At 38.1% G+C, this 60,888-nt stretch overlaps 2 protein-coding genes across 2 annotated transcripts; one reads left to right on the forward strand and one right to left on the reverse strand.

Moving 5' to 3' along the window:
- Nucleotides 1-971: 971 nt before the first annotated feature.
- Nucleotides 972-23,762, forward strand: LOC139123423 (phosphatidylcholine transfer protein-like). Its single transcript, XM_070689561.1, has 6 exons — nucleotides 972-1,293; nucleotides 14,147-14,264; nucleotides 15,553-15,632; nucleotides 16,851-17,022; nucleotides 19,267-19,334; nucleotides 20,064-23,762. Exons 1-6 carry the CDS (start codon nucleotides 1,024-1,026, stop codon nucleotides 20,142-20,144), a joined length of 789 nt encoding a protein of 262 aa, XP_070545662.1. The 5' UTR covers nucleotides 972-1,023; the 3' UTR covers nucleotides 20,145-23,762.
- A 1,031-nt stretch (nucleotides 23,763-24,793) lies between these two features.
- On the reverse strand, nucleotides 24,794-43,126 carry LOC139123426 (SH3 domain-binding protein 5-like). Its single transcript, XM_070689563.1, is given in 8 exon segments — nucleotides 24,794-28,444; nucleotides 29,570-29,612; nucleotides 30,408-30,538; nucleotides 30,993-31,108; nucleotides 31,111-31,153; nucleotides 33,536-33,664; nucleotides 36,565-36,627; nucleotides 42,993-43,126. Coding segments are annotated over 8 exon segments (1,422 nt in total). The 5' UTR covers nucleotides 43,080-43,126; the 3' UTR covers nucleotides 24,794-27,634.
- Nucleotides 43,127-60,888: the final 17,762 nt, after the last annotated feature.

The raw sequence follows: 60,888 nt of genomic DNA on the forward strand, positions 1-60,888 counted from the left end.
GTTGAATTTGATCAGGTATGGAGAATTGTCTTGAAAAAATTTCAGTCGCAATCTCATAAAATTTGGTCGCCTATGCGACTGAAAATAGTCGCTACTTTGAGCCCTGATTGAATGTAATACATGAATTATCGGTCGGTCCGGTTTTATGTTATTATTGCTCACATCTTTACTCTGAAAGATAAACTACGTATTGTGATTGATTTCTGTTACTTTCTCCCCTGTAGCAGCACGTACTTGTTGTAACTTGCAATTTTGTAATTTTTGCCTTACCGCACTCCCTGAGTGTGTTGTTGAGCCATAGAGTTTTGTAAAGTATTGTATTGTATTTCAGGTCTACGTAGAGCCATATCAAAATCAAGTAAAATACTTGAATACAAATTGTAAATGGATATGATTATTCTAAAGTGAGTCCAAAAGGATGACCGGATATAACAATTTTCACATTTTTTATTTAGATGGTTGTCCTGGACAAGTCCCCCGTTCATCATAGCTTTCAACAGTCATCCGTTTTGCGGCGCCTCACAAAAATCTGCCCTCCCCGCAAAATAATGGTACAGTCCGGGGCAGCTCCTTTGCACAACTGCCTTCCTATCGCATCGTCCGATCTCACGCGTCCCATTACTTGGCACTAACTACCTGATTTCAGGGTGCATCCATCTGGCCAGCTGCCCGGTCAAGAGACATTGGCAAGCGAAGATGCTGCCTTTAAATACCAGATCCCAACCGATTTTAAGTAATTTTTTTCAAATAAAATGGGGTAAACAAGAATTCTTTAAAATCTAAAAATGCAAATTTATGTAAATTTAACAAAATTTGGCAGATGAAATTACGAATCAAATTATCACAATATTTAAACCTTAGTAAATATCGTATATTGCACGTTTCATACCTGAAACCTGGACTAAAAATACCAATTTCTGTCAGTGACTCCAATACGAATACGAATACGAATACGAAAACGAATACGAAAATAACTTCAGCATCGTATCTGCCATCTGACTTTTCATATCCAATATTAACTTCATGAGTTCAATCTACCGCTATTCACACACACTGGTACTATCCTGCATAGCGACGTGGACTCTAATATCTCGATTTAAACAGGTTCCCATCTGCAGGATCTTCTTTGGCGCTGTTCCTCGAACGCCTAAGATGTCGGACCAGCCGGTGGCCGTGATGTTTCCGGAGGACAAGTTCGTTGAAGCCTGCAACGATTTGGAAAATCCGAATCTCGATGGATACGAATTTTTCACGGAGTCGCATGGCATCAAGATATACCGACGGTATATCGAGGTAATATACGGCATATTTCCATGTACACATTTTTACTACCTTGCTGTTTTTGTGACATATTTATTCCAAAATTCTATGGTGAGTCGGACGACAACTTTATAATATATTACCAAATACCATCCTGGCAATACGGATATAGAAGAGACAGTCTCGACGCATTCTCCAACCGTTTAGACGGTTGTTGTGGAGGGGTCTGTCAACCGGCCTCGATAGCCTTGTGTTTCGTATAATGGGCGTACCTGGTAATGTCTAACCAGTGCCGGCGGCAACACCAATATCCATTTATTGCTGAAGGTGTGGTGACAATTTAGAGAAATTTCATATAAAATATATTAGTACTATAGGTCATAGTCTCGCATGCCAGACCTCGAACCTGCATGCGACGCGAGCGGCGAAGCCGCGAGCAGCGAGTAACCGCAGGTTACGAGGTCTGGCAAGAACCAACTGCTCAGGAATGTGATGACGTCAAAAGTGGGCTGTCTTTCCTATGCTAATAAAAGTATAACTTAGGACCACCGCGTACAGACGGCCATAACCACAGTCGCTCGAGAGCTATTCAGCTCTGGGACTATCGCCCCATAGACGAGTATACAGAAGCGAGAAATACCCCAAGTCAGGAAATGAAATGGCTATTTCGTATAGGGATTGTGCCACCATGTCATCTTCGACGTTCGATTTTACCGTGAAAAGTAGCAAGTTCATCTATCATGTAACCGTCGACCGTTCCCTATCATTCTCAAAATTCATACCTGGTACTGGATTTGCTTCACAAACGCTCGTTTCGTGTGATTTTCGGCCGAATTCGACGGACACGTCGCTAAAACATAAGCGTGAGCAACATTCCGGTCACCTTACAGTGGACGTTGGGCACCTCCACTTTACTGACGTTAGCGCCGCTTACCCATGAGGGGTGACTGGAAGGTTGTTCATGCCTTATGTTTTGGCGACGTGTCTTCTGAACTGGGCCGAAAATCACACGAAAATTCATACCTGATACTTCATCTGCTTACAAAATGCTCATTTCCTGTGATTTTCGGCCGAGTTCGAGAGACACCTGGCCAAAACATAAGCGTGAGCAACATTCCAGTCATCCCTCATGGGTAGGCGGCGCCAACGTCAGTAAAGTGGAGGTACCCAAGAGGTGACCGGAATGTTGCTCACCCCCAGGTTTTGGCGAGGTGTCCGTCGAATTCGGCCGAAAATCACACGAAACAAGCGTTTTTGAATCAGATAAAGTATCAGGTATGAACTTTTAGAATGATAGGGAACGATCGACGGTTGCATGATAGATGAACTTGCTAATTTTCACAGTGAAATCGGACACGGAATGTTACATGGCGCGGTTTTTATAGCCATTCTGTTTCCTGACTTGGGGTATTTCTCGCTTCTGTATACTCGTCTATGGGGCGAATAGTCCCAGAGCTGAATAGCTCTCGAGCGACTGTGGCCATAACGCATTTTCACTGTACTTGTCCACCACTTTCACATATTTGTGCCGAAAAAACACTCAAGCGAAAATCTACGGCGAGAATTTATTTGTGAGGCCATGGCCATTTACCACCAGCTCATCGGCAGTTGAATGGGGCCAAAATCTGAGCTTCGTTTGAGCGGAGCAAAACGAAAAAGCAAACTCCATAGAGGATGTCGACGATCAACAAAATGCAATCGCAAGCATTGTGTTACGTGCAGAGAAAACGAACAAAAGGGTGAACTCAGCAGTTTCCGTTTAAACAAAATTTATTACGAAAACAAAACTAATTGCTAAGTTAGGGACAGAGTACAAGCTTTAAAAGTGTACAGACTACTTATCTCAGCTGGGACGGCAAAGCTCCAGTCTCAGAGTTGTAACAGTCAGTCGGATGAATGAACAGTCCTTTGGCTTGCAGGCTTGAAGCTGCACAAAGTCCACAGTATAAATCCAGCGTTGACAGTGAAGGTCTTGAAAAGTCTTGAGAATGACTACTGCTGGAGTTTAGTAACACACAAGAGACACGATCCCAAAAGTCTGACTGGAAGCTGTGCACGTCCCTTTTATAAAGGCATAGAAGAACAATCTAGAACTTTTATTGACATGCTAATTACTGTTCTAAAATTATCTCCCTTACACAACCAATCAACTTTCCAGAACATTCCAAACATGACCAATTGAATTCAAGGTTGTGAGGTCATCAAGGGCAGTGACCTTGAGAATGTTCTAGACCAATTGAACTCAGGTCACGATGAGTGTGGGGGAAATGACCTACATAACACACCCCCTCTTCAAAAAAAAGAAAATTTTTCAATGAAAAATCTTTCTTTTACAAATGTAATCTTGAAAAGGATTTAAGTACTCAAATTTTTTTTTTTTTTTTCTAAAGTAAAACTTCTTGAAAGTGAACAACAATAAACTCTAAATACGAGAAAGACAGTCTGCAATTAAATTGTCTCTGCCTTTGATATGTCTAATGTCAAGATTAAACTCCTGTAACATTAAACTCCATCTTAGCAATCTCTGATTTTTGCCTTTAAATTTCTGCAGAAAAACAAGAGGGTTGTGATCAATATAAACCACTATTGGCTGATTTGAAGAAGTAACATAAACTTCAAAATGCTGTAAAGCTAATATCAAAGATAAACACTCTTTTTCAATTGTAGAGTAGTTTCTCTGGGATTTGTTAAATTTGCGTGAAAAATAGCAAACAGGATGATCTATACCATGACTATCCTCTTGCAATAAAACAGCACCAGCAGCCGTATCACTAGCATCTACAGCTAATTTGAATGGCAAAGTGAAATCTGGTGCAGACAACACTGGGGCACTTTGCAGTATGGCTTTAAGTGTATCAAATGCCTGTTGGCATTGCTCTGACCAAACAAACTTTACTTTCTTTTTAAGTAAGTTAGTCAAAGGCTCAGTAATTGTGGAGAAATTTGGACAGAATTTTCTGTAGTAACCAGCCATACCGAGAAAGCGCATCAGTTGTCGTTTGCAGTTTGGTATGGGAAAACTTGAAATGGCACTGATTTTGGCATCAACAGGTTTTACCTCACCCTGTCCTACAGTATGTCCGAGGTAAGTTACCCTTGCCCAACCAAACTCAGATTTGGCAAGGTTGACAGTCAACATTGCTTTGCTCAGTCTCTCAAAGAACTTCCGCATGAGCTTGATGTGTTCCTCCCAGGTGTCACTATACAGGACGACGTCGTCAACGTAAGCTGCACACCCGTCTAGCCCGGATATGACGTCGTTGATCATCCGTTGGAACGTTGCCGGAGAGTTCTTCATTCCGAATGGCATCACCTTGTACTGGAACAATCCGTCTGGTGTAACAAAGGCGGATATTTCACGAGCACGATCCGTCAGAGGGACTTGCCAAAATCCCTTCAGTAGGTCAAATTTCGTCACATACTTGGCTTTTCCCACTCGGTCGATGCAGTCATCAATCCTCGGGATTGGGAAAGTGTCTGTCTTTGTTAAAGTGTTGACCTTCCTAAAGTCCGTGCACATACGATAACTGTGATCTGATTTGGGAACAAGTATGCATGGTGAACTCCAGTTATTTTTACTTGGTTCAATAAAGTCATTGTCCAGCAGGTATGTGAATTCTTCCTGGAGATATTTCGCTTTTGTTGGATTCAGTCTTTATGGATGTTGTTTTACAGGCTTACTGTCCCCAACATCAACGTCGTGATAGATGACGTTTGTCCTCGTTGGAACATCTTGAAACAGGTGTTTATATTCATGGAGCAGTTCTTTCACCTGTTGTTGTTGTTTCTGGCTGGAGGTGTGCCAACTTTGTAGACTCCAGCTTCTCCAGGATTTCTGAGTTCTGAAGCTTGACCGAGCCCAGCTTTGAGCTTAGAGTATTTTCACTCAAGTCAGTTTCAGTATCACTATCTTCATAATGGTTTGAACTGACTGCACTGACAGGCTGAGTTATAGTAGGATTATCCCTATCCAAATATGACTTAAGCATATTTATGTGACATAGCTGTTTTTGTTTTCTCCTGTCAGGTGTTATTATGATGTAATTTAAATCACTCAATTTCTTATCGATTAGATATGGCCCAAAGTAACGAGCATGGAGTGGTTTGCCAGGAATTGGAAGTAGAACAAGAACTTTTTGACCTGGTTCAAACTTCCGTTTTGAGGTGCTTTTATCGTATCTGGTTTTCATTGACTGCTGAGATGACTCAAGATTTTCTCTGGCTAATTCACATGCTTTAGAGAGTTTTGTACGAAAATCTGACACATATTGCAAAATATTCAGACAATCATCGTCGTCAGACAGGAATTTCTCTTTAACGAGCTTAAGTGGGCCACGGACTGTATGTCCAAATACAAGCTCAAATGGGCTAAAACCAAGAGACTCTTGAATTGACTCTCTAACAGCAAAGAGCAGAAAATGAATTCCTTCATCCCACTGCTTCTCTGTGTCAAAACAGTAGGTCCTAATCATGTTTTTCAAAGTTTGATGAAATCGCTCAAGAGCACCCTGACTTTCTGGATGATAGGCGGATGACCTATACTGTTTAATGCCTAGCTGATCCATTACTTGTTGAAAAATTCCAGACATAAAGTTGGAGCCTTGATCGGACTGGACACATTTAGGAAGGCCAAATAAAGTGAAAAATTTGACTAAAGCTTTCACTATAGTCTTTGTCTTTATGTTTCTCAGTGGTATGGCTTCTGGGAACCGAGTTGATGTACACATAATTGTCAATATGTACTCATTTCCTGATCTTGTTTTTGGTAGGGGCCCAACACAGTCTATTAGTATCCTACTAAATGGTTCTTGAAATGCAGGAATTGGCTGTAAAGGGGCCTTTGGAATGGTCTGATTTGGCTTTCCTACCATTTGACATGTGTGACAAGTTTTACAGAAATGTGCTACATCCTGCCTGAGATTAGGCCAATAAAAGTGACTGAGAATTTTATGATAAGTTTTCCTGACTCCTAAGTGACCAGCCCAGGGGGTTTCATGGGCCAGGCGCAATATTTCAGCACGGTAGGGCTTTGGAACCACAATTTGATGTTTTATAGCCCAATCGTCATCAACCAAAACATCTGGAGGTCTCCATTTACGCATGAGAATACCAGATTTTGTATAATAGGAAACAGAGCTATCTGAAGTGTTACCTTCATCATCTACCCTGTCAAACAAAGACAAAATATCTGGGTCTTTGTGTTGTTCTGCAATGAGATTTGATCTAGAAAATGTCTGACTTTGGTCAGCAGAAGTTTTACTGGAAGTTTCAAATCCACGAGGGATAACGGAATGATCCGTGTCAAACACCTGACTGAGAAAGGTGTCATTTAAGTCAACATCTGTGACATTATTCTTGAGAGTATTTGATTCTCGGAAGTTTTCTTTGACATGGCTCGAGTAATTGCACACGAAGGAAATAAATCGGGTATCTCTTGTTCAATTGGCTCTGGATCCTGATCTAAACTAGGATTATCAGTCACAAGTGGATTAGTAATGACCTTGTCCCCAGCAAGGTCGTTTCCAAGAAGAAGGTGAATCCCTTCAAAAGGCAAAAAAGGCCTAATACCTAAAGTCACAGGTCCAGAAACAAAGTCCGAAGACAAATAGACATTATGGAGAGGAACAGGAATGTAGTCATTACAATCTACCCCCTTAATAAGAACTTTAGAACCTGAAAATGACTTTTCAGAAAACGGCAGGGTATCTGCCAACAAAAGAGACTGGGACGCCCCGGTATCTCTTAGAATTTTGACAAGGGTAGCGGAAGAAAAATCACTAGAAAGTGATATAAAACCATTATGAATAAATGGCTCGAAAATACCCATAATGCTATCTTGAGAAGAATTGACCTTGACCTCATTAATTGGGGATGAGAGGGGTTTAACCTCAGAAAATGTGTTGCACACATTATTAGACTCTAATTGAGTTGATGAAGAAATAAAGCGGTGGGCTTAGATCCACTTTGACCACTTTGACCTTCACGTTTTCTTTTCAATTTGAAACACTCTGACATTAAATGGCCGTCTTTCTTACAATAATTACAAGAAAGTGTACCGAACTGTTTGTCAGAAGGAGATTGAGACTTGGGATTTGATGATGTGGAAGTGTTACTTGAACTCTGTGAACTGTTGTCATTTGATTTTCTACTGTCCTTTGAAAAATTCTTGGATGAAAAGGACGAGTTAAATTTACCTGCATTGTTTCTGTAGGAAAAGGACTGGGATGGTTTGCTGAGAAATGAAGATTTGTGGGTCAATGAATAATCATCGGCCAAACGTGCAGCAACCTCTAATGTATCTGCCTTTTGTTCATTGATAAACGTCTTGATGTCACTCCGAATGCACCTCTTAAATTCCTCAATCAAAACAAGTTGTCGTAATTTGTCATAATTCTGACTAACCTTTTCAGAAGAACACCAACGATCAAACAGTTGTTCTTTTGTTCGAGCAAATTCAACATAAGTTTGATCTTTTACCTTCTCACAATCCCTAAATTTCTGACGGTAAGCTTCAGGCACCAATTCATAGCCCTTGAGAATTAATTCCTTCACAGAATCATAATCTGAAGCCTGCTCTACTGACAACTGAATGTAAATTTCTCTGGCTTTACCCACCAAAGCACTCTGCAAAAGCATAGACCAGGACTCCTTAGGCCAATTCAGACTCTGAGCAATTTTCTCAAAATGAAGGAAATATTTATCAACATCCTTTTCTTGGAAAGGGGGAACTAACCTGAAATGCTTAGTGATGTCAAACTTGTCTGAAGGGAAGAATTTTCCTGACTGTCCAAGCTCTAAACGTTTCATTTCTAATCTTTCCTGCCTATCTTTCTCTCTCTGTCTTTCTTCCATTTGTAATTGCATTTGTATTTTTTCTTTTTCTAATGCCTGTCTCTCTTTTTCCATTTGTAATTCTAGTTTCTTGATCTCCAAATTTGTCTGCATTTCTAACTCTAATTTTCTTAGTTCAAAGGTAGACTCGGGCTCATAATCTTTCAGGGTGGATTCCTCAAATTGGCCTAAATCAACTAGATGTTTGGCAATACGGTACTGTATTTCCCTCTTGCGCATAGATCTTTTGACTTCTACTTTAAGGAAATTGGCCAGTGTTATGAGGTCGTCTTTTCTGAGGGAATCAAATGTGTCCTGATCAAGGTCATCCATTTCCTCTGGTTTAAATTCCGCCATGATTGAATTTCGCTGAGTTCACAGAATACTGTAGTTTTTAAAAAGGCAGGCAAAATGTTGTCAAACGGCTCAAAATATTCGTATCCCGGACAAGCCCCCAATTTGTTACGTGCAGAGAAAACGAACAAAAGGGTGAACTCAGCAGTTTCCGTTTAAACAAAATTTATTACGAAAACAAAACTAATTGCTAAGTTAGGGACAGAGTACAAGCTTTAAAAGTGTACAGACTACTTATCTCAGCTGGGACGGCAAAGCTCCAGTCTCAGAGTTGTAACAGTCAGTTGGATGAATGAACAGTCCTTTGGCTTGCAGGCTTGAAGCTGCACAAAGACCACAGTATAAATCCAGCGTTGACAGTGAAGGTCTTGAAAAGTCTTGAGAATGACTACTGCTGGAGTTTAGTAACACACAAGAGACACGATCCCAAAAGTCTGACTGGAAGCTGTGCACGTCCCTTTTATAAAGGCATAGAAGAACAATCTAGAACTTTTATTGACATGCTAATTACTGTTCTAAAATTATCTCCCTTACACAACTAATCAACTTTCCAGAACATTCCAAACATGACTAATTGAATTCAAGGTTGTTAGGTCATCAAGGGCAGTGACCTTGAGAATGTTCTAGACTAATTGAACTCAGGTCATGATGATGTGGGGAAATGACCTACATAACAATTGAAGCAAGGCCGGAGCAATCTTAAAATTAGAGATTGGCCATATTTTGTCGGCAAATCCACGGAAACGTCGTCTCCGTCCAGATAATCTGTCATGGCTACCTCCTGCTTCGGTTTCAGGCTGTCCATCACCACTTTATTCGACGGCATAGATCATTTTTGCAGATTTTTTTCATCATGGCTACTGGGGATAGCGTAACCGTGATTTCATGAAGCCGTACTGTCTGAGGTCAACGTAAGGCAGTTTACTTCGAATGAAACATTTCTGGATGAATGACACAATCATTCAGTCAAATTCAAAAGGCTATTTTTAGACGCTCCACCTACATTCATGAATAAACAACAGATGTACTCTTTCATCCAGCCGATTTTCGAAGCATTCTATTGGACAGTATATATAGCACGCCGGTTCTAGCCAGACCTCGTAACCTGCGGTTACTCGCTGCTCGCGGCTTCGCCGCTCGCGCGGCGCACGCAGGTTTCGAGGTCTGGCATGCGAGACTATATAGGTCACTGAGATCGACAAATATGTGTAAAACCCTGATATCAATGTTGATTGTATGTGAATTCTATAAAACCATCAGAAACAAGTCATTAGAGGGATAATTAACATCAGGGAAGCTGTCACAGTGTTAAAATTTAACTGTTTTCCTGACTGAAAATGGTGCACGCTTTGTCAGATGTGCGCTTTTGTTGCCATGGTAACATTAGTTATTTGCTCTTTTGGTTACACAGTAGTTTTTTTAGCTCCCATAGCCATATGTATATATGGCAATGGAAGCTATTCTTATAGGCTAGGAAAATGTCTGTATGTCTGTATGTCTGTATGTCTGTATGTCTGTCCGTCAACATCAAAAACTCCAAAACCGCTGCACATTTCATCTTGATATTTGGTGTGTACATGGATGATGGGCTGTAGATGAGATTTTGTTCAAATGAAGTTGTCATTGCCAAAAATATGCAAATTAGTGCCAAAAAAGGCGTTTTTGATAAAAAATCTCCTTCTTCATAACCGCTGGTCAGACAGCTTTGATATTTGGTATACAGGTCCCTAGGGATAACCCAACTTGGATTTGTTCAAATTGTGATGAAATATGCAAATCTGTATTTTTAAGGAATTTTTTTGTCATTTTTGGTCAAAAATTTATTCATCAAAACCGCTTGTCTGACAGCTTTGATATTTGGTATACAGGTCCCTAGGGATAGCCCAACTTGGATTTGTTCAAATTGTGATGAAATAAGCCAATCTGTATTTTTAAGGAATTTTTTTGTCATTTTTGGTCAAAAATTTATTTCATCAAAACCGCTCGTCTGACAGCTTTGATATTTGGTATACAGGTCCCTAGGGATAGCCCAACTTGGATTTGTTCAAATTGTAATGAAATAAGCCAATCTGTATTTTTAAGGAATTTTTTTGTCATTTTTGGTCAAAAATTTATTTCATCAAAACCGCTCGTCTGACAGCTTTGATATTTGGTATACAGGTCCCTAGGGATAGCCCAACTTGGATTTGTTCAAATTGTGATGAAATAAGCAAATCTGTATTTTTGGATTTGTTCAAATTGTGATGAAATAAGCAAATCTGTATTTTTAAGGAATTTTTTTGTCATTTTGGTCAAAAATTTATTTCATCAAAACCGCTCGTCTGACAGCTTTGATATTTGGTATACAGGTTCCTACAGATAAACTAAATATGATATACAGAATATATTATGAAATCTGCATTTTGTATTTTTGGTGCAATTTTTGCCATTTTTGGTCAAAAAATGTGTTTCTCACAAAACTACTTGTCTGATGCCTTTGATATTTGGTATACAGGTTCCTGGGGGTTCTCTCAGTGTGATATAGTGAAATTTGATGAAATCTTCAATTTTTGTATTTTTGGGTCAGTTTTTTGCCGTTTTTGGTCAAAATATTTGTTTCTCCAAAGTTACTCATGTGATAGCTTTGATATTTGGTATACATTTTTATACATAATTATGATGAAATCATCATTTTGTATTTTTGCAGCTAATTTTGCCATTTTAGGTCAGGCCATCCTGAAATGAGCTATCAAAGATCTCAACCTTCTTCATCAATACATATGTCACAAAACGTTGCTCTCTTCATAACACAGCAGAGCTCTGTCGACCATTGGGTCGTTTGTTAGCTCCCATAGCCATATGTATATATGTTTACAAGTTTACATTTTATTGAAAATCTCAATAGCCACTGAGCAGATTAGATGAAAAATTAGCATGTAAGTACTTTGGGCTGACCTGAAATGATTGTGCACATCTTGGGTCAGTATCTTAGACTTGCTACTTTTCATGAATTTTTTTGTAATTTTCTCCCATTTTTGGTCAAAAAATCTTCTTCTCTGAAACCACAAGTCTGATTGATTTGAAACTTGGTATGGAAGTGCATAGGAGTGACCTTTCTCAAATCTGGGCAAATCGTGGTGAAATTTGCATATTTGCATTTTTTGGCTATTTTTTTCATTTTTGATCAAAAATTTTTTTTAACTCTGAAACCACACGTCCGATTGAGTTGAAACTTAGTGTAGAGGTTTTTACGGGTGACGTCAGTAAGATTTGATCAAATTCTGGTGAAATTTGTATAATTTTATTTTATTGGGGGAATTGTTTCTATTTGTTATAAAAAAATCTTTTAGCTTGATTTTAGCTTGTTTTGATAACTACATGGGAGCGACCAGTGACATTGTCACTATTTTTCCTTCAAGGCTGAACTCTGTATCCCCATGTACCAATACTTTCAAATACTGTAATTTCCTTTTCACCATAGAAAACACTAGGGGCTTTTTAGTCGCTATTATATTGGAATTATAGATTTTGTGAAAGGACTTTTATGATGTCCCTGTCCCCCGTTATAGCAATACTAGAAGTAACGAATACACCATGTTGTAACTGCTTCAAAGTTGGAAAGACACATGTTAAACTGCTTTCAAATGTCAGTCCTTAAGGAATTTTTGCCCAGTGTGTTTACTGCTCTATTTATATTATTGATTTCAGCGTTCTCACCAGCCGCGATTCCGCGACCTTCTCGGTATTTTTCTGTTTTGTCGCGGATTTCTTGGGCGTGCGCGCCAATAGTGGCGCGCCTTTGAAATTATAAACTTTCGTGGTGCCAGCCGTACGGCCAGCTGGCCGTATCATACAGCCAGTACTTTTCACCATGGACGTAAATGATTGACGCGAGTAATTACACTTCCTGGTTGAAACCGAGGCAATCTGGAGGCAATACCCGTCAGAGGGCGTACTTAAGCCACAGTCACTTGTGATTCGATACATGATAGCCGATGCGTGGATGCATTACGTATACCACACAGCGGCCGTCGTGTATTGAACCACACGAGACTGTGGTAGTCTGACGCACTGGACGTGTTCGCCTTGCATGCATACCGGTACATGTCCACGGAATTCGCGGAAGCTGGAGGCGTCATGGGCACGATAAATATTTTCATAGGCTACGACAACAATAATCCGAACTACGAAAACACAAGAATGTAAAGCTTGTATATCCCTAAGGAATTACATGAACATTTTTCGAAAACAACGAACTCGAAGCTGGTAGCATTATACTGTGAGTTCCGCATGGCAACCAGGGTCTTGACGGGAACGACGTTATAGTGTTCGTGCCGTTGAGATTCAGTGAATTTTTGTTCTCGAAAAATAACGCAACTTTGTCTGAGATAATTTTTAGGTCTTTGCTATGTTTGGAATCATGTATAAACTTCGCGGGAGATACGTGTTGTGTGATGTTATCAGGCATTTGCTCTGTTCCTCGCCCACGCGACCTAGTACCCACGACTGGAAATGATTGACAACTGGCCCACTGCCGATTGATAATATTATTCCAAAAGTAGTTCCGAGGTTTAAATGTGGAATAGTTGGAGGAAAGTTCTCTTATTATGCAAAAAATTATCGATTCTTGGCTTGCGCATGTGATAAGTATATTATTCCAGGCGAACTTATACGTGAGAACATGGACGTCTTTTTTCCATGCTTCGATCAATTGACAAAATTTGTAGCCTTGGCTGGCAACCAAAATTTCACGTCAAAAGTTGATGATTGTTTACAAACATCATAGGCTAAGGGATATGTTTCTTGATCTAAATAAATGCTGACTTGGCCTGTTCCTTCTGCTGGTTGTGAAAGGGGGTTTAGTGTGCGAAAAAAAACGTAACTAATGACAGGAATCAACTGGGAGCTGAACGGCTGGACACTCTAGCAACTACTGTTATTGTAGAGGGCCCCGAAATGGACTTTCACACTGGAAAGAACGAAAGTCCCATAGACTTTTCATTAAAAGGCACTGATATTCAATATCAGTTGATATGTTTACCGAATGTTTACAAAAAAGTTGTTGAGTTGAATGAGTTGTGAGTCCTTTATTTTTTCCATGCATAGAATAAGGTTCGTATTTGCAGTTTGACTTTTTTAACATATTTATATATTGTCTCAAAAAAAATCATCCGTTGTCCCGCTTTTTTTTGGTCAGCGGGACAAAACTTCCCACAAAATTTTTTTCTGGTGAGAACACTGTTGATTTGGAATGTTTTTTACTGAAATCATCAACTATGATGACAGAAATTACCAGGAACTGGTATGCCATTAGGTCTTTGGAGGGCTTTGTCGAATAAATGCACAGGAATTTAAAATTGTCAGGAAATGAAGTGCCTTATTAATGCTTTTCTAACAAATATTCATGCCACTGACAACTGAAAAAAAAAGGATCTTGACTGAATTCTTTTGAAAAAGTATGCATGCTCTGCAAATTTTACCCAAAATCTGAATTATTATTATAAGTTGCAACATGATTCTTTTTCTGATTTGCCCCTCCCAAAATGTGGCGGTCCATCCCTTAATTATGCACTCAATTTATCTTCACTATTTTATGGCTGTTTGCACTGAAATTGATCAAAAGTTAATCATTAATAATAATAATCATCATATATTTTTATTTTTGTGTACATTTTCTCAAACGGTAATGGCTAATTTTTTATAAACTTTATTATGTTGTCAGGAATCTGGTCTGTATGAATACAAAGTGTTTGGAACTCTTGAAGACCTGGATCCTGAAATTTGTGCCCAAGTTTACATGGATCTAGAGTACAGAAAGAAATGGGACGGTTATGTTTATGGTAATGTTATCGTATGTATAGGGACAGTTTGATTTAAAATGGGGGGAAATTAGTATAATTGGGGGATCAGGCGTACTACGGGTGGAGTCAGGATACATCTGTATGGGCTAAGGAGTACAAGTAACACAGATCTGTGTTGTTGCTGGACTTAGTTTAACCCTTTCACCACTGTGGTTGGACCCAATTCCATTGTTTTCATGGTAAAATTGGACCTCCAGACAGGGAAATGGGGTGAAAGGGTTAATAAAGGGTCAGAAGCTGTAATTTTTTTCACATATTAATGATATTTTTGTTTTGAATGTCAACTAAAGGTTCTTTTTCCACTTCCCAAAGCATGTTGAGATACACAGTATTCAGCTTGTCAACTCAGCCTGTACATGTGTAGACTGCATTGTTGTTGTTGACAAGTGAATTCTAATCTGAACTAGAATTCAAATGTACACAATAACAGCATGTTTTTTACACAACTGACACACTGTTGACAAGCTAAATGCTGGGTGTTTCAACATGCTTTTTGGAGTAAAAGAAGAACTTTCGATTGACATACAAAACAAAAATATAAAACAAAATCATCAAAAGTTATGCTACTGATTCATTAGTTTGTCATTGTATTTGTCAACCAACAAATCAACAAATATCACTGACTCTACATATAAAGATTGCATGTGGGAGTCCGGGGACAATCACTATTAGTGCAAGATGCAAGGTATAATGATATTCAAATATGCAGATTACATTAATGAGCTTTGTTTCGGTATTAAAATTTATGCTAATGACCCTTAATCAATGTGGAATATTCATGTACCTCGGATCTTGCATTGTATAGACAATAAAACTCAACTTCAGAACAACTCGGTTCCCATCAACTGATGTTGGTATTGAACTACCCAGGGTCCTCCACTTAAAGGGATGGGGGAAGGCATAGGTGGGCACAAATCATTCATTGTTATGTAAATTGCCTGCCCTTTTTTTGAGAACACTGCTACCAAAGAGTGAATGGATGGCTATCGTGGATTTGTTTGTGGGAATTCCAGTATAATGCACTTCTGGAATAGTTTTATCAACATGCAAAGTTTTACCTCAATGTTTGTGTCTGCTGCTTGTGTAGATTCAGTTTGATATAAGTAAACATAGTATTTACTGTCCTCTTTTTGTAAAACTATAAAGTTTCAATTTTTACAGATCCAGTTGATACAGTGAGTCTTGTCCATTATGAATTTCCAATGTTATTAAATTTTCAAGCAACTTGTGTCTCTTTTTTCTTTTCTTTATTTATTCTTCTACTCAGAATTGAAACCGGTAACTGAGGATGGAAAAAGCGGAGTCTACTGGCAAGTTAACTTTCCGTTCCCGATGTCAAATAGAGACGTATCCTTTTGAAAATGTCCTGAGTATTTTGTAATATCAGTGTTTTGAATAAACGCCAAGAGACTAAAGCTGTGTCATCATACTGAGCATGTGCAGCTGTTTCAGATACAAGAAAGCAAAACATTATGGGAACTACTACTAGCTCATTGATTTTAAGTCATTTTCAAGTAATGCTTTTTAAAATATCTGCTATGGACAGCTTTGAATAAGTCAATCAATCTTTGTTCAGGATGAATCCCCAAATGGTGTCAGAGGTCATCAGGGGTCAGAGTTCAGAAGGTCAAAGGTACCTCTTTGCCTTTGCGTTAAATGGCACAAGACCACTAATTCACTTCCGGGTTCGTTACCAACGAAGATAGTTCGAAAGAAAAATGGTGCACACTTTAAAGTTTTGATACCTGCATGGATGCTTGTTTAGTTTGAACTTTAATGTCAAGAATTTTTGTAAAGATATTTTTCTGCCTGAATCAAAATGCAGACTGTTGTGAATAATGGCTTAAGCATTCGGTGGTAATATGACGAGTTCTAGGGGCCACAGAAATCATAACAATAAGCCTGAATTTTGTCAAAAACACCATTGAGGGCACTATTTTCATCACTGTCTCAAAATTTCCATGGACTTGCCCACACAAAAAATTCATCAGTAGTCAAGCTGACATTGACCTAACACCTGTTAAGAGGATTCGTGCCGCTGAATGTTTTAAAATAGGAAAACCGAGCTCAACGCTACTGTGGTGGCCTATGGGAAATTAATTAATGGTCTTATACCGGTATGTTGTTGTCAGTGTTTATCGAATATGCATGGCATTTCTTTTGATACACTTTTTTATATCTTTCTATATTCATTAATTAACTTTCAAAGGAAACAATTATTCCCAGGGCCATACACTCCAGGAAAGTCCTCAAGAGTCCTTGACTTTTAAAGCCTCCTGGAAAGTCCTGAAAAATGAAAGTCCTTAGAAATTTGAAAATTTTCCCACAATTTTTCTAAAATGACAAGATTATCAGTCGTGAAACTGCAAAAAATGATACATAAAATGATGTATGAAAATGATACATTACATGGTATTTTAGACTTAAAACAATCCTTGAAAATTGCTTAAAATGTCTTTGAAAGTCCTTGAATTTGACTTTGAATTTGCCTGAAGTGATTTTAAGTGTATCGACCCTGTATTTTATTCCCAACTGCATGCACTACACCCTTAACAATCAACTCAGTATGTCTACATGCGACAGTTGAAAGAATTTGACATAGACGGCAAGCACATCTGGGCTGTCCTCGGTAAAAGTGAACCGTTTAAATGTGAACCCGAACGGAAGAGCGTCATACGAGTTGACGATTTCCATCAGAGTATGGTGCTCCGATCTGACGGTAAAAATGGCACAAAAGGTATGGCTATAAAATTTCCTAAACCTTAGACTGAAAAAAATACGTGCCCTGTCTTCACTGTGTGGACCACTTTGAGATCAGCATGGAGTATGTGTCTTTAACTTCAAAGCTGTGTTCATCAAACCATTAACTTAGAATTCCTAAACAAATTGTTAAGACAGAAGGGAAAAGAATAGCCATATTGTGTCTAGTGAATGCAGACACCCTCGCCTTTGCATAAAATGTCTGTGCTATGCCCAAAACAACAACTTTTTAAATCAACCCCATGCCTTGGAGTTAAGTTCTACCCATATCGGACATTGAGAGTTGTGCGCTGTAGATAATTATAAGCAAGTAATAGTTGCAGGTGGGTGTGTCTCCTAGAGCCCTGTCGGTCGACTTTTTTGGCCTTTCTGAAGTTCACACGAAGGTTTATCTAAGTATTCACAGCTCTTCTTGAAAATAACTGTGAATTGCGAGGGATTCTGTTTACATAATGGCCATACCACTGAACCACCTCATTGGGTACCATTTCTCCATCAACCATGGTTAAAGCACGGACGTACCAGTATATCCATAGTTTAAGGCTCTTCGTTTTATGGCTGCAAGAACAAAGGCAGTTCCGGGGTGAATTTTAACCCAGTCCCTCATTGTTACCTAAATTGATGTCCCCTAAAATTGAGAAATTTGTCGCACGTCCCTCCCGGCAAGAAAGTTCAAGAGTATCCAGTATAATTTTTAGCTCCGCTGTCAGCGACGCGGAGCTTATCAAATAGGTTGATTTTCCGTCGTCGTCCGTCGTCGTTGTCGTCGTCGTCCGTCAACAATTGCCTTCTCCTCTGAAACCGCAAGTCTAATTGCTTTGAAATTTTATATGCAGTTCACTTGGGGTGACCTCACTTAAGTTTGTTCAAATCGTGGTGAAATTTGCATATTTGTATTTTTGGGGCATTTTTTGGTGTTTTTGGTAAAAAAATCTTCTTCTCTGAAACCGCTTGTCCGATTGCTTTGAAATTTAATATGCAGTTTACTTAGGGTGACTTCAGTCAGATTTGTTCAAATCGTGGTGAAATTTGCATATTTGTATTTTTAAGGCAATTTTTGTCATTTTTGGTAAAAAAATCTTTAAAAATCTTCTTCTTCAAAACTACCAGTCAGATAGCTTTGAAATTTGGTACATATGTCCCTAGGGATGATCTATTTCAGATTTGTTCAAATTGTGAAGAAATATGCAAATTTGCATTTTTAAGGCAATTTTTGCCATTTTTGGTCAAAAAATGTATTTCTCAAAAAGTACTGGTCTGATAGTTTTGAAATTTGGTATACAGGTTTCTATAGATGCACTAAGTAATATATATTGAATTTCTGATGAAATCTGTAATTTTGTATTTTTGGGGCAATTTTTGCCATTTTTGGTCAAAAAATGTATTTCTCAAAAAGTACTGGTCTGATAGCTTTGAAATTTGGTAAACAGGTTCCTACAGATGAGCTAAGTAATATATATTTAATTTCTCCTGAAATCTGTTGTTTTGTATTTTTGGGGCAATTTTTGCAATTTTAGGTCAAAAAATGTGTATTTCAAAAATTGCTCATCTGATAGCTTTGAAATTTGGTATACAGGTTTCCATAGATGAACTAAATGATATTTATTGAAATAATGATGAAATCTGCAATTTTGAATTTTGGGGCAATTTTTCCTATTTTTTGGTCAAAATATGTGTTTCTCAAAAAGTACTGGTCTAACAGCTTTGACAATTTGTATACAGGTTTCTATAGATGAACTAAATTTGATCTTTTGAAATTATGATGAAATCTGCATTTTTATTTTGGGGGCAATTGTTGCCATTTTTGGTCAGAAAATTTATTCTCAAAACACTACTCATCAGATAGCTTTGGTTGACATGTTCCTAGGGATGATCCGATGTGATATATTCAAAGTATGATGAAATCTTCAATTGTGTATTTTTGCAGCTTATTTTAGCCACTTTTTTCTGGCCACTGCATTGAGCTATAGATTTCCTCCTTCTTCATCAACATGTGTCAAAAATAGTTATTCTCTACATAAACACAGCGGAGCTATATCGGCCGCTAGGTCGCTTGTTTAAGAGTCAGATTTATGCAAATTATTCAGACAGAAGGGAAACAAATAGCTATATTCCGTCACTTGAATGAGGAGGCCCTCTCAGGATCTATCTCAGTGTCTGTGAATTCAAACAACTTCCAAGTCCAAACAAATATGCAATTTCTAACCATTCTTTATTTCAGCTTTCATGCATTATTATGACAATCCAAAGGGGATGATACCAACATGGCTTATCAACTGGGCAGCCAAGGTAAGTGACCTTTGACCCATATTTGAAATTCAAAATGGCGGCTATCTCAATGCTAATTGTATGGCGGAAAATTAAATTTTCAATTTCCAAAAAAAATCAAGATGGTTAAAATTTTTATATTTACTCCACCAGCTTAAAAGTGAGCCACTAAAGTTGTAGACCACAAAATTTCAATGGTTAAAATATTCCTTTAAGTTGTAGACCAAAAGTGTACCGTAAAAGTTTGACCCCAGGGAGTATCCTGTCTCAAGAATTGGCTGGTCCCCGCCTCAGTGGCAAGCACATAGAGGCAGGTAACGGGAAACCGCCATGTATCGAATTACGAAATCTGATTGGTTGAATCATGGGGCGCTGTCATTGGCTGTTCAGTTTTACTTTGAAGTAAAGCTAAAATTATCACAGCGAACGTGGCTAGAATTTAATCGAGGATTTAATTACCATTCTTACAAGTTTTGAAATATTGGCAGCTACCAGACTAGACTAAAAAGCACGCGATAAAAAACGATGCACTATGTGCGGGCATGCGCAATTAACAACTTCCGGGAGACCAAAAACTGTCTCATTTCAAAATGGCGGTTTGCCGGTATCTGCGTCTTACTTCGTGCTGTGTCTAGCTAGTCACGTGAGACGCAGTGATCAGCGAATCTCAAGAATTGAATGAAGAGTTGAAAGTCATTCGCATACAGAGGAAGTAGTTGTACTGATTTGTACTGATTTGATTTCTTGCAGACTGGAGTACCAAAGTTTTTAACCGATATGCAAAAAGCCTGCAAGGGATATCCTGAGTATCTGAAAACGAAGCAATCATAACAGCCTCCAATCAGTGTCACCATCCAGGCTGTCTGGTCCAACAAGTCCATACTGTGGCAGCTTCTCCACCAATCACAATCCATGCTGCAGAAATCTGGTCCAACAAGGCTGCTGTGGTATACAACCCTTTCATTCCTCTGTCTGTAGGTCCATCCGCCCTGTTGAACATGATTTGGGATACGGCTTCACCCTTTCACCATAATAGTTCAGCCCAAGCCCCTCTGTCATCAACAGTGACTTTGGACCTATTTAAAGGGAAATGGGGTGGGTTGAACAATTTGGCTGATATCAGCTGAGAATCACAAAAATTTTGCTGAATTTTGGTCTACCGCCAAAAAACTATTAGGTTTTGTGTTTTTTTATGCTTGCTTACATTCATCAGGACTAGCCATGTCAGCATATTTTTTCACATATTTGAAGAATATTAATTTACAGAAAACGACAGTGGGCTCTCATGGCAGAAAATATCAATGCTTGCAGGATCACACATAGGTACTGTAGAGTTCTGAATAGTGACATATTGTCGGCATCTTGCCGCATGTCAAAATTACTATTGCGTTTAATGTAGTATGCGCCTCAAAAGTAAAAGACTCAAACTTTCCTCAAGGAATGTTTCAACCATTATCTTTCAAATCAAGAAATAAATTAAGGCTCAACATGTTAAAGTTAGAGTGCAAATATTTTTCCCTGAGGTGCATACTACCTTAATAACAAGTATAAGGCTTTTTTGATTGTCTTTGTGCAGAAACTCATGAATAACCTAACGCACAATTTGTGGTTTTGAAAACCAATAGAATTGAAATTATCATAAACTTTAAATAATTAAAATATGCAAATTCTAAGGGTTAGGCCCACAACATGAATACATATCTGCAGGGTGGTAAACTGATATATAAAGTTTATACTTACAAAGTTTTGAATATGTCAAAAGATATGGACCCAAAACATGAATACACATGCACAGGACAATTGATATATTAAGAGTGATGAACATTCTAAAGGGTTCTGCCCTGTAATATGAATAGATATGCACAGGAGGCAATAACTGAAATATATAACCTGTGTAATGTTCGACCAGACTTTGGCCACTAACATGCATACAAATGTGCATGCACAGGAAATACTGCTGCAATATACTGATACAAGATGTCCCAATAGGGAATAACATTAATAATAACTCCAATATTATAGGGCAAATAACACAGGGCAGATATGAATAATAGACCAATCAGAATCTATCAAGATTTGGTCAATATTCTTAACTTTTGAAAATGTCCATTTTTGTGTCTTTTTTATTCGTGCATGCTTGAACAATATCACAGGTGCAATAATGCATGTTTTGTTGACAATTTTTATGCTGCGAATCCCTCTTGCAACATTTCAATTTTAGACCGATAAATAGGAATTTTAATGACCTACGTGTAATTTACCAATGAAATTTATATATTTCTAGAATAGAAAATACCTAGTGCTTTCATGGGGCTTATCTCAAATCATATCTCAGATCATATTCTGTCTGAAGGTACATGTAGTGTCGTTTCATACTTCTTGTGTTGATGAGTACTCAATTACTACATTGCTGATAAAGTTACAGAGATTATTTCTGTGTTGTTGATAATATTACAAGGGTTATGATGGATAGGATGTGGTTTTCCCAGAATTATTTAGACCAATTGAACACAAAAAAAAAACCAGTACTCAAACTGTATGCTGACCATCAACACTAACATCCATGCTGCAATGACGTTAGTCAAACTTTGTATCACAAAGCCAAATTTTTTTTCTTTACTTTTCTCTTTTTTTTCCAGATATTGCTTTTCCTTTTTATCTTTTATTCAGATATTTATTGTATATTTTTGCGTTAAGAGTTCAGAACTGTTTTCAGATTCTTTGAAAGGAACACCAGCTGCAGCTTACATCAATGTTTTGTTTAGTTATATATTATTGTTTGGATCACTGTCTCATGCAGACTGAAAAATCCGTCACTTGAGGGCGCTGTCTATGCTTCCGCCCTTGGCGACGGATCTTTCAGTCTGTCTCATAATGCACTCTGGGAGACAAATTATCCTCTCCTTTTTCTTTGTCAACACAGCCTGTTACAACCATTCTATGCATTTTCAATTTTGACGAGTGAGCACAAAGTAGGATTTCAATTTATTCCAGCAACAGATGGATACTTCATAGTGGCATGTATTTATCATTACTGCCAGTTTAATGCCTCTTACAGTTTTACTCTTCAAACTAGTAAAATTACGATATGTTGATTTTTCTGCAAAATGAAGTGACATTTGCTGTTCCGTTAAAGGGGCAGTAGCTTTAATTGAAAATTTTTTATCTTTTTGTTCTGTGAGACAAATGTATATTTTATTCACATCCCAAATGTATATTGAATAAGAAAATATTAGCCATGGCCCATGTCGTAAACACTTACTGTGTGTACAGTGTTACAGTTGATAAATGAATTTCAGTTTGAAGCAAGAGTTCATATGTCTACAATAACATTAAAGGCCTAGTAACTCTTAACTTTTGATGATTTTTACACCATTTCTGTTTTATATGTGAACTGCAAGTTTTGTTGTACTACCCAAAGCATGTTAAAACAACCACTATTTAGCTTGTCAACATAGTGTCTACATGTGCTCCACGCTTTGTTATTGTTTACATTTGACTATTGTTATGTTCAAATTTGTTTTTGCAGACCAAATTCACTTGTCAACAACAACGATTCAGTCTACACATGTACAGGCTGAGTTGACAAGCTGAATACTGTGTATCTCAACATGCTTTGGGGAGAAGAACAAGAAATTATAGTTGATATAAAACACAAAAGTTGTGAGAAAAACTATCAAAAATAGAGCTAGTGGCCCTTTCAACATTACATACTAGTAATATATGCTCTGTTCACATGTTGAACGAAAGACCTTTTGACATCATTTAGGAGTAGAACTGGAAACTGTATTTTACAAATGGAACGAAAATACTCAAAGTATGTCAAGAGATTTCGGATGTATAATACAAAAGTGTGTTATTGTAGAAATTTAATTTACATTATTTGTCCTTAGATAAATTCATACCAGTAGTATTTGAGTAAAGGGTATCATGTAGCAACTTTCACAGGTTAACAAATTTTCATTAATTTACATAGATTAATTATGCATGCATTATGCAAATGATTACAATACAAAATATGCAAATTATGTCAGATTTTAAAGTGTTTTGTTCTTGTGGTATCAGCAAAGCACTTTCTCATCTGACATTGTAATATCTCCTGATTTTAAGTGACAATGCAAGATCTGTACAATTTCACGTGAATTTTGATGTCCACAATACTGACTTTAAGATTTTATTTCTGTTTTTAAAGGAATGGTCAATCATTATAAATAATATGCTAACTCATGGTCATTATTATCGAGTGACATTGCAGATTATTTACAAAATATTATGAAAATTATTTGGATTTTCTTTAATTTTCATTTCCAAACGTGGAAAATGATTTTAATCTAATCAGGTTTAAAAGTAATTTTGATCTTCATACACAGTAACTTCAGGGACATTGTGCTTTTTGAGCCTTTTATCCACATACTGATTATTCTAATGAATAAATTCATAAGAAAATAATTCTTGTCAGAATTATTTTTTTATTTTGGGTCGTTTGATCATGGTCAAGTCAATATCTGCTAGACTCGCAGAAGGTTCCAAGGTTACAAAAGCTGCACACCTGGACATTTCGCTATGGGACGCCCCCACAGGTCAATAGGAGTTGTCTTTCGTTTTCATTCAGCCTCAAATTTTCGTTTGTGGGTTATTCTGGCGTGGTCTCAGTGGTATTCTTAATAATGACTCCAGCTTATGCACATGTGAAATTTTATTCCGATATAAACTGCTTACATGAATGCTATCAGTCTAAATCGAGCATTACGTTGATGAATTTTGATCTTGTGAAATCCTTATGCTAAAAATGCTGCACTGCATAGGCTAGAGCTAGATAAATGGTTTGTTTTGTTTTTATCTTTCTTTTTTATCCGTCTCTTAACAGTGTGCCTCTATTCTTTTGCTTAGTTTAGCAATATCTTGCAACTTCACAAGAGTCCAAAAGCAGGCACTCCACGGGTCAGTGGTGAGCCAAATCACCGTAGAGGGCGCACTAAATATACTTACTCATTACCGGTTCCTCAAACACGATTCAGATTTCTTCCCGTTTGGACAAATTCTGAAATTTTGCAAAAACTACCGGTAATTTCGTGTATTTGCTCATTTGACAATGACAGAATGTTAGAAAGCTGCTAATGCCTCACTCTGAGGGTTGATACATGAATGGTAGCTGAAGTAACGGTTTACATTCATAGGCCCCAGTTGCCTGTCTGCTATCGTTGTCAATAGAAACAGCAATCATTGTGAAGGGTACATCGCCAGGGAAAAACAAATGTGCATTTAGAATGTATCAACACTCTGTTGAGAAGCTGAATAAAGGGTATTTCAACACATAATAGTAGTTTTAGTAGAAGAAGACGTAATTGACATGCAAAACAAACATTACGGCAATGTACTGGCCTTTTTAGAAGTTTCAGTCGGGTATAACTTTGTAGAGTACATAATCTAGGCCAGGTATAGGTGTAATGTCATATGGAGAGATATGCATGCAAAAGACATTTTCCAAGATAAAATAACAGGTTTTATTATACTTAAACAATAAATTACACAGAAATAAAATACATGGACATAGAGCCCATTTAGAGCGATGAGCTCGCGAACGCTGAAAAATTCAACAAAACATGGAAAACTTGTAACATGCAGGCAGGACTCTACTCATGAGATGTACAATTGCTGCTTTGGGTCATATGAGAGGTCACTGAAAACAATACCTGGAGTTTGTTGGTTGCAATAAAACAGCACTCTACTCCAATGCTCTCATGTTCCACTTTGTGGAGCAACATTCATGTCGCTGGAATTAATTTAAAACCTTCTCCTGCCAGGCCTGATGGTGATATTGAACTTGGCAAGACAAGGGTTAAAGTTTCGTTCCACTCTCTAGAAGCATTTACCAAGCTGCTAATGTTCACAAATTATTGATTGGAGCAACCTGAGGTGGGATGACAAGGTCAGTGGAAGACATGTAAAGGTCATATGCAAATTGCACATTGTCATGACAACAGGCTACAAACATATGTAAAAATTTCGACATTTGAATATTCAAACATTGCAATGACCAACAAACTTCACTACATTACATTTGTTCTGTTACCACAGACTGAGAAAAAAAATAAATTAAGATTTATTTTACTTGGCGTGCCGGAGCAGTTGTAATTTTACTGAGTAGCTTAGGGGTGCTTCCTCAACTTGGAATCTTGCTCAGTAACCTTAGCACCTAATCAGATCTCACTTCACTCAGTACCTTAAGGTTACTGAGCACAAATGAGATATGATTAAGGGGCTCTTGATTAGATCTAATTTTACCCAGTCACCTGGGGCGTTCTTGATCAATTCTAATTTTACTCAGTCACCTAGGGGGTTCTTCGTCAGATGTGATTTTACTCAGTAAGAATGGTGCTTGATCTAATGTAATTTTGTGAAATCAAACTTACAGATTAAATAATATCTAAAATACAAATTTGTCAAAACAGAGCCGCTGAAACACCTGGTGTAGTTTCGTTACCTTTCAGGAGTTTTTCCTTCATAAAAATGCCTTCAAATATTCACTGAGAAAAGAAAAATTGCACATATTCAACTTTTCATGAACCTAGGGATGCTATTATACTGTAATACAAACTACCCTGGCAACAATTACCAGTAAAAACTCTGTACTGTATAATATTGGGTGTGGTATGCTTTGTGCATGCCTCTGCAAATCTTCCACGGGTCTACATGTTACACCAGTTCTTACTAACTGATATATTAATCAATATTTCTTCATGAAATGGACAAGTGCCTGAACATATATAAGATAAATATATAAACACAGTTGCAACTTTTTAAACTTTGCGAAAAACTGCTAAATGCTATGTTTCTGGTGGACTGGCACTGTTTACATGTAATCATTGATCGGCCAGGTTCATAGATTGCATGGGACATTTGTATTGTACCCCTTTTTACCTCCATGGTTTGGCCCAAATGTATTGTTATCAATGGTGATCATGGACCGTTTAACAGGGAATCAGGGGTGAACAGGATAACAGAGTTGACTATTTGAAGACTCCTGAAAACCGAGATAAATGTTAGTTTCGCTGATTTGATTAACTGAGATACACATAAATATGGTGATTTTCACTGATTTGATCGGAAACTGATAGAGGTAATGTCCTGAGCTGTCAAATGTGTATGTCTAACGCATCTTCCATGTATATTGATTTTTCATTTGCTGATTTTGAATCAACTGATGTGAAGAGGGTTAATGTTGCAGTAACTGGTACACAATTATGTCCTCTCTAACAACCTTACACCCCTTCACCACAGTGGTATGGCCCAAACCACTTTATATCGATGGTGAGCGTGGCTCTGTTTACAGAAAGAGTTTCTTTACAGCAATTTTTGCAAAGAAAGCCCTTCACAATGGCATTTCTATGTTCTAAATAATTTACATAACAATGCTTTGTTTCCATATTCCTTCTGTTATGGAAATTTATTCTTTTGTCTGGTTATTAACATATGAATAGATTGCTGACAAAACAGAGGGGTGGGCCACCAATCAAAATCCCCTTGTGGAAAAGCCTGCATGCCAACACAAACCGTTAAACCTTTAACCAAGCTCACAATTTTGCACTTTAAGAAGGCAATGTGGTGATTTGAAGAGTTGTAACATGTTGAAATATATCAGAACCATGCTAGTGAATTACACCCATTTATAAGACAAACATTGTGATTGGCTAGAGAAATCTTACTTCAATGATAAAGAGATGTGTGAACCAATCACAGCCCTGCATATACCCTGACAGGTAATTTACCACTTAATTACCCTGTGAAATTTCACACTGATAACTTCGAGCTATTGGCATTTCACGTCTGTGCACTAAAAACAAAGAAAGTGACTAAAAATCCACCGCTCAAAAACTTACTTACACTGAAATAAATCAAAAAAACATGATCACTACGTCAGAAAAAATTAAATATTTATACTTTTTTCATCTCTTCTTGGCTCATTTTGAATGCTGAAATCTCATTGGCTGTTGGAATTGCTTTCCCAGCATGCCACTAAGGGATGTCTATACAGGAATGCTAGAAGTTTATGAACTCTCTACTATGTTCATCATTCTTATAGCACCTAAAAAGACACCTAGCTTTGTCAAAGAAAGTCAACACAAAAAAAGCAGCGAACATGCTCAATAATGTACTCTAGCAGACAAAATACTCAAAAATATGACACTTAACATAAATACATAAATAGGAATTATATAAAATATTTGTTTTACAGTTTTCCGAAGTATACAATATGTCTCTTTCATCTATACATATTCCCTACTTTTTATATGTCTGTACAAAGAGCATAGCTAGTTTTGCTACAGATATGTTTCATGCTCTTCTCCGAGTGCTGCTATTACGCGATCTGTTACGTGTTGATGAACGCTTGAGGGCGCTGTGTCAGATGTCGATGGTGAGGTTTCATTTTCGTGTCCACTGGCAGTGGCAATGTCAGCTGTATCACCAGAGGGCGCTGTTTCAGCTGTCGGGGAGTTTTCACTCTCAGTTTTACTAGCTGTCGCTACATCATTAAAGTCTGTTGTCTCATTCTTGTCCTGCAGCGTTACATTTTCCATCATTTCGACCGCTTTGTTTGCATCGTCATGCACCCTTATGGTAATGTCATGTGAGCTAACGACTGGATCATCTGTCTGAGTAGCTGCGACACAGTTTTCTTTCCGCTGGAGTGAAAACTCCAAATCATCCTCTCGTTCCGTGTCATCCCCTGCCGTTGACTGACTTCCGGTATCCCAGCCTTCCTCATCTAGATGCTCTGTTGATTCGTATGCCTGCAATATGGAGTGCGGGTCGGGAACCGCACTATCGGATAACGCTCGCACCCTTGGGTGGGGAACATTATGTCTTTTGATAGAGTTGTTCCGGTGTGGCAAGACCACGTACTCCTTCTGCACAGTCTCGTCAAAGTCAGGGCACGAATCATTCGGCGAATCCGCACTCGGGTCCTCGGCACCGACCCCATGACCTCTTGGTTCCATGGACATCTTCCGGCTGCTCCGCTGCTTATGTATCCGGTCGCTGATAGCTTCCAGGGTTTTCAGTGCCATGGAATACGATCTCTTAGCTTTTAACACTCTCTTTTCCAGTTCAGTCACTTTGATCTTCTGGTCCTTAAATGCAAAAACAAAAACATACAGATCAAGCAGGTTCAACAACAAAGTGGGAATTTGCTTATCAAGACAAATTTCTATCACCATATTTGGACTGCGTAAAATCATCTGCACTGTGTTATCCCTTTGGGTAAATGAAAGCAGAATGCGTTTTGGGGACAGAAAGTGTTTTTGCTAAGGGCGGTAAGCAGGTAAATGTTACCAGGGTTCCCCAGTCATTTTATCGGGGTTCTCCTTGGTATATCAATATAATCAGATTAGGGGACAGCAGCAATGTTACTGGGATTCCCAAATCATTTACCAACATTCCCCAAACTTAGCAAAAACACTGACAAATATTTGGACTCTAATACTTTTTCTATACTGTTTTGACCTACCGGTACCACTTATTGGGGCTCATTTTGAAACTAACGGAGAAAGTAAAGTTTTCGCAAGCCTTTATTTGAGAAAATTAACACTTTTATTTTTTTTCCCCCAGAGTTATGATTGGAATGGTAGATGGAGAATTGATAGTGGTAGTTCATTATTCATATTAGATTGGATGTTTGATAGAAATATTTTTTTAAAACTCTTTTTCCTCATAGGTGTTGATGGCCTCGCAGGCTTTGATACAGTGGCTAGCTAGCCGAGTCCAGCTACCCAGCCAGCATACTATACTTTTAGCTAGGACAGCAACCCGTGACTTAAGTCATGACAGCTGCTACCGTACAATGTAATATCTTTCCTCATAAATGAAAAAAGTCACGCCTCTTAATATAGTTTCAAATTGTGAGGTTATCCTAGTAACTTTTAACTTCACTGCTTGCAAATCATGATCAAAGCAGAAAATTGAAGCTGGCCAAGTGACGTGTGATGAGGCACTAAAGAGAATTGTGGGATTGCAATGGCAACGACTATGTGGTTAGGGAAGAATTACCAGACCCACTGCCTTAGAGATTATGTTGGTGAGTCTAATATCGTACATTTCAATAAACTAGAGGGAAAAGCATAAGAAATTCTATTTTGCTGTACTTTTAATGAAGCAGAATAATAATAATAATAATAACAAACTTCCCAAAGCTAAAGTTGTTGTTGTCCCTCTATGAAACTTTTACGAAAGATGTATGCCAAATTTGTCATATTTACCTCAAGCTGTTGGTTAAACTGATGTTTGGCATCAAAGTAGGGCCTGAAACCAGATAAAGAGAGGTAAGAGTTATAAACATCTATGATTAGTACAGAGGGTATATACTGTGTTAACCCTTTGAGTGCCAAAGTTAGTTTTTATCATCATTATAAATAAAGCCCAGTCAATTTTTTTAGAATTTTGGCAAAATTTTGATAAAAAAATGTAGCCTATGAAATATGATGTCTATTTGGTCCAAAATTATCCCAAACATTACAGAAAAATACATAAAAATTGGTAAAATGTTTCACTAAAATTTTGGAGGAAAAAAAATTACAGCACTCAGGTTGTAGCTCTCCCTCTGCTTTGGGGCAGTCTATACATATGTTAATGAGAGGATACTTCAATTTGAGTGAGCAAATTTGCATTGATATGCTAATTGGCATATACCTAAACCAGACATAGAGGTACATGTAAGAGTTATAAACATCGATGATTACTACAGAAGGTATAGACTGTGATAATAAACTTGACCCAATGGAACAGAGGGTTGTGCCTCTCCCTCTGCTTTTGAGGCAGTCTCTTAATGACAGGATATAGTGAAGTTGAATAAGTAAATATTCATTGATATGCTAATCCCACCAGTTGTACGGAATATGTGGATATGGACACTGAATCTGAACATTTTGAATTGCTGATGTTTTACTACATTGTTCTCTGCAATTTCTACACAAGTCTATGTCCTGTGTCATATGATAAAGACATGGTAATTTGAATATGCAAATTTCACACCAATATGCTATTAGGTTAGTCCTATGGATAATGAAGCCATGGAAAATCACTGCAACTGAACTTCACCTTGACTTGCTGATGTTTTTCTTCAGTGATCGCTGCAGTTTCTTCACAAGTCTCTCAGCTTCGTCAAACTCTGCGGCTGTTCTCTGATGCTCAAGTTCAACTACAGCTCTGTCGTGTTCAGCCTCATTAACCTACAATACCAAGACATGAAAAGAACAGTGAGCCATAAATACTGCAATACTGCCTAAATCAAGTAAACTACCATTCCTCCCCTCCCGGTCCTTGACTTTGGCAAGTGCTAATTGTTTCAAACAACTGGACGGGTCATACCATTATGAAATCAGGGGACAGCAACACAAGTTTTTACTCTCCATATTACATCACCTTCCACAGGATTGTATTTTATGTGCATCACAATAAGTCCTACTCCCCTGTAAACGTAGTGAACTTGGAGCAGTCCCCTTGATACCGCTGTGAATGGATTGTACCATTTTAATTTCAGGATGTTGGAATGTGAAACATTCACTACTCATAAGGATCTCATTAGAGTTGATGCTGCATGGAAATACGCGACCAATCATATTGCATATAACAATAGACTGTACCACATGCAATTCAGGGGTGAGAATTTCACATGAAATTTACCTTCATTGTTGCATGGTTGAGCATTTCTTGCCAGTTGGCGTCAAAGGTTCTCTTCTCAACTATCAGTCCATGCTCTGCGACATCGACCATCTCCTTGGCTGCAGCCAGCATGCTGTTGCCCTTTCAAACTTCAATGCTGCATCTTGGATTGCCTGCTGGGCCTGCAGAGCAATAGAAAAAAAAATACCGTCAAGGACACTATGTGCTCACATTCGGTTTGAATTGTTCCATTCAAGAAACATTTAAACCAGGAAAAACAAGAATGACAAAAGCAAATAAGTATCCAACTTAGGTACTGGAGGTCATCTTTAGGAACATGCATATCAACTTCTATAGCAATGGGACAAGCAGATCCTAAATACATAAGCAAATGTCAACAACAAAAAACAGACAAGGCTTGATAAAAAGAAAAGGTGGGAGTGGGCAAAAAATGCACAAGGGATCTGGTAAAAAAGTAATGCTACATCATCAATCTTCTAGACCCTACCCCCTCCTGAATATCAAATGTTCCACCCCTTGGTATTACATAAGACCAAATGACAGGAAGTACATTTACAACCTTGGAGATTTTTTAATTAATGTCATGAGTGTTATCATTCTAATGTAAACAGCACTTAAGGTAGTTACAGATAGTGAAATGCCTTCAACTGTGGGCAGTGATTACAACATCTGGAATTATCCTGGATCCAAATTTCTCATAGAAAAGTTGCAAAAATTGGTCCAAAATGAAAAAAATCACCTCAGCTTTGTTTTCTGGATCAAATTTTCCTACAAAATTATGTTCACAGCCTTCAAAATTGTCTCACAACATATCCTGGGTTGGTGTAGGTCATTTAAGGTCACAAACTGAGAAAATTACCTAAAATATACGAATTTGGGGTTTCCCAACACTTTGAGCAGAAAATATCTAATAACATCTTTTGGGACTTTATACCAAATTACAAAGCTATCAAACAAGGGACTTTATACCAAATTACAAAGCTATCAAACAAGTAATTTTGAGATAAAATTTTCTTGACCAAAAATGACAATATTGTCTTAAAAAATACAAATTTTTATATTTCAGGACAATTTCCACATATCTAACTATTGTCATCTCTGTACGTCTGTGTACCAGATATGAAAGCTGTCTGTCCAGTGGTTTTAAAAAGGAAATACTGTCTAAGATTTTTTGACCAAAAATGACAAATTGCACAAAAATAGTAATTTTCCCAATTTTGTCATAATTTCAACAAATTAGAAGAGTAACACCCTTGCAAAGAGACAACCCAAATTTGAGAGCGATTGGGTTGGCGGTTTCAGAGAAGAAGAATTTTTACTGGAAATGAGAAAAATCACCAAAAAATTCAGCAAAAATACAAAATTAAGGATATCTTCACAATATTCATAAAACTGTATAAGGTTCACCTAAGGTACTTGCACACAAATTTTCAAAGCAATCAAAAAAGCGGTTCTTGAGTTATTTATTCTTAACCATTTTCACATTTTGTAAGCTCATTTGCATAATTTTGGCAATGCAGACTTCATTTGAACAAAATCCCATCTATAGCCCAGGATGCATCCACACACCAAATACCAAGCTGAAACGTGCAGCGGTTTGTGTGTTTTTGATGTTGACGGACATACTGTACGTACATACATACATACATACATACACACATACATACAGACGCCATCGACTTCAGCCTATACGATAAACTCACATTGGTATAACCAAATGTGAGCTAAAAAAAGAAATAGTTCACCTCATAATCTTTGAACTATGTCTAGCGCCCTCAAGGGTCAAGTCAGAATTCTCACTGCCTCCTTTGTTTTTGTTGCTCATATTTCAATACATTTCACATTGGGACAAGCAAAAGATGTGCAAAAAGTTAAATCAAGGCAATTTTTGGATCTTATTGCTTTGAGCCTCTGCAAACTACAATTTTTTTGTTACCAGGCCAGACTTGACCAATTTTACAATGAATCAGGTGTAAAAGAAAGAATTCTTTTCATTCACAATGTACATGTACACACAAGTGACCATCAAAATTCCTGTTCAATGACTTCTAATCATGTGAGGGTTGCATAATGCATACCAATGAGAAACAGACAGTTTTCAACATGTTTTGTCAAGCCCCGTAGAATATGTTGTCATATACATTACAATACTACATACTGTGAATTGAGAAAACAATGCCAGATCATTTCTTGTTTAAAATTTCAACAGCAAAGAATAACTGGATCGCGTTCACACATATATGCTAAATATTCAGTATTTTAGCAACATCCTTAACAGACTAACAATGCTACATTATGTTTCATCGTATATTTTTTCATACCGATGGTCCAAAGCAGATACATGTAAATATTCTCTTTCTGTCTGTCTCTGTCTCTGTCTCTCTTTCCCTCTCTCACCAGTAAACACTACATAGATAAGACTTTTCTTTAAACCATGAAGTGTGGTTGAGTCCTTTGATTTCAACAGGGAGGGCTGAACCATTAGGACAGACGTGTGGGTCAAAGGTGCGATGACACTGAGGAGAATGTGAGAACAAACTTACTCGCTTTGCTGTTTGTCTTGCTTCATAGTAAGGACGTGCTTTCTCAATGCAGGAGCCAAGCTTCTTGGAGTGACAATTCAAGACGTTTGTGGATTCATTCAAGGACTGTCTGAAAGCTGCCCTCGCCTCCTATTGGTGTAATAAGAATACCCATGTAATAATTGGTATAATAAGAATACCCATGTAATAATTGGTATAATAAGAATACCCATGTAATAATTGGTATAAGAATACCAATGTAATAATTGGTGTAATAAGACTACCCATGTAATAATTGGTGTTATATCAATACTTGTGCAATAATTGGTATAAGAATACCAATGTAATAATTGGTGTAATAAGACTACCCATGTAATAATTGGTGTTATATCAATACTTGTGCAATAATTGGTGTAATAAGAATACTCATGCAACAATTGCAATTATATCATAGACATGGTATATTGATGGCACAAATTCAGCGATCTGATTTGTTGGGACATGAAAATAACTGTGTTATATTCGTGATATAGCACAGTTGGCATACGCAAGCTCACAGCAAGAGCAAAAATCCTTTTTTGACGTTCCACACAAGAATTTCAATACACTGTCATGATAAAACCCAAGATTTCAAAGTCAGCTATGACTTTTCATGGGCTTGCAGCATTTCTATTCACTGTTATACACTACCGTAAAATAGGGTTTCTCATTCTAAAGCTAAACTCTTGTCAAAACTCACACTGTTCCATTTGTCAGCATAGTCTGTATGCATAGTCAAGGACCACACCCTTGACAATGCTGAGGGAAGTGGGCCAACACTCAATAATATACAGTGATACTTGTTTTTGGATGGACAAGCTGGGATGTGCTTCAGAGATTGATATTCAGACTCTTAATGATCAGAGTTCTGTTATTTTTCCCATAAAAATTTTAGTATACAACATTTTACCAATTTTTATAAATTTTCTGTAATTTTTTAGATAATTTTGAACCAAATGGATATCACATTTCTTTGGATACAGTTTTTTATCAAAATTTAGGTAAAAATCTAAAAAAAATTGACTGGGGCATATTTCTAAAGGTGACAAAAATGAACTTTGGCGCTCAAAGGGTTACCAGTAAATTTTAAAGTGCCTAAACCATTGTTATGAAAGGGCTAGTAGCTGTACCTTTTGTTGATTTTGTTCTATATTTTTGTTTTGGATATTAATTACAAGTTCTTGTACTAACCCCTAACCCCCACCCCACCCCACCCCCCACCCTTGCGCATGTTGAAACACCGACTGTCTAGCTGGTCAACACAGCATCTATATTCTGTTATTGTTCACTTTTGAATTCAAGTCTGGACCATAATTCACTATTCAACAGCCTACACGTATACAGGCTGAGTTGACAAGCTGATACTGTATATGTCAACATGCTGTGTGGAGTAGAACAAGAAACTATTGTTGATATTACCAGAGTTAATTCTAGGACGCGCCATTGCGCAATTTGCGCAAAAAAATCTCGAATGGCCCTCATTTCTACCTTTGATGCGCCACCAAGGGCGCAACATTTTATGAATGGGTCGGTCGATCACGCAGAGCAGAGTTCACTTAGTTCATACATTTACGTAGCTCCCCGAAGGTCATTACCTCAGTCATAGTGTGCCATGTTAAACGATTCAGTTACCCTTCGACCTTTGCCCACTACGGCATATATGGTGGTGCATAGGAAGCTGGGTAAAAAGGACTGATGTAGGGGCAATGGTGTATTGGAGCCGTGCGCATGTGGTACGATCGATGAATGTAAACAACGGCTCCGGCCGCGGCCGCCGCGTTATCGTGAAAAGCTAGTCGCCGCTCAGATTTTTAACGCCAGTACTATATAATAGTTGATGAACCCAGGATGATCGGGCAGTCCCTTAAATTGAAGCGTTTGCAACGTCTATCGTCCATACCAGCGAAACGTTGAACACTGCAAGGAAAGCATTCATGCTTGGCCGGCCATATGATCGTTTTGAAGAGCAACACAGTTTAGGTCGGACATATCTCGTTATCCAGAGTAGCCAGATCAGAACCAATGATCGTAAATTGCTAATACATACAAGTTATGTTAAAAGTTGATGTATCGATCACTTTATGTAGGTCGTACGGGTTACACTCTCGTGTTGTATCAGTGTGATAATTGTCGACCAGTGCAAATCGGGGGCCACTCGGAGAAATCCTACCGTGGCGCTAAGCTTTGATCATGATCGTTTCCAGTCAAAATCACAGTCCGTAGTAATTTGTGCAGTTGTTAAAGTCCGACATCAATAATTCATCACATAAGTTACGTAAACAATTGAATCAAACCAAACGGTTAGTTTGCTGCTGCCATTGCTGGGCCTACTGTGTATAGGGAGCACAACTTGCTGTAGGCTTCGTTGGTTACAGGTGGCCAGATCTCTAGTATTCTCCTTTTCTTGACTTGATAGACTATGGTATTTTCAGCAGAAATTCAAGGGTTTTACATGTGTGATCATGACGGCCCACGATTTTATAAAATGGCCCCTTGGGACAGAAGTAGGGGCCCAAAGTGGCCCCTTGTTTTTACGTCCTAGAATGAACACTGTATTACAGTGTTGTAGTCTAGGGCAGTTAAGAAGGACAGGGGTTTCCCTTGTCTTCTTAACATGGGTTTCCACTTCATACATCAATGCAATCAGGGGTTCTAAAATCACACTAAAGTGCCCCAACCTTAAATTAAATTGGGGGGTGAAATCATAAAAAGTTACAGCTACTGGTTATTTAAGATTTTATCCTCCTCCTCCTTGTATGGATTTACTTAAAAACCTGAGGAGCAAATTAATTTATCAATGTCTTGTTTTTGTAAAAAGCGATGCCCTCTAGTGTTATTATTATACAGGTAGTATCATTTTGTATTTGTTTCTCTGATCTCTAATTCTCTATGGTTACCCTGTATTTTAATTCTTAAGGAAATTTGAGAACTGTTGAAAACTTTCCATTTTGAGACATGTACCACTTAAAAAGCTAATGAATTCCATTTCTTTGTAATCAGCAGATACTTACATCAAGTTGAACTTCAAGTCCATTGATTTCATCTGTGGCTTTGTTCAGTCTCTCCAGTTCTTCCTGTGAACAGAAAAAAAAATGCCAGATTTTACCCTTTTGCCACCATGGTTTGACCCAATCCCATTGTTTTCTATGGTAAAGTTGGACCCCTAGAGAGGGAAATGGGGGTGAAGGGGTTGACCCTATTCCTGCCAGGCAACAGCATCACTTGCCCATGTGCTAAATCAGTAAAAGCAATATTGTGCCAAAACCATATGTATGTTCATCTACCGGTACTTCGCATAGTATGTTGAGGAAGGTCTAATCAGTTATGTTGACAGTATCTCTTTTTTCAAGGGCCATCAAAAGTTTAACCCTTTGAGCGCCAATCTAACCCAGATTCTTTCAGATTTTTTCCAAAATTTTGATCAAAAACTGTAGCAAATGAAAAGTAATGTCCATTTGGTCCAAAATTGCAAAAAAAAATTAGAAAAATTCATTAAAAGCTGGTTAAATTATGCACAAAAATTTTGGCGTGAAATTTTGCAGCACTCAAAGGGTTAAGCCTTTGTCAAAATGCAACAAATGGGACTTGTTATGCCTCACTGGTTTTTTTACCAACTTGACCTGATAGTGACGTATGAACTTGGCAGGATAGGAGATAATCCTCTTTCTCCAAAACAGTTCACTCTTAAGCCAAAAAATATTGTGCTGTTCCGATAACATGGTTTTCAAAAGTAGGGTAGGTACGTTGGCAGGGATTTTTTTTCCCAAAAATTTTTATTTTTAAATATGCATTTTTCAGGGTTCAGGGCAGTTAAACATTGGCAACAACATTTCCAGAAAAATACCGTCAAGGACACTATGTGCTCACATTCGGTTTGAATTGGTCCATTCAAGAAATATTTAAACCAGAAAAACAAGAATGACAAAAGCAAATAAGGTCTCAAACTTAGGTACTGGAGGTCATCTTTAGGAACATGCATATCAACTTCTATAGCAATGGGACAAGCAGATCCTAAATACATAAGCAAATGTCAACAACAAAAAACAGAGAAGGCTTGATAAAAAAAGAAAAGGTGGGAGTGGGCAAAAATGCACAAGGGATCTGGTAAAAAAGTAATGCTGCATCATCGATTTTCTAGACCCTACCCCCTCCTGAATATCAAATGTTCCACCCCTTGGTATTACATAAGACCAAATGACAGGAAGTACATTTACAACCTTGGAGATTTTTAATTAATGCCATGAGTGTTATCATTCTAATGTAAACAGCACTTAAGTTAGTTACAGATAGTGAAATGCCTTCCACTGTGGGCGGTGATTACAACATCTGGAATTATCCTGGATCAAAATTTCTCATCAGTTCTTGTTACATAGAAAAGTTGCAAAAATTGGTCCAAAATGAAAAAAATCACCTCAGCTTTGTTTTCTGGATCAAATTTTCTTACAAATTGGTACCAAATATGACAAAATTATGTTCACAGCCTTCAAAATTGTCTCACAACATATCCTGGGTTGGTGTAGGGCATTTAAGGTCACAAACTGAGCAAAGTACCTAAAATATACAAATTTTGGGGTTTCCCAACACTTTGAGCAGGAAATTTATCTAATAACATCTTTTGGGACTTTATACCAAATTACAAAGCTATCAAACAAGGGACTTTATACCAAATTACAAAGCTATCAAACAAGTAATTTTGATATAAAGTTTTCTTGACCAAAAATGACAATACTGTCTTAAAAATACAATTTTTTATATTTCAGAACAATTTCCACATATCTAACTATTGTCATCTCTGTACGTCTGTGTACCAGATATGAAAGCTGTCTGTCCAGTGGTTTTAAAAAGGAAATACTGTCTAAGATTTTTTGACCAAAAATGACAAAATTGCACAAAAATAGTAATTTTTCCCAATTTTGTCATAATTTCAACAAATTAGAAGAGTAACACCCTTGCAAAGAGACAACCCAAATTTGAGAGCGATTGGGCTGGTGGTTTCAGAGAAGAATAATTTTTACTGAAAATGAGAAAAATCACAAAAAAAATTCAGCAAAAATACAAAATTAAGAATATCTGCACAATATTCATAAAACTGTATAAGGTTCACCTAAGGTACTTGCACACAAATTTTTAAAGCAATCAAAAAAGCGGTTCTTGAGTTATTAATTCTTAACCATTTTCACATTTTGTAAGCTCATTTGCATAATTTTGGCAATGCAGACTTCATTTGAACAAAATCCCATCTATAGCCCAGGATGCATCCACACACCAAATACCAAGCTACAACATGCAGCGGTTTGCGTGTTTTTGATGTTGACGGACATACTGTACATACACACATACATACAGACGCCATCGACTTCAGCCTATACGATAAACTCACATTGGTAAAACCAAATGTGAGCTAAAAATGTATCATACATATAAAGAAGGGAAAAAAACACAAAAAGATATCCTCATTCAAGGAAAAAGCAAATGCCCAGTAACGAGTGCGTGATTTTATTTTTTTTCTTTCTTTTTTTACTTCCGTGTTTACGTAGCTCTAAAAAGTTTAGGGTCAGCAGGTAAAAAATAGGGTAGGTCGCGTCATCGGAACAGCACAATTTTTTTGGCATTATCAAACTGAGCTGAGTAGAAAGTATGCCTTAATTTTTCATGGATTTGAATCTTTCATACTACCAGCATATTCCACACCTTTGACAGATTTTATTTCACACATCTCTCCAAATGCCCGACAACAGCCTGAATACATGTTTGACTTTAAAATATCAAAATTATGATAACTTAGCTGTTTTGAATTTTGACTTCTCATACTTCACAATCACCCATTCCTGCCACATCATCACTTTCCTAGCTGCCAAGTCAGTAATAGGCTGTATTGAGCCAAAACCATATGTATTTTCACCCACTTGGCTTGGTCTGTTATACTAAGTAGTCATGGCATTCTGGCTGCACATTGTACCATGTAGTGTGTTTTGTTAATAAACACTGGACAGTGTTTTTGCTAAGGTTGGGGAACATTGGGAACCCTGGTAAAATTTCTGTTGTCCTCTAGTAAGACTGCACAGATATACCAAGGCTAACCCTGGTAAAATGGCAGGGGAACTCCGGTAACATTTACCTAGGTACCGCCCTTAACAAAAACACTGAATTGTGTTTGCAAGGCCCAAGATTGTATAATATTTCAACTTCCTTTGAGAAGAACAATAAGGATGATTTAACATTAGAACTAAAGAATCCTTGCACGATTGTAAACCTTCACTGTAATAGGTTGGTTGCTGGTCACCTGAACCCCTGACAACCATCAGCCTTGGTCACCTCAACCCCCTTCCTTTGGTATTAACTCTTTCAGTGCTGTAATTTTTCCCACCAAATTTTAGTGCAACATTTTCAATTTTATGAATTTTTCTGTAATTGTTTTGATAATTTTGGACCAAATGGCCATCCCATTTCATTGGCTACAGATGTTTATCAAATTTTTTGCAAAAACTGGGAAAAAAATTGATGGGTGAATATAAGATAAAGGTGACAAAAATTGACTTTGGCACTCAAAGGGTGAAGGAGCTAAACATATATCATTATCTCGAAAGCACATGGTCAGTTCTGTTCAATGCTCATAGCACTTTGAAGGTGCCAGAAACATGTCACTGCCTTAGCCATGCCATACAGGTAACAATTCTCCAAGGCAAAGCATAGGTAGATGCATTGTATCGGTGTAAAAGGCCAATCAACACCACTTGCATGCAGATAGGCGTTGGTGCCTACATTTTGCGTATCAAAAGGCCCAAATATTGTTTCAAAGCAAGTAGATTTTCTCACAGAAAACATCAGTTCTTCCAGCCAAATTGCATATTTAAAGTGTTGCCCAATAAGTATAACATGATGAAAAGTGTAACAAGGTCCAACTGACCTGGATACCTGGGTCGAGGTGAGAACAACCAGCGACAAGAGGGTGTGAAATACACAGGTCGAAATGGACAGTGGTCGAAGTGACCTGCTCTCGGTAGGTTCTTGGTAGAGTCAAGACTAATTTGAATTTGATTCTGAGTATCAAAATAAGTCTCAGTCATATACAGTCCTCGAGAACGTTTATCAGACCCTACCTAGAACCGATTATAACACGCCACATTGCTCATTCCGTATCGCGATTCGCCAGAATGCGTCTTGTGACGAGAAAATAGATACGTCTAGTCCCCACCAGATCAATAAAAGTGACGTCAGAGGATATTTTTTGAAAAGCTATTTCCCTAGGGAAATAGTTCTGACCAAATTTGGAAAAGTGCCCGGTCACGTGACCGTAATGTCGTCTGCAGCTTTGCACCAATGGCGGGTGACTAGAACGTGATGTGCGTCCGGGATAGGTGACGACACATTCTCTAAAACAAATTTTCCAACATTATCAAACATTCCAACAGCGTAGGAACTTGAACAGCTCATCGACGCAAAAGATTAAAGTGGAACTAAGGATGTCGTTAGGTATGCTTAGAATAATTTTTGAAAGAAAGTGGTACCACGTACAACTGAAACCGCTGTACATTGCCCAGTAAATTTGTCACAATGGATTTTTGGGGTGAAAAATATCAAAACACCTTAAGAAACTATATAACTATACAACATGAGCATGTGGTGTGTTATAAAACACCTATAGCCTGGTCTTTATTCGGGCTATAGCGCCCTTCTATTACCCGAGGAGCCGTGTGTTACCAGAAACACATCGCTATACCCCTCGGCCTACGGCCTCAGGGTATAGCGATGTGTTTCTGGTAACACACGGCTCCTCGGGGTAATAGACGGGTGCTATAGCCCATAGACCAGGCAATAGGTGTTTACTACATTTTCAATGAGGAAGACAGGCTATCAATGCAGATCCAGTATCCAGCCCTGCATAATAGATAATACATAAAATGCTTCTGAGGGACAGATATTCGGACTCTAAAACTTTTCCAATTCTTTTCTGATCTACCACTTATGGGGGCTAACTTTGAAGCCCTTGGAGTATGAAAAACTTTCATCCTCTTAGATTATTGAAAATCGAAAATTTTGATTTTCTTCATAAAGTTAACACAGGGATGGAGGCCATATTGAATTTCAAATATCTGTAAATATTGTAATTTGTTTCTCTGGAGCTAAACTTCGCCAGGTGACCCCTGGTTTTTATTCTTGATTTTGAAAGAGAATGGTTGAAAGATTAATTTAGGAAAGTTTCAGCAAAAGCTTAAAGTCTTTCACTTTTGAGGCGAAACGGCATACAACCTTAGGGGCGACGTCAAAAGATTGATGTTTGAAAAAAAACTTAATTGCTTAAGTTTGGGGGCGGGGGGTTTTTGGCCAAATTAATTTCTGTGCAGTCAAAAACGATTTAACGTCTTTTTGGCAAATTTTACAATTTCAAGGCTGTTTTTGTACGCTAAAACCGATCCAGTCACCTGTATTTTTGTTACTTTATAATGGTTTTCAATTTTTATTTAATTCAATGGTACATTGGTACGTCGTTTGAAAGAATTAGTACAGGGTATGAGTCCGCAATGTTTTTCAATTTTAGGTCAGTTAAGTTAGAAGGGGGGGTGGGGGGGTCTGAGGCCAAACTTAAGCAATCAAGTTAGATTTATTATATTGAACTTTTTGATGTTGCCCTTAAGGAAGTCTGGGTTAACAATTTATTGCATCAACGTAAAATCCCACAGGAAACAACTTTTTTAATAGCATTGACCTTGTGAGAGTTGCAAATGCTCAGTCGACAATTTCTGTCGTTTGTAGTCTCGACTCAGACTACTTACACATGTTTACGACCGGCGCGGGACTGACAAATGGCCTTAGTCTACTGATCAGAAATCACATACGTGTACGTGTACAGCCAAAGCTTAGCCGACACGTACATCCGCTACCCTGGTGCGGGTGGAACTTGAAGAGAACCCGAGGAAGTATTTCCAACTTCCTCGTATTGCACAACAACACATATACGTACTGTCATCTGAAAGTTCCGCTTGGACTTTGCATTTGTAGCGTCAGAGAAATCACAAATATGTGAAGTTGAGTTTACGCGACGGTTTAAATCGGGGGAAGATGAGTTTTTTAAACAACAATGAAATATCGATTCGCGAGAACAGAACAATGGCTTCCTCTAAACGTTTTAAAGCTGCGTTTGAATGATTTGCGGTCGTAATGAATGAAGATGCAGGCACCAGTTTGAAACCACTGTGAAAATGCTAAATTCATGAGCAACGGCTACTTTTACGTATAATAATGGTTATTTAGCAAAAAACCAAATGGAACTGTGAATATCGGATGCCTAGGTTCTGCTATCCTCAAAGTCAATGTTCACTCGCTGCTGTCAACGGACTCAATGTCCATATATTTCATTACGTTTGTATGTTGACATCGCTTCTATAGCGCTGAAGATAGCAGTCCTGATGTATCGGGGCTCAATAGCCGGGGAACTCACCTTAACTCGGGGGTCTAGGGTTTCCTCGTCCGAATAGCTGTCCCCTTGTTCGTCGTTTTCATCTGCGGACTTGCGAACCTCTGCCATCTTGGAAAACAAGTGAGGACACTCTCGGCAATTCACGCTTACATCAACTCTCGTCGTTCACGAGATTTATCCCACGCGATCTGTGACAAAACGCTGATGATCCATGGTGTGCGCACGCTCTTTCCAATCCTATGAAATATTCTGCAAAATGCGGTAGAAAAGTACCATGAAATAAATAAGAAAATGTTTGCCTTTGGCATGCAAAGCGGATTAATCATTTGGTCTTCGATTGGGCCGGGGCGGAGCCGTCGACAACCCGGTTCCACAGTCACCTCTGTTCTATTCCGCTCGGCGCCTACTCGTCCCATAGACGTGGGTGCATATGCCGGAGAAGATCTTCTAGGGGGGCGGGGGAGCGGAATGGAACACAAGTAACTGTGCCGTTACTCAAAGGCTGCTGCATAGAGGACTCTGACTCCTTGTTTGTTTGTTTGTTTGTTTATGCGTATTTGTTTATCTGTTACGTATGATTATTTCCGTATACAATAAAGAACCAATAAAGAGTTATATTTGTGTTCGTCCTTGTCAATAAAGAACGAGCGTATGGTGTTTGTTTGATTGTTCATAAATATAGTCAATAAATGATACTGTAAAACATTCCTACATGTAATACAATTCAAAACATGAAATAAAGCATAGCCCGCCTTTGCTTGTGATTCATTTAGAAAGGGTGAGTATTCAGAGAGAGTGGTGGACACACATGAGTGCTTCCTACTCATGGCAAAGGTGGCGTATGCTTTATTTCGTATGTGGGATTGTATTAGAAGCTATATTTGTAAACAAACAAACAAAACAAACACCATTCTTTATGACAAATTCGAATACAAATGCAACAACGAGAATGGTACAGGTGTTGACAGATTTTGACATTGTTTTCGTTTTCTTCTATTGCTGTTGCTGGTTTTTAGTATTTGTTTGTTTCTTTTTATAATATGTAAATCGCACTGAGACGTATGTGTAGTGCGTGTGAGAAATAAATATTATTATTATTATTATTAACTCTTTATTGGTTCTTTATTGCATGAGGAAATAATTATACGTAACAAAAAAACAAACGCGTATAGAATAAACAAACAAACAAACAAACAAACAAACAAACAAACAAGTAGCCAGAGTCTCCTGTGGTTGGTGATTGCCTGTGCCAATCAATGCACTATTGGCCTGTATATTCTAGAATTTGACGGGGAAAATGATAGCTGTTCGTATCAGCCCTCCAACTGCTGTTTTCTGCATCTGAAGATGATATAATTCGCGCATCGCCCATAAGTTTGTCCCCTCCCCACTATCCCCGGGAGTGTGTTGTTTTACGTCACGTTGAAAGATTTGTGTTTCCATAAAAAAAAATGGCAGATCGATTTTCATAATGATACTGCAAGCGTCACTTCTGAAACAAAGGTTAAACGATACAAGGTCACTGAGGGCGTCATTTGTACGACCCACGTCAAAAAAAGAAAGAAAGAAAGATCATGCGGTATGAAACGATTTCCGATGATGTGGTGTGAAAGCGAAAAGTGATCAAACAAAAGTACGGAATTACCGTGATTTTGCTTGCAATTTTGCAGTCAGCATTTTAACAAAATCCATTCTAGTCCTAGAAATGTTAACCCAACTTGAAAACCCGAGGACTCCAACAGTGAATTAGAGCCCTATACCGAACCATGCACTGACGACTGTACATTTTGATTACATAGTTACATTACTTTTCGTTCTCATTGTAGCATAGTTGCCTTTTGATATTCTCTAAATATTATTTCTTCAGTAATTTTTTTATTATTCTATTTCGCTCAAGCTGATGTGCGTGTAGCCCGTCCGCCACGCAGAAATGATCGCGCCAAAGAAGAAATCGCGCACACTGCACCTAAGCTTACCCGCTCGCACTACTGAAAACCAGAGCTGAGGTTGGACTAGATTATATTGTTGTCATTAGTGACAGATAATGATATAAACAGCAGCTCGCGAATATAAATTTTACTTCAAAGAGTGCGCCGTGCAATACAAGTGTATTAAAATCAGCGTATAATATTGCACGTGCTTTCCGGGGTCTTCTAATGTGGGTTTCGAGCTGATGTCGTCGCTTGATGGCGCTTCCCAAAGTCCGAAGGTCAGACAGTGAAGTACAGTTGAACAAGAGCGACTGGACAGGGAGTGAATATTAGTGAGTTTGTGGGACTTGTGACTGAACTTACTTCTTTGTCACAGTAAACTAACAAAAGTGTTATTAAGGTTATACTGCTTCTTTTGCGGTTGAGCTAAAACTTCGCATGTGCGTCCTCTGCAACTCTATCAAAGGTTGGCCGATTAAAAGGATCGTCGGAACTGAGCCCAAAGGTTGCATTTATTCACCCATACGACACGCTGTGGGTAAGTTAAAACATGTTTGTCACAATGTACATCGTATAATTTAAATGTTTCAGCTATGTTGATGTCATGCACGAAATACATCGTGAATGAAATATATGTCTGTATACAAGAAAGTTGCACAGGCGCAAATCCGACGATCCCGCTGGAGCAGTCTGCTAACTTCCCGACGGCCTAGACGGTATACCTTCTGTCCGCCTGGCACTATTAATTTAAGGACATCAACCTCGCTTGCCGTTCAGCGCTTCATACTAACTGCCACCTCAATTTCTCTGTCACGGGGGCTTAGCAGATCACTGTCATTGCGCCTACAGCTCCATTTATCTGTAACTTGTGACGTACCAATGTCCTTCTGCATGCCGTGTGTTTATAATCTAAAACCTTTCCAATTCTTTTCTGATCTACTACTTGCTGGGGCTAATTTTAGAGCTCTCGGTGTAACAAAACTTTTCACCGTCTTATCGAAAATTTTATTTTTCTCCATAGAGATAACACAGGGATGACGGCCATAATATATACATGGATAACTTAAGCAACTCGCTATATAAAACTAAAATAGGTTATCACATTGCGGGACATTGTCTCAACCATTTGATGTATGCTGATGATATAGTCCTTATATGTCCGTCTGTTAAAGGTCTGAATAGACTTTTAAAAACTTGTAGTAATTATGCATCTTCTCACGATATTGTCTTTAACGCAAATAAGTCAAAGTGCATATTTGTAATGCCAAAGCAATGCAGAATCACTCGCATTCCTTATGTGTATTTAAATGGCTCAGTACTTACTTTTGTAAAGAAACATTTGTACCTTGGGGTTATGTTAAATGATTTAGGAAATGACGTTGATGATATTAAGCTCTACTACATGTATATATTAAATAAACGAGGGGATAATACACCTCCTTGTTTAACAACATTGTAAACATGAAAGGCTTCAGAGATGACAGAGCCCCATATGACACGAAATTCTTGGTTTCGGTACCAACATAATAAGATTCTAACAATATACACAGGGACATTCCTGTCAAGTAACTTACGAAACAGAGTCCAGTGATTGACTCTGTCAAACGCCTTTGTGGCATCTAAAAAGCACAAGAAAACTGGACTGTTACGACGTTTGTAAAAGTCTATGGTCTCTTTCAGAAGAAAAACACACATGTCTGCAGGATGATGGGTCTTAAAACCAAATTGATGATCACTGGTATCAAGATATGTTTCACATCTGTGAAGTAACAAAAATTCATAAAGCTTAGAAATTGCAGTAGCAATAGCAATTGGGCGATAATTGCCAGTAAATGTAACATCACCAGTTCTATCCTTGACAATGGGAATTAAGATTGTATCTAACATGCGAGATGGCAAATAACCATGAATATGTACACTTGTAAATAAAATTGACAGCAACGGGTGAAGACGTCTATCTGCATTTTTCAAATGCTCAGCAGAAATACCATCGGGCCCTACTGCTTTTCCACAAGCTAGATTACTGACACACGCAACAATCCAAATTTTGGATTTCAAATATCGGTTAATGTTTGATGATTTGTTTCTCTCAGTTACCCGCGATTTTTATTCTTTATTTAGGGACTGGTCAGTTTCTTCGGCCTGGGGGGGGGGGCGGTGGATTATTTTTTGCTGACGTCAAAAAGTGGCTGACCCCCCCCCTATTCCAAATTTTGAAAACAGGGTGACCCCCTATTCCAAATTTCGAAAACAGGGTGACCCCCCCCCCCCCGGCGCGCGACATAGGTAAAACAAAAGGTGGACATATATATATATATATATATATATATATATATATATATATATATATATATATATATATATATATATATATATATATATATATATATATATATATATATATACGAGCAGGACGTAGATTGATGTCTTCATCGGACTGGCAGAGTGCTCAATAGTTGAACTAGAGCTATAGGTCCAGCTCCGGACTGTCATCTACATATATATATATATATATATATATATATATATATATATATATATATATATATATATATATATATATATATATATATATATATATATATATATATATATTATATTTTACATTTTACATATATTTATATTTTATATAGTCATTCTATGTTTTAATGACATTGTTGACATGTCAGTTGTAAGATAGGAATTTCAAAGTGTCAATCTTAAAGTCTGAATACAGTACATTTTGAATGAGCTGTATTTTGAATGAGCTGTGAATATATCACACTTTCTATGCTTAACCAGATGTCCTGAACTGTTGTACAGAAATGGATGTCAATCATTAATATCAAAGAGGAAAAGCAGTGAATCAAAAACTTTGATGGGTGTTAAAACTTGCCAACCATCCAATTAAATCTCCTGAGGAGCCATAGAGAGCTTTTTTAGCCAAATTTGATGTGTACAGTGTCTGAGAGGACCTTTTCTTGTAACATTGAAACCATAAAAGCACAGCTAATAATGACAAAAACTGCTTTTTTGACTGTTATTTTGTTCATAAAAAGCATCTTTCTACAGAAAACCTGTGAAACAAAGGAAAATAATTGCATCAATGAGAATGAAAGATATCTTGTCATTTTTCTATCTCTAAAATAAGTCACTGTATCAAATATATATTATGAAATATTTGTGCATGTTGCTTTCTCATACTGAATTCTCATAGAGAGAACAGAAAAGTATCCGGAATTTGTCATCCTTTTCATATGAAATGCAGATTTCATAATGGTACACTTTCACTGAGCAAACATAAAGATATCTCTGATTTATTAAAGTATGGCGCCCGAAGGGCGCGCCGAAAAATATGAAACATCCTGATATCTCTGATATATATGCCTTGTATATTAAAGTCATGCACCTGAACGGCATGCTGAAAAATGTCTGATATAGATTAAAGTAATGAGCTTGAAGAGCACGCTGAAAAATATTGAACATACAGATATCTCTGATGTATGTATGCTTGATATGTTAAAGTTGGGTGTGCTGAAAAATATGACTGATCATTAAAGTTACGCGCCCGAAGGGCGCAACGAAAAATACAACTGAATGATGAAATTTGTGGCTGACACTAGCATTTTAGGCAATGATGAGCCGGTGTCAAAATTCAAAAACACACTGACCCCCCCTATTGGGCATTTCAAAAACATGGTGACCCCCCCTATCACCAAAGTCAAAATCAGGGTGACCCCCCCATGAATCCACCGCCCCCCCCAGGCTGAAGAAACTGACCAGTCCCTTACAAGAGAATGGTCGAAAGATTTTTCGAGGAAATTTTGAGCAAAAGCATAAGTCTTTCACTTTCAAACACACTCAAATAGCGTGCAGCGTTGTAATAATTTTAACGTGAAAGTTAAAAACAATATGAGGAAATATGTAACTGATAGTCATAATTGACAAGACCTTGGTAATAGACGATGTTCCGCTGATTGCGAGATCTCGCGAGACTTTAATACATGCCTGTAGAAACAGGTTTCCAGCTTAGTAATACGAGTCAAACTTTGTATGGAACTAGAAAAAGTGCAGAACTGAGCAAATGCAGTGTTTAACGTAATTAGCGACTTGTCCTGTTTTACGCAGTTTGTCCTGTGTTGCGAGAACACGTCCACTGCGAACCACATATTCTCGCGATATCTCGGAATGTCTCGCGCGGTTCGGAACATGGTCTATTTCACCGCTGCTCTGTACCAAACATGGATTTTCTGTCTCCTTGCTCTCGTGAATTTTCGTCACAATAAGTAATAACACTGGAAATATGAAATTATGTGGCGTTCTACGGTATGCTGATGTGCTTTATCCGCCGAGTGTCAGTGAATGGCCAAGGAAAAAGAAAACAGTTGTAGTAGAGCTTACAACCATTTTCAGTAATAGAGCGCGAAGCCACTGCAGTGAACTGCAATAAAACTGATCACACTAATTAGTTTTAGCTGTAGCCAGCTGGCAAAGTCGACAACATTGTATGTCCCATGCAGACAGTTTGTCTGGGGAAGTTAAAATAAAAAAGATTTGTACATGGACCAGTGCATGGTAATGTTACATTGTATCTTAATCTTGAACACAGGGTGCCAATCGTAAACTCTCATTTACAACCCGAGCCTCAGACAGAGCTAGTTTTGCCTTTGTACAAGCTGACTTTTTGTCTGTATCAAGTAGCCTTTTTTCAACACCAAAGTGGCCACGACTACAGCTGAAACTAATTAGTGTAAGCAGTTTTATTGCAGTTCACTGCGGCAGCTTCGCGCTCTATTACTGAAAATGGTTGTATTTCGGAGATTTTCAATTCAAGGGGATACAGGAGAGATGGTTTATGAAGTGACAAATTGCGAAGGTCTCTACTTGCGCCTTGTTTCATCCTTAGTAGGCATTCGTGATAAACTACGAATTACAATTACTGCGCTATGTCTGTCACATAGCATGTAAAAATTACAAGTCTACTACAGTATCAAATTAACCTGCCTTATGACAAAGCAGCCAAGCATTTGACACCGTGAAAGCGCCAGTTAAATTTACATTGCGATACATGCTTACAATGTAAGCAATAATGTCGGATAAATCGGCCTTAAGGTAGTATGCACCTCGAAAGTGAAAGACTTAAACTTTTGCTCTGACTTTCCTTAAGGAATCTTTCAATCATTCTCTTTCAAAATCAAGAATAAAAATAGGGGGTCACCGTGCAAATTTTGGTACGAGAGAAACAAATTACCCAAGATTTACCGATATTAGAAATTCAAAATGGCCGCCATCCCTGTGTTAACTCTATGGAGAAAAATAAAAATTTTCGAAATTCGAAAAACTAAGCCGGTGAAAAGTTTCCTTTCACCAAGAGCTTTAAAATGAACCCCCACATGTGGTATATCAGAAGAGAATTGTACAAGTTTGAGAGTCCGAATGTCTGTCCCCGAGGTGCGTTCTACCTTAATGTCATTTGAAATGATACTTGTACCTTGTGGTGCACATTGGAGTCGACTGCATATCCAGACATTAAATGATAAATGTTTTACTAATAATTCTATTCAACTAATATTAAAACCAGTCATCATGTTTGCTTCGATGCTGGAACACTGAGAGACATCGTTCGGGGGCTTGTCCCTTTTATCGCCAAAATCGACTTTTGTCGTCTTTAGGCCTATAGAATATATCCAAGTAAATTTCATTCAAAGTTTTGACAAAATTTTGATAAAAATCTGTAGCTAATGAAATGTGATGTCCATTTGGTCTAAAATTATCAAAAACATCAAAGAAAAACTCATAAAAATTGGTAGAATGTTGCACTGAATTTTCTTGGCGGGAAAAATTACAGCACTCAAAGGGTCGAGATTCCTAATATTCATCTCTGAAGCACATCCTACACAGAGAGATATTGTTCGGGGTCTTAAAGGTATTGTTACGTGCAGAGAAAACGAACAAAAGGGTGAACTCAGCAGTTAACGTTTAAACAAAATTTATTACGAAAATAAAACTAATTGCTAAGTCAGGGATAGAGTACAAGCTTTAAAAGTGTACAGACTACTTATCTCAGCTGGGACGGCAAAGCTCCAGTCTCAGAGTTGTAACAGTCAGTTGGATGAACGAACAGTCCTTTGGCTTGCAGGCTTGAAGCTGCACAAAGTCCACAGTATAAATCCAGCGTTGGCAGTGAAGGTCTTGAAAAGTCTTGAGAATGACTACTGCTGGAGTTTAGTAACACACAAGAGACACGATCCCAAAAGTCTGACTGGAAGCTGAGCACGTCCCTTTTATAAAGGCATATAAGAACAATCTAGAACTTTTATTGACATGCTAATTACTGTTCTAAATTATCTCCCTTACACAACTAATCAACTTTCCAGAACATTCCAAACATGACTAATTGAATTCAAGGTTGTGAGGTCATCAAGGGCAGTGACCTTGAGAATGTTCTAGACTAATTGAACTCAGGTCATGATGAGTGTGGGGGAAATGACCTACATAACACACCCCCTCTTCAAAAAAAAGAAAATTTTTCAAAGAAAAATCTTTCTTTTGCAAATGTAATCTTGAAAAGGATTTAAGTACTCAAATTTTGTTTTACTCTAAAGTAAAATTTCTTGAAAGTGAACAACAATAAAATTTCTTGAAAGTGAACAACAATAATTTCTAAATACGAGAGAGACAGTCTGCAATTAAATTGTCTCTGCCTTTGATATGTCTAATGTCAAGATTAAACTCCTGTAACATTAAACTCCATCTTAGCAATCTCTGATTTTTGCCTTTAAATTTCTGCAGAAAAACAAGAGGGTTGTGATCAATATAAACACTATTGGCTGATTTGAAGAAGTAACATAAACTTCAAAATGCTGTAAAGCTAATATCAAAGATAAACACTCTTTTTCAATTGTAGAGTAGTTTCTCTGGGATTTGTTAAATTTGCGTGAAAAATAGCAAACAGATGATCTATACCATGACTATCCTCTTGCAATAAAACAGCACCAGCAGCCGTATCACTAGCATCTACAGCTAATTTGAATGGCAAAGTGAAATCTGGTGCAGACAACAACTGGGGCACTTTGCAGTATGGCTTTAAGTGTATCAAATGCCTGTTGGCATTGCTCTGACCAAACAAACTTTACTTTCTTTTAAGTAAGTTAGTCAAAGGCACAGTAATTGTGGAGAAATTTGGACAGAATTTTCTGTAGTAACCAGCCATACCGAGAAAGCGCATCAGTTGTCGTTTGCAGTTTGGTATGGGAAAACTTGAAATGGCACTGATTTTGGCATCAACAGGTTTACCTCACCCTGTCCTACAGTATGTCCGAGGTAAGTCACCCTCGCCCAACCAAACTCAGATTTGGCAAGGTTGACAGTCAACATTGCTTTACTCAGTCTCTCAAAGAACTTCCGCATGAGCTTAATGTGTTCCTCCCAGGTGTCACTATACAGGACGACGTCGTCAACGTAGGCTGCACACCCGTCTAGCCCGGATATGACGTCGTTGATCATCCGTTGGAACGTTGCCGGAGAGTTCTTCATTCCGAATGGCATCACCTTGTACTGGAACAATCCGTCTGGTGTAACAAAGGCGGATATTTCACGAGCACGATCCGTCAGAGGGACTTGCCAAAATCCCTTCAGTAGGTCAAATTTTGTCACATACTTGGCTTTTCCCACTCGGTCGATGCAGTCATCAATCCTCGGGATTGGGAAAGTGTCTGTCTTTGTTAAAGTGTTGACCTTCCTAAAGTCCGTGCACATACGATAACTGTGATCTGATTTGGGAACAAGTATGCACGGCGAACTCCAGTTACTTTTACTGGGTTCAATAAAGTCATTGTCCAGCAGGTATTTGACTTCTTCCTGGAGATATTTTGCTTTTGTTGGATTCAGTCTGTATGGATGTTGTTTTACAGGCTTACTGTCCCCAACATCAACGTCGTGATAGATGACGTTTGTCCTCGTTGGAACATCTTGAAACAGGTGTTTATATTCGTGGAGAAGTTCTTTCACCTGTTGTTGTTGTTCTGGCTGGAGGTGTGCCAACTTTGTAGACTCCAGCTTCTCCAGGATTTCTGAGTTCTTAAGCTTGACCGAGCCCAGCTTTGAGTTTAGAGTATTTTCACTAAAGTTAGTTTCAGTATCACTATCTTCATAATGGTTTGAACTGACTGCACTGACAGGCTGAGTTATAGTATCCCTATCCAAATATGGCTTAAGCATATTTATGTGACATAGCTGTTTTTGTTTTCGCCTGTCAGGTGTTATTATGATGTAATTTAAATCACTCAATTTCTTATCAATTAGGTATGGCCCAAAGTAACGAGCATGGAGTGGTTTGCCAGGAATTGGAAGTAGAACAAGAACTTTTTGACCTGGTTTAAACTTCCGTTTTGAGGTGCTTTTATCATATTTGGTTTTCATTGACTGCTGAGATGACTCAAGATTTTCTCTGGCTAATTCACATGCTTTAGAGAGTTTCGTACGAAAATCTGACACATATTGCAAAATATTCAGACAATCATCATCGTCTGATAGGAATTTCTCTTTAACGAGCTTAAGTGGGCCACGGACTGTATGTCCAAATACAAGCTCAAATGGCTAAAACCAAGAGACTCCTGAATTGACTCTCTAACAGCAAAGAGCAAAAAATGAATTCCTTCATCCCACTGCTTCTCTGTGTCAAAACAGTAGGTCCTAATCATGTTTTTCAAAGTTTGATGAAATCGCTCAAGAGCACCCTGACTTTCTGGATGATAGGCGGATGACCTATACTGTTTAATGCCTAGCTGATCCATTACTTGTTGAAAAATACCAGACATAAAGTTGGAGCCTTGATCGGACTGGACACATTTAGGGAGGCCAAATAAAGTGAAAAATTTGACTAAAGCTCTCACTATAGTCTTTGTCTTTATATTTCTCAGTGGTATGGCTTCTGGGAACCGAGTTGATGTACACATAATTGTCAACATGTACTCATTTCCTGATCTTGTTTTTGGTAGGGGCCCAACACAGTCTATTAGAATCCTACTAAATGGTTCTTGAAATGCAGGAATTGGCTGTAAAGGGGCCTTTGGAATGGTCTGATTCGGCTTTCCTACCATCTGACATGTGTGACAAGTTTTACAGAAATGTGTTACATCCTGCCTGAGATTAGGCCAATAAAGTGACTGAGAATTTTATGATAAGTTTTCCTTACTCCCAAATGACCAGCCCAGGGCGTTTCATGGGCCAGGCGCAATATTTCAGCACGATAGGGCTTTGGAACCACAATTTGATGTTTTATAGCCCAGTCGTCATCAACCAAGACATCTGGAGGTCTCCATTTACGCATGAGAATACCAGACTTTGTATAATAGGAAACAGAGCTATCTGAAGTTTTATCTTCATCATCTACCCTGTCAAACAAACACAAAATATCTGGGTCTTTGTGTTGTTCTGCAATGAGATTTGATCTAGAAAATGTCTGACTTTGGTCAGCAGAAGTGGAAGTTTCAAATCCACGAGGGATAACGGAATGCTCCGTGTCAAACACCTGACTGAGAAAGGTGTCATTTAAGTCAACATCTGTGACATTATTTTTGAGAGTATTTTGATTCTCAGAAGTTTTCTTTGACATGGCTCGAGTAATGGCACATGAAGGGAAAAGGCCGGGAATGTCTTCCTCTATTGGCTCTGGATTTTGATCTAAACTAGGATTATCAGTCACAAGTGGATTAGTAATGACCTTGTCCCCAGCAAGGTCGTTTCCAAGAAGAAGGTGAATCCCTTCAAAAGGCAAAAAAGGCCTAATACCTAAAGTCACAGGTCCAGAAACAAAGTCCGAAGACAAATAGACATTATGGAGAGGAACAGGAATGTAGTCATTACAATCTACCCCCTTAATAAGAACTTTAGAACCTGAAATGACTTTTCAGAAAACGGCAGGGTATCTGCCAACAAAAGAGACTGGGACGCCCCGGTATCTCTTAAAATTTTGACAGGGGTAGCGGAAGAGAAATCACTAGAAAGTGATATAAAACCATTATGAATAAATGGTTCGAAAATACCCATAATGCTATCTTGAGAAGAATTGACCTTGACCTCATTAATTGGGGATAAGAGGGGTTTAACCTCAGAAAATGTGTTGCACACATTATTAGACTCTAATTGAGTTGATGAAGAAATAAAGCCGGTTGGCTTAGATCCACTTTGACCACTTTGACCTTCACGTTTTCTTTTCAATTTGAAACAATCTGACATTAAATGGCCGTCTTTCTTACAATAATTACAAGAAAGTGTACTGAACTGTTTGTCAGAAGGGATTGAGACTTGGGATCTGATGATGTGGGAGTGTTATTTGAACTCTGTGAACTGTTGTCATTTGATTTCTACTCTCCTTTGAGAAATTCTTGGATGAAAAGGACGAGTTAAATTTACCTGCATTGTTTCTGTATGGAAAAGACTGGGATGATTTGCTGTGAAATGAAGATTTGTGGGTCAATGAATAATCATCGGCCAAACGTGCAGCAACCTCCAATGTATCTGCCTTTTGTTCATTGATAAACGTCTTGATGTCACTCCGGATGCACCTTTTAAATTCCTCAATCAAAACAAGTTGTCGTAATTTGTCATAATTCTGACTGACCTTTTCAGAAGAACCCAACGATCAAACAGTTGTTCTTTTGTTCGAGCAAATTCAACATAAGTTTGATCCTTCACCTTCTCACAATCCCTAAATTTCTGACGGTAAGCTTCAGGCACCAACTCATAGCCCTTGAGAATTAATTCCTTCACAGAATCATAATTTGAAGCCTGCTCTACTGACAACTGAATGTAATTTCTCTGGCTTTACCCACCAAAGCACTCTGCAAAAGCATAGACCAGGACTCCTTAGGCCAATTCAGACTCTGAGCAATTTTCTCAAAATGGAGAAAATATTTATCAACATCCTTTTCTTGGAAAGGGGGAACTAACCTGAAATGCTTAGTGATGTCAAAATTGTCTGAAGGGAAGAATTTTCCTGACTTTCCAAGCTCTAAACGTCTCATTTCTAACTGCAGTCGGTGTTCTGCTAATTCTCTTTCCTTTTCTTTTTCCTCTCTTTCTTTCTCCCTTTGTCTTTCTTCCATTTGCAATTCTTTTTCTTTCATTTCCAATTCCCTCTCTTTCTGTCTTTCTTCCATTTCTAATCTTTCCTGCCTTTCTTTTTCTTTCTGTCTTTCTTCCATTTGCAATTCTTTTTCTTTCATTTGTAATTGCATTTGTATTTTTTCTTTTCTAATGCCAATTTTTTAAGCTCCAAATCTGCCTGAATTTCTAATTCTAATTTTTTGAGTTCGAAGGAAGACTCAGGCTCATAATCTTTTAAGGCAGACTCTTCAAAATGGCCAGAATTAACTAAATGTTTTGCAATCTTGAATTGAATTTCTCGCTTGCGCATAGATCTTTTGACATCTACTTTAAGGAAATTGCCAGTGCTATGAGGTTGTCTTTTCTGAGGGAATTAAATGTGTCCTGATCAAGGTCATCCATAAATTCGTCTGGCTTAAATTCCGCCATGATTAAATTTCGCTGAGTTCACAGTATACAGTAGTTTTGAAAAGGCAGGCAAAATGTTGTCAAACGGCTCAAAATATTCGTATCCCGGACGAGCCCCCAATTTTGTTACGTGCAGAGAAAACGAACAAAAGGGTGAACTCAGCAGTTAACGTTTAAACAAAATTTATTACGAAAATAAAACTAATTGCTAAGTCAGGGATAGAGTACAAGCTTTAAAAGTGTACAGACTACTTATCTCAGCTGGGACGGCAAAGCTCCAGTCTCAGAGTTGTAACAGTCAGTTGGATGAACGAACAGTCCTTTGGCTTGCAGGCTTGAAGCTGCACAAAGTCCACAGTATAAATCCAGCGTTGGCAGTGAAGGTCTTGAAAAGTCTTGAGAATGACTACTGCTGGAGTTTAGTAACACACAAGAGACACGATCCCAAAAGTCTGACTGGAAGCTGAGCACGTCCCTTTTATAAAGGCATATAAGAACAATCTAGAACTTTTATTGACATGCTAATTACTGTTCTAAAATTATCTCCCTTACACAACTAATCAACTTTCCAGAACATTCCAAACATGACTAATTGAATTCAAGGTTGTGAGGTCATCAAGGGCAGTGACCTTGAGAATGTTCTAGACTAATTGAACTCAGGTCATGATGAGTGTGGGGGAAATGACCTACATAACAGTATACAGTCACCTGTAATCTAAATATGCCCATATATGGTCAAAGGGGCGTTCCTGGGTATTCAAAATGCCCATGTGAGGGGGCTGTTTTTTTAAAAGTGGCAACCCGCTCAAAATCTGTGATTGATTAAATTTTCTCTTTCCATGGTAACTGTGGCAGAATTGGAACAGGTGACAGTATGCCATTCAATAGAAATGTTTCGGGGCATTTTCTTGTGATTCAGCTACTTTCATTTCTTTCCGGACTAATAGAATCTCACACCCCCAAGGACCTGGGATCAGGTTTCTCACAAGAGTTGGGGATATTTTGTCTCACACGAGCCGCAGGCGAGTGTGAGACAAAATATCCCAAACGAGTGTGAGAAATCTGATCCCAGGTCCTTGGTGTGTGAGATTCTTTTTCTCACATGACCACAAAATGCGTTAAATTCATATTAGACACGTACAATATTATCAAAAATCGTGACAACTCTGACGTCTGCCACTGTACTTTGACCTGCTTACTTTGTAGTTCTGGTCCGTGTGTTACTCGTCGTGTCATTGGATAACATTTTGCGCGTGGAGCAAACCAGACTGTTTATCATCCAATCAGAGCTTGTGTAATATTTACTGCAGAGTGTGGGACGGTTTCTGAGAGTGTGGGATCGATTTTTCCCACACTGTCGATCCCGCACTCCCAGCGGCCAGGAATGTGAGAATGATATTGTCTTGAGTGGCAGGAGACTTTATCTGTGCAGACTTATACCTGACTTTCTCCGGTAGTCGTAGAAAACTATGTCTATTTTATGGAAAGCCGTTGGGGACCCCTCGGCGAAAACTCTTTCCCCATTGAAAATGCATAGGTTGAAAACAAACAAGTTTTCCGTCGAAATAAACAAAAAAATACCACCCGGCTACAACATAACTTTTAGCGGCGCCGTCAACTTCAAATGCGACAACAACAACTCAAACCACATTATGTTGCGACCACAAAATATCAGTCAGCGTCAACATTGCTAACACTATGCAACTTGACCTTGGATGAACACTGGCCGCAGCGGTAACAATCTATGAGACACTTAGTGAGATGTCAAATGATAAAGTTGGCGGCGAATGCCAAACTGCGATTGCGGAAAAAACAGAAGCTCGTGCGGACGCGAAATCTTTTGCTGCTCATAATCAACATACAGACACAGAAACTCTATGATAACGATTCCGCACTGAACTGCCATCGCGAAATCTTATCGTCTTTTGAGGCCGCAAAATCTCTACTTGCTCAGTACCAAACGTAGACGCTGTTAATATGAAACCTATAGAAACCGGTACGGAAACTTCATATACTCGCATTGCGGTGTGACAAAACTTTTACAGCGTACAGACGTTGCGGAAAAAACTACAAGTTGAAGCTACGACAAACTCTACTCTGGTTGACACAGTCTGTTGCAAACACGGGTGATGCGGAAAAATATCATATGCAATGAGCATTGTTATGGTGCGGAACAACAACTACTGAGTATACCTGCGGTGCGACAAACTAGCTCGTTCTGGTGCGACAAAACAGTTAGCTTTTCAGCGATTGTTGTGCGGAAAAAAAGTAGTATGCAAATGAGGAGTCAGTTCTGGTGCGGGAAAAAAGTAGTATGCAAATGAGGAGTCAGTTCTGGTGCGGAAAAAAAACGATATGCAAATGAGGAGTATGTGCAGTGCGGAAAAACTAGTTTGTTCTGGTGCGACAAAACAGTAAGCTTGCCAGCGATCGTTGTGCGGAAAAAAGTAGTATGCAAATGAGGAGTCAGTTCTGGTGCTGAAAAAAACTAAGATGCAAATGAGGAGTATGTTCTGGTGCGGAAAAAAAGGATATGCAAATTAGGAGTACGTTCGGTGCGACGACAAACTAAGTTAGTACGTTCTTCTTTTATAAATAGTAGTGTAGGACCTAACCCGGCCTTTTCTACGGTCACAGTTGCTTGGAGTTGCTATAGATTTTGTGCAAGAAAAGATAGACTGGCCACCGCCGCTTGGCTTTTCAGTTACCTTTTCCTCTTGAATGTACTATTGTTTTTATATTTATATGCCCACAGAATTGGGGCATTTGAGCCCATTAAAAAGACTATTTATATTACTTTACACTGAACACGTACTTCATGCACTTGTTTCCTCTGTTACGGTGTATGTTATGTTATTAAAGTATGACCGAGGAGAGTCCCTACACTGATGTAAGTGGTCAAGTTGTCAAACTCAAATAATTTTATGAAGCCTCTGCTAATAACTTCAAACATGTAGTACAGGGTGACATGACAGATTTTTTCAACGCATCGACGCCCACTGACATTCATGAATGAGGAGAATCTGTAAACACTGTCTCACTATTATGTAATGAAAGGATCACTTGAACGCATGTACACTATTAATACAAATATGTATGTGAAAAAAAATCACGGATTCTTAGTGATTACATGAATGGTTTTGGGTTATATGAAATTTTAGATACTGTGAACGATAATCAAGGTATACAAATTTCCAGAGCACGGCCCAAATTTGAAGAAAAGCTCGACTTCAATCACTTGGGCTATTCTCAGTGGTTAGTTGACCCCGTAAACATGTGTGCGTCACGCGAATTGGAGATGGGATTTTGATACCATAATCGCACTTGCCGTTCAAAGGTCAACTTTAGAGATGGAACTAATGTTCTGCAAAGTTCATGCACTTGTGTCCTCTGTTACGGTGTATGCTATGTTAAGTGTGACCGAGGAGAGTCACTACTCTGATGGAAGTGGTCAAGTTGTCAAACTCAAATAATTTTATGAAGCTCATAAAATGAGCTCATAAAATGATCTGTCTTAGCCAAAGTCACACCAATCTTTAAAAAGGCACAAAAGATGATCCAGGAAATTATAGACCTATATCAGTATTGCCCCTGTTAAGTAAGATTCTAGAAAAAATTGTCAATGCACGCTTAATTCAGTACATAGAAAAAAACAATATTTTATATGAGCATCAATATGGATTTCGTCATAAATACAGCACAAAACTTTCAATTGTAAATCTAATCAATTATCTTATCAAACAACTTGATAATGGCAAAGTAACACTTGGTATTTTCCTTGACTTCTCTAAAGCTTTTGATACAATCAATCATGAAATTCTTCTTTCTAAGCTTTCTCACTATGGTATTCGAGGTCTTCCTTTACTTTGGTTCAGAAATTACTTACACAATAGATCCCAACTAGTCTCTGTCAATAATAATGCCTCATCATTCCTTAATGTTACATGTGGAGTACCACAAGGATCTGCCCTTGGACCTACCCTATTCTTACTATTTATCAATGACATTGCCCGTTCCTCCACATACTTCAATTTTAGATTGTTTGCTGACGATACCAATCTATTTCATACTTTCCCTGCTAACCGAGTTAATATAAATTTAAATACTGTCGACATTCACCTCAATACTGTAGTGGACTGGTGCAGGGCTAACAAACTTACTGTAAACTACCTCAAAACAAATTACATTGTCTTCAGAAATCATAACAAACATATTTTCTTGAATGGTACTCTACACATCAATAATACAGTTATCAATGAGGTTGAAGTGACATCATTTGTAGGTATTCACATGGACAGACATCTTAAATGGTCAAAGCACATTAAAATGATTATTCTACTATCAGAAAAAAGGTTGGCATCCTTTTCAAATTGAGACAGTTTTTACCACGCAATATCCTTATTCTTCTATACAAAACTTTCATCCTACCACACATCACTTATGGTCTTGAAGTTTGGGGTTCAACATATTCCTCACGTCTCAATAGTATC

The sequence above is a fragment of the Ptychodera flava genome (genome assembly GCF_041260155.1).
Source record: "Ptychodera flava strain L36383 chromosome 23 unlocalized genomic scaffold, AS_Pfla_20210202 Scaffold_23__1_contigs__length_28996876_pilon, whole genome shotgun sequence".
Lineage (NCBI taxonomy): Eukaryota > Metazoa > Hemichordata > Enteropneusta > Ptychoderidae > Ptychodera > Ptychodera flava.

What these genes read in the sequence shown, in the direction of transcription:
- LOC139123423 (XM_070689561.1), top strand. Translation starts at nt 1,024, where the DNA reads ATGAGTTCAATCTACCGCTATTCACACACACTGGTACTATCCTGCATA. An exon ending in TCCCGATGTCAAATAGAGAC is followed by an intron (nt 15,633 to 16,850) that starts GTATCCTTTTGA and finishes CAATCAACTCAG; the next exon opens with TATGTCTACATGCGACAGTT. An exon ending in CGGTAAAAATGGCACAAAAG is followed by an intron (nt 17,023 to 19,266) that starts GTATGGCTATAA and finishes TCTTTATTTCAG; the next exon opens with CTTTCATGCATTATTATGAC.